Consider the following 72,089-nt stretch of genomic DNA (forward strand, 5'->3'; position numbering starts at 1 on the left):
GAGAAGGCTCCTGCCATTTGAAAAAATATGAAGTTCAGCATAGAGAAAGCAAAGCGGGAAAAGAAAGGACTGAGGCAGGTGCATTCCTGTCATGCTTTTTTTTTGAATTTCAGGGAAGAAAAATGCTCTCTGTTTTGTTCCCCATCCTTTATTTATTGTTGTTGTTGTTGTTAGCAAACTGGAGGCTTTCAGAGGCAGGAAAGATGTTAAAAATCAATCCCATCATTACAGAGATGGGAAACCAAGATCCAGAAAGGCAATGTGACTTTGTCCAGGTCATACAGTAAATCAGTAGAATGGCTAGAACGGAGGTTACCGGCTCCCAGGCTCCCACCTCTCTGTGTGACTTTCCTCAGTGCTTCTTTCTCAGGCAGGCTCCCCAGCAGAGCTTATGAGGGTTCTTGTGCTCATGTGTGTTGCTTGGTCACATAGATCCATATCTTATCCAGAAAATTCTTCAGTCTGGGTTTCTTTACTGGTTCCATGGACACAGGTAAACAATGGAGTGTTTGGCCTAAGAGGGATGTGGGGAGAAGGTGAAAGGAACCAGCCCTTTTCTCTGCCTGGGGTCCCATTCCCTCTCAAGTGACAGGCCCACCAACTGTCCTGGCCACAGAGTCCCGGCTAGGATTGGGGTCCCTGGGACCAGGCTAGAGCTTGCCCAGTGTTGCCCACAGCAGGAGGATTAGATAACGCTAAGGGTCAAAAACAGGCAAGCAGGATTTATGGGACAAATCCGCGGGCTCACTTTCAGCCACAGGGTCAGATCTGTTTAGCCCTGGAGGGCGGTAATGGCAAAGGCCGCAGCGGGGCCGAGGGGCTCCAGAACAACTATTGTCCACAGGACCGGTGGGACTGACAGGGACAAACCTGAAGGGGAAGGAAGAGGAGACTCCAGATCCTGCCTACCGCCCGGATCACAAACTACTCAAAGGCGCACAGGAGAAATGACCTTTAATGTCCGATTTGTTTGCAACCCCGCCCAAGTGCCATCATTCTGTGAAGTACAAGGAGGGGCTTGAGAGGTACGAAGTCACGGAGATAAACGACGCCCCCTCTGCCTCCCGGGCGCACACTCGCTCTGCCCCCGCAGACGGGCGGCCCCACGCACGCACACATGCAGACCACACGGACACCGCACAGACACACGCACGTGTACCCACGATTAAATACATGTACAGAGGGACTCGTTTGGATATATACAGAGAGAGAGAGACGGAAATCCCGGCCGGCGTCGGGTCCCCCAGGCTCTCAGCATGCTCGGCCCAGCTCTCCGCGCTGTACCTGGCACCCATGCCCCTGCCAGAAAAGCAGCTGCCCCTCTCCCCGCCCCCCTCCCCCCGGTTCCCCCGGGGCCCGCGCCTCCGGGCGCCGACGCCCCTCCCCCCTCCGCCCGCCCTCCCCCCACGATGGTTTCCTCCCCACCAACCCCCCCGGGGGCTCTAGAACTGCCCGGGCGCCAGGGGCATGTTGGTTTTGAAGCCTGGCTGCCCGTTAGCCACGTCGGTCGCCGCCTCGCAGCCGCCGTTGCTGGCGCCGCCGTCGGTCCCGGGGCTCTCGGGCTCCGACAGGAGCTTGAAGGTGAAGAGCGGGCCTGAATCGTGGCGGCCGCGGCGGCCTGGGGGCTCGGGCGCCGGCAGGCTCAGGAGCGCGCCGGGCGCCTTCCACTCGGGAAAGGCGCACAGCTCGACGGGCGGTGGCGCGCCGCGGCCCAGGTAGCCGGGGCTCGGCGAGGCCGAGGGCAGGGTCCGCTGGCTGCCGCTCAGGCAGCTGCCGCTGTCGTCCAGCGAGTCCTTGCGCGACTGCGAGCGCTCCAGCGAGCCGCCGCGCGTCCACGGCCGGTAGGTGTAGGCGCAGCCGCCCAGGCGACGGCGGCGGCGGCGGCGGCGGCGGCCGCGGCACTGGCACCCGAGGATGCGCACGAAGGCGCGCTTGAACTCCTTGCTGGAGCACGGGTAGATGATGGGGTTGAGGCAGCTGTTGAAGTAGCCCAGCCAGAACACCACCTTGAACACGGCGTCGGGGGGCTTCAGGGTGGAGAACAGGGAGCCTGCAGGGGAAGGGGTGGGGTGGGCACGGGCAGAAAGACAGACAGCAGTTTGTGAGTAGTCAGGTTCTCTCTGAGGGCTCCGCCTAAACGCGGCGCCCGGGAAGCGTTCCCGCTGCCAGGGCTTTGCCCAGGCCACCTTTCGCTGCCTGGAGCGCTCGCCTCTCCCTTCTCCAAGTGAGCGAATCTCACATTCTTTTTGGGGGGCTGGTTGAGCTAACCAGCACCGAAACTCCCTAAAATCTTTCCTGGTTTAGCTGACCAGCACCCAACCTCCCATTTCTCTAGATATCCCAGGGCAGCGCTTACCACTTTGTATTCCAGTGATAATAATCACCACACGCAACTGCACAGCTCTTGGGGTATTGTGCTCGGCGCTTTAACTATATTGTTTTGCCCTACAAGAGGCATTGAAGCTGACGCCGATTGATTTCCATGGCAAATACGAGAGGTGTTAAAGACCTAAATGTGAAAGGTAAAACTTCAAAAGACAAAGTAAAGGAACGATCTTTTTGATCTAGGGCTGAAAGGAAAATGACTTAACACTTCAGAAAGATGAACTGCAAGGCAAGGGTGGAAGAAGGTATTTATAATGTCTAAGACAGTCAAGCCATCTTGGTATTTAGAATATATAAGGAACTCCTGCAAACCAACAGGAAAAAGAGCATTCCCAGTAGAAATGTGGGCTAAGCAAGTGAACAGGCAATTTACAAAGCGGGGAAACCTGAGGGCTAACTATGCCAGGGTACTCAAAATGTTAGGGAGTAGGATGAATAGTAATGAAAACCACAAAGAGATATAAGGTATCTGTTAGGGTGGCAAAAATCAGGGAACTAGAGAGTGCCAAGTGTGTGCTGGGGTGTGGGGACATGGGGAGCCTTCTGCCTGGCTGGTGGGGAGCACAGGCTGTGAAGCTGTACTGGAGAAGATTCTGGCACCACTTGGTCTCATCAAGTATATACACATACCTCTTAACCTGGCGGTTCTTCTGCAGGGTATAGATCTCAAAGACTTTTCACACAGGTCCATAAGGGGACACCTATAAGAATGCTGAGAGCAGTGTTGCTTATGGTGATAGACAGCTGGAGAGAACATAGGTGTTCCTCACTGAGAATTATGGAAAGGTAGCCTGGGGTAGAAGCCCAGCACAGAGATTATGCAGCAGGTAGATAAGGCCCTAAAAATGGCATGTCCATATAGCAATGTGCAAAGGCTTAAAAAACATCGCTCTTTAGGAACAAAGTAGGAAACAGAATTGAGATTTACAGCATAATACTATTTAAGTAACACACCAAACCACCACACGCATTTTGCAAAAACACTTTCAAAAAATGTCAAACACAAAATGGTTGCCTAAGGGGGTAGGCAGAGGGAAATGGGAATAAAAGGAAATAAATCAACGAAATAAGAGAGAGGTCTTACAATGAGGTGCTATGATGGAGAAACATGATTAACTCATCGCTCGAATTTGAGGTCCAAAAACATTTTATGGCATATTAAGTTAAAAACAATTTCCATTTTAAATGCAAGGCAGCTAAGACTTGGAGAGGGTAAATGACTTGCCCCAGGTTACACAGCATATTTGTAGTATAGTTGGGATTCAAACTAAGTCTGTTTGAGTGCAAAATATGTTTTTTAAAGGTGATTAATAATACCCTTGGTGGAAAAATGAGAAAATACAAAAAGAAAAAAGAAAAAAAGAAAAAATATTTTAAAAGCACACATAACCCTGCAGTGCAGAGAAATTACATTTGGTGTACATACCTTCAGATTTTTTTCTCTGTTGTATATGTATCTTTAAATGTTTTGATATATGCAATTATACTTTACAGGACATTTTGTTATTTCAAACTATGTTCCCTAACCCTGCCACTAAGTTGGTGGTGCAGTGACTTTCATATTCCTGTCCTAGCTCCTCTGTTTAAACTGTGAGCTTCCCAAGGGCCTGGTCTTCTGGATCAACTTTGATTCCATTTGGCGAATGAAGAGCACACACTCCTAGAATATCTGAATGGGGGTGGGGGGTGTCTTAGCAATCACAAATCCAAGCTCCTCTTTTGCAGATGGAAACACGGAGTCCCAGAGAGTGGCCGAAAGTGCCAAGGGGCAGCGGCATAGAAGCCGCAGGATAGAAATCCTTTGATTTTGGGCTACACTTGAGCTTCCCCCTTGTAGAACTTCTCCTTTTTGATTCTTTGAGGTTTGCCTATTGTTATAGGGAGCCTCCTAGTTTTCTGCTTAGCAAGCCAAGGACGGTAGTGGTGGTGGGCAAGGGTGGGGAGATGGCTGGGCTCCTGGTGCAGGGCTAAGCCAGGCAAAGGTTTACATTTAGAAAGAGGGTTATCTGTATCCGGGTGTAAGTGCTCTATTTTTTAAAGTTTATTTGTTTATTTTGAGAGAGACAGAGATAGCACGACAGGCAGAGAGGGAGAGAGAATCCCAAGGAGGCTCCCCACTGTCAGTGCAGAGCCCGATGCAGGGCTTGAACTCCCGAAACCATGAGATTATGACCTGAGCAGAAATCAAGAGTCAGATGCTTAACTGGCTGAGCTACCCAGGTGCCCCTAAAAAGTTTATTTATTTATTTTTAGAGAGAGAGAGAGACAAAGAGAGAGTGGGGGGGGGAGGGAGAGAGAGAGGGAGAGGCAATCCCAGTCTCTGCACTGTCAGCACAGAGGCTGACTTGGCCCTCAATCCATGAGATCGTTATCTGAGCCCCGAAATCAAGAGTCCGGATGCTCAACCAACTAATCTACCCAGCTGTCCTTGATGTAAGTGCTAATTATATGTACAAGGTACACTGATTCTTCTTCTTTTTTTAAAAGTTTATTTATTGATGTAATCTCCATGCCCAACGTGGGCTCAAACTCATGACCCTGAGATCAAGAGCCGTGTGCTCTACTGACTGAGCCAGCCAGGCACCCCACTACACTGATTCTTTTCCCAACTCAGGGGGAAATGTGGGAGTGGGCTACATTCTGCGTTCGCTTCAGATGAGGCAGAAGAGGGCGCCACCTCGTGATCTGATATGTGACAAGGCCAGCACCATTAGATTTACACCCCACCATCCCACATACTCCTTTGGACTAAGACACTGTTTGGAAGACCCCAGCTGAAATCCAAATACATGGCATGTGAACAGCTAGTATCCATCATGGAATGAGTTGTCTCTGTCCCCAGGGAAGGCCTTGTTTCTGTCACTGAGTCTGAAGGGGATAGGCACTGGTCTTGACAACGTGGGAAACTGGAGAATAGATTTTGGAGAGAGGGAAACCTAGAAAAGCTTGGAAGCCTTGCGCGTTACCCTAGAGGATAAATGCTGATGAGCGTGTGTACGTGTAGGCATGTGGTCTTTTTTTTTTTTAATATGAAATTTATTCTCACATTGGTTTCCATACAACACCCAGTGCTCATCCCAACAGGTACCCTCCTCAATACCCATCACCCACCCTCCTGTCCCTCCCACCCCCCATCAACCCTCAGTTTGTTCTCAGTTTTTAAGAGTCTCTTATGTTTTGGCTCCCTCCCTCTCTGACCTTTTTTTTTTTCTTCCCCTCCCTGCCATGGTCTTCTGTTAAGTTTCTCAGGATCCACATAAGAGTGAAAACATATGGTATCCGTTTTTTCCCTGTATGACTTATTTCACTTAGCATCACACTCTCCAATTCCATCCATGTTGCTACAAAAGGCCATATTTCATTCTTTCTCATTGCCACGTAGTACTCCATTGTGTATATAAACCACGATTTCTTTATCTATTCATCAGTTGATGGACATTTAGGCTCTTTCCATAATTTGGCTATTGTTGAAAGTGTTGCTATAAACATTGGGGTACAAGTGCCCCTATGCATCAGCATTCCTGTATCCCTTGGGTAAATTCCTAGCAGTGCTATTGCTGGGTCATAGGGTAGATGTATTTTTAATCTTTTGAGGAACCTCCACACTGTTTTCCAGAGCGGCTGCAGCAGTTTGCATTCCCACCAACAGTGCAAAAGGGTTCCTGTTTCTCCACATCCTCGTCAGCATCTATAATCTCCTGATTTGTTCATTTTAGCCACTCTGACTGGCATGAGGTGATATCTGAGTGTGGTTTTGATTTGTATTTCCCTGATGAGGAGTGATGTTGAGCATCTTTTGATGTAGGCATGCGGTCTTAATGAGGACACTTAGGGCCTGGGATAGAGGCTGCGGAGGCATAGACAGTCGTGGCAAAGGTAAGGAGGATGAAGAGCTGGAGAGAACGCGTGCTGAAAACATACTCATAGCTTTGCTTGCGAGCCCCATTGAAGATGATAGTAAAATAGGCAATAAATGGCTTAATGGGGACACATCCTTAGGGACTGGCTGTTTTAAAGGATACACGGAACAACAGTAAGGCTAATGGCTAATATTCCTCAGACCCACTGTTTGCATTGTGCGTGTGCTCTGTATAGGCCTTGCGCTAAACTCTTTATACCATTAGCCCATTTAATTATCACAATAATCCCTTGATGAAGGTACTATTGTTGGTCCTATTTTATACATCAGGACATCAACATATGATAGTGCCTGCTATTTACATGTGTATACACCTGTTCATTTGTTCATTCACTCATTCCACAAATACTGAGCTCCTGCTGATGTTGGCATGAGGCCAAGGTGAGGGGGATACAGAGATGAATTGGGGTGTGGTCTTTGCCCCATGGCAGCCCACAGGCATGTGGGGAGAGAGATGTGTTAACAGGTCATTGCAACACAACACACATGGCATTATGATAGAGGCATAAATGTCACTCTGTCCCCCTACACCCAAGTGGCATTTCTGTCTGGTGCTTCTTCACGTCCATCGTATTGGAAGCCTTGTATCAAGGACAATGATGGGCTGGATCTCTGCCTTTATTTTCTTACAAAGTACTCTTCAAGGACTATGGCTCTGAGAAGTGTTCAGCCAAAAGTAAGGGGATGCTGCTGACTTTTTTCACTGCATTTATTTACAGCCACATTGTGAGTTTGGACTCCCTGAACCACTTGTTCCTCTGAGAAGATCATTCTTTGCCTTCCATTCTTTGGCTGCCTTTCATCACCCTTCTGCTGATTTAGGCAGTGTGATTCTATGGCTTGAGCACAGGGCTTGGGATCACACAGACCTGGTTTTGAACCCCTTTTTTTGTGTGTACTGGCTGTTTGACATTAGAAAAGTTAATTGGCCCTCTTAGACTCAATATTCTCATCCATAAATTGGGGACAGTATCTGTTCCATATTCTGAATACATGAAAATATCCCTGTAAAATACTAGACATAGGGTCTGGCACCTTGAAAATAATACATAGTGGTCATTTTCCAAAAATACTTTATATTCTGGCACAGGCATGAGCCTCCTCCAAGAACTCTTCCCTGATGAACCTCACCCAACTCAGATTGACTTCTTTATTCTGTACCCCACAGAAGGTATACAATCACATCTTATTCTGTTATGGTTTGCCTGTTAATGTTGTTAAGCCATTCCAGGGCTGACTGAGTCCTCGCCCACACCCAGACTTTAAATTCCTTCTGCCAAGGGGCACCTGAGTTGCTCAATAGGCTAAGCATCTGACTCTTGATTTCAGCTCAGGTCATGATCTCAGGGTTTGTAAGATCGAGCTCTGCACTGGGCTCCAGGCTGATAGCACCAAGCCTGCTTGGATTCTCTCTCTCCTTCTATCTCTGCCCCTCCCTCCCCCGCCCTCTCAAAATAAATAAATAATCTTAAAAAAAAATTCCTTCTGGGCAAGAACCACCTCTTCATTTCTTTTCTTTTCCTCTCCAGATTTGTGTATTTTTATTACAAAGAAAAAAAAAAAGAGGGAGCACAGAGGTTTTTTAAGGCAGTGAAACTATTCTGTATGACATTATGATGGTGGATACATGTCATTATACATTTGTCCAAATCCATAGAATGTATAACACCAAGAGTGAACCCTAATGTAAACTATGGACTTTCGGTGAAAATGTGCCAATGTAAGCTCATCCATTTTAACGCATGTACCCTTCTGGTAGGGGATGTTGATAATTGCAGAGCCTGTGCATGTGGGGGGGCAGGAGGTGTATGGGAAATCTCAATACCTTGTTGTCAATTTGGGTGTGAACCTAAAACTGCTCTAAAAATAGTCTATTAGAAAAACCTCACTTACGTAAAATGAAAAAGTGATCCATGCTGATTTTTTAAAAATTACATTACCAAAAAAAAAAAAAATCTACATATTATAAAGTGAAAATTCTTCTCCATTCAGGTAGAGGGGACCAGAGCTCACAGTTTTATTTTTTATGTTTATCCTTTTCAATTTTTTTTTTTTTTAAATGGGAGTTATACACATATCTTTCCCCCAATTTCTTTCTTCACTTAGAAAATATTTAAGACATTTCCCCATGTCGGGACATTATATCCTACCATCTGGATATATAGTAGCTTAACTTTCTCCAGGCTTAACTCTTTTCTAATGATAGTCAAGTAGTGATTTCCAAGTTTTGTCTGTTACAGACTGTAGTAATGAAAAGCCTCATGCATTTTGCTTTTTCCATGTTTGAGTGTTTCTGTGGGATAAACTCCTACACGAGGAATCACTGACTCAGTGCCACATTTAAGTGCTGAAAGCTAGCCAGATTGCCTTCTGAACTAATTGTACCAATTTACCTTCCTGTTGGCTGTATACGATTGTGATAGTTTCTTTACATCTCTGCAACTCTGGGTTTGGTCAGGTTTTAAATTTTTTTTTTTTCAACGTTTATTTATTTTTGGGACAGAGAGAGACAGAGCATGAACGGGGGAGGGGCAGAGAGAGAGGGAGACACAGAATCGGAAACAAGCTCCAGGCTCTGAGCCATCAGCCCAGAGCCCGACGCGGGGCTCGAACTCCCGGACCGCGAGATCGTGACCTGGCTGAAGTCGGACGCTTAACCGACTGCGCCACCCAGGCGCCCCTGGTCAGGTTTTAATCTTTGTTTGTCTGAAAGCTGAATAATGACTTTGCCCTCTTGTTTCCTTTGCATTCTGTTTTATTTTGGCCCCGTGAAGACCGTAGATCGCATGCCCACCCTGAGCAAACCTTCAGTGGCTTCTGACAGAGTCCCTTTCCTTATTAGAATTGGACTCCTTAGAATAGAATCCAGGCTGTCTCCCCAGCAGCCATGTGACCTTGGGCAAGTTTCACACTGTCCCTAAGCCTCAGTTTTCTCATCAGTAAAATGGGGTTAATAATAGTGCCATGCCTCTGGGTTATTTTGAGAACTAAGAAGATAAAACATGTCAAGTCCTTTTTAGCACTCAGGGTACCAGGAACCTGCCACCCAGTCAACTTTGCATTAATGCTGATTAACCAAATAATTCTTATTCCTGTCAATCACTGATTGGGCTAGAAATCTAATTACAGAAAGTCTATGTGTGGGACCAGTGTTTGGTAACTAGATATTTCATTCTGAGTAGGCTGCTTTCCTTTTCTGAACCTCAGTTTCCCTCCTTTCGGGGAGTGGTTTCATTTGGGTTCTCTCCAGTCTTAAAATTCAGAGTCTTCTTGAAGCTGGGGTTGGAAGCCCTGCTCAGCCTTGCTGGGATGTGCCCTCTTCTCTGGACTTACCACTGAGGGGCAGTGTGGGTCAAAGACTGGACAGCGGTCTCTCGGATTCCAAGCATATTTCTGCTGCTCCCTCCTCCCCTCCCCCCAGCTGCACAGAAGCTACAGGGCTGAGGGGTCTTGTTTGCTACCCAGGCGGACCCTGTTACAGCCAAGAAGTTGTAATAGGGAAGGCGCTGAGCCTCGTTGGCTTAAAAAAGGATCAGGACCGGGATATCCAAACAGACCTTGGGGGCCAAAAAAGCCATGAGGAGAGGGAAAGGGAATATCAACAAGAGATGTGGGTTCCTGGAAGCCTGCTCTTTCTGCTTCAGGTCAGGGTGGTGCCAGTCTCTACGACATGGCCACCAGCTTGTGGGACGTGCCTCCGAGCCTGGCTCCCCTTCTCTTGCTCATGAAATGGTGTGGTGCGCCTTGCCCTGCATCTTACCATCATGATCACGGCCTGACAGGGCCAGGAAACCTTCCTTCTCGGAGGCTCACTCAGCTGGTGACGAGCAGAACGACTGCCAGGACCTGCTCAAGTGTCATTCATTTGATTCAACAAACATTTGTGGAGGCCGTGGAGGTCAGGCGTTAAGGACCGGTGCAGACATAGGTAGATCTGGGTTCAGGTGCTGACTCTGGCTTCCCAGCTGAGCTCCTTGAGCTAGGTGAGGCCCAGTTTCCTGGAAAACGGGGATGGTGATAGTTCTTTTCTGTGCGGAGGAGATGAACTTAGGCTTGGCAAGTGCCTGGCGTGTTGAGAGTACCCAGTAAGTACAGCTGTTCCGACTGCTTCAAACACAACTGCCATTGCCAATGCCGATGCTGTGGTTACTGCCAGTACTAGCATACAAAGATGGGGAGGGTGACGGAGAGGACAGGATCTACCGTGCTGATGTGGGACCGCCCACCCTACTGCTCTTTCCAATGCAGGCCCAAGGGTGGGCACCACGTGGTTCTCGAACATCCGGAAATTGTACACATTGTTCTGGGGGAGGACCCATAGCTGTCATCATGGGCTTGAAGGCGTCAGCAGCCATGAAAAGGTTAAGGCTCACCATCCCAAGTCTAGGGCTCCCAAGCATCAGTTACTCGATTGCATGGACCACCGGCTGCTTAATGCTTTTCTCTAGATCAACTCACTTTTGGTGTCTCAACTTAAACTTTCTTAGGAAGCTTTTTATCATTATTTTCAAATCTGTTACAAAGAAAATGTCATGGTAGGGGAACAGAAGATGAAAAGAAAATGATATTAGTATCTCTGGATCGCTCCAGACAGTGGCGGGCCTGAGGCATGCTCTCTTTTTCAAAAAGGGAGATTGGCGGGGGGTTGTGGGGTATTAACTACTTGCTAAACTGAGAGGAATTCCCCTTTGAGGAATCTAAAGGATTGAAGGAACAACTTTCTCATGGGAGAACCCAGCGCCGGGCACATGGTAGGTGCTAACTAAAATTTGCTCCATGATGGACTGAATGAGTATGTAATTCAGAGTTTCCTGGGCCATCTCTAGCTGTCCTGCCAAGCTGTCTTGCACACCAACTCAAATCCATAGTTAATTTGAGCAGCAGTCTAAGAGCCGCCCTGGGAAACCCTGCGGCTCTACTCTAAAGCCTCTTGGTGGCCTCCCACTGAGGCCTTTTAAGCAGATCCAATGGGACAACACTTCTGAACGCTTCCACCCAGGTGGGGAGGGTAGGAGCTGGAACCCGAGGGGGAGGGGCAGAGCGGCAAGCAGACGGTGCAGTGAGCCCAGCCACGCTACAAGGGCCACGTAGAGGGGTTGTGAAGTGTAAGGATCAAAAGCTAAGGCTGAGCAGGATCAGCTCAGGCAGAAGCATTTCTTGGCTGGATGTGGTCCCAGTGGTCCTTAAAGTGCCATTCAACAAAACTGAACAGTGAACACAAGGTCTCAACCCTCTGGGAACCTCCAGTCTTCAAAACCACGGGGTGCGTTTGTAGAAGAGTTATCTACCGTTTGACAAGCTCTTAACTCTGCGCCAATCACTGGGTAAATGCTTTGACTTTCCCTTGCCTTCAACCGGCTCTGTTCCGAAGGCAGCTCGGCATGACTGTGCCGGGCGCAGCGCTAGGGGGCGCCATTCCACAGGGTAGACTGCAGCACTCCCAGGTGACCGTGGCCAACCTGCATGCGCCCCGCCTGGAGGCCGTGATTACTACGCTCAGGAGAACGGAAGGTAAACTGCTGGATGTCTCAGAGCTAGTGGGTGACAGAATTAGAATTTGAACCCATGCTGCCTCTCACAGAAGCTGTCAGTCACCACCAGTACAGCAAATGGGGAAACAAAAGATGCATGTGGATGTGGATAAAGGACTGAAGGCTATACAGGGAAGGAGACCTCAACAGTGTTTACCCGTTGTTGGTAGACTCACGGGTGAATTTTCCCTCTGTGTGTTTTTTTGGTGTTTTCCAAAAATTTGCTCCATAAACATGAATTACTTTTGTAATTGGGAAAAAGCCAGTGAATATTATTTTAAAAATAAGAAGTAAACCAAAAGACACTGTGTTTATTGGGTCCTTATTACGTGTCAGCCAACTTTGCTTGCTCTATTTCATTTAATTCCTGTAATAGCCTATGAGCAAAGTGGGATTATCCCTACTTTGCAGATGAAGAACTGGAGGTCCAGGTGGAGGAGGCACTTGCCCAAGGCCCCCCCACAGGTAATAGGAAGAAAGAAGTATGAAATGACATCTTTTGTTGTTGAGCCCAGCAGCCTCCTCTGTTAGTTCCTGGTATACCTGTGGATGCCCTGCCCTTATTCCCTTACTGCAGAGCAGAAAAGGGGCCCTTTTAATTTTGTATGTATTCCTACATCCGTAGGCATCATTAAACAGTGGTTGGAGGAATGACCAACCAGCAGCCTCGGAGACTGCCCCAGGGCATGAGGACATAATGTAGCATGTATCGGGTCTACCAGGGGCCAGGTGGCTTGTAACATCCCCCAGGGCACTGACATTCTGAGACTCGAGGATTAGAGGTTTGATTTGACTTATTTCACAGTGAGCATCAGACAAGCAGATGACCTCAGGGGAGCCAGTGGGTGGTAAAACCATTTTGATCAGCTTGTAAATAGAGTGGAACTCCTTTTCAACATGGCTCTTTTTAGGAGCTTTTAGCTACACCTATGGCCAAGCTGCGTCTCCCCAGCTGAAACAGTTTGGCTCAATAAAAACTTGAAACATTTGAAATAGTTGCTAATTCTTTCAGCACCAATTTTATAAAGGAGGTTTCCTTGGATGTGGAAATTCCCTTTGAGGTTTTTCCATTTTCACTGGACACTTAACCCTGGAATGAGTTCGTGAAATTGTCCAACAAATACGATATCATCGGGGCCACTAGACATGTTAAGTTTTAAAGCAAATGATGGGAACAATGATAGTCACCAGAGCCCCCATTTACAGTAACCTAAGAACCAGTTAGTAGGTACTATGTTTACAAACACTTGGTGCAATCCTCCAGCAGCCCTGCTGTTACCGTATCTCATTTATTTTACAGATGAAGCAACTGAGGTTTAAGAGATTAGCAAAATCATGTGTCTGGTAAGGATTAAAATCCAACTTTGAAGTCTGGGTTCTTACTCAAATTGTTTAATAATAATAAAAAAAAGAAGCTTCTATTCAGTTCCTTAAGAACCAGGCAATTTCTCCCTCAACTGGGAACAATCTCTCTCTTTGCCGATTTGTCAAAGCACTTTCTCTGAACCTAAAATATGGCATTTATCACTTCCTACCTTGAATTACTCGTCTCCTCTGATTAGACTGTGAGCTTCTAGAAAAGAGAGTTCATGTCTGATTTTTTCTTTTCCCCCAAGGCCTAGAACTGTGCCTGACACATGACAGGCACTCAGCCAACATGTGTTACAGGAAAACTGAAATGTGTTAGCCCTGGCTACTCAAAATGAGGTTTATGGATAAACAGCATCCATATCACCTGGGTTCATGTTAGAAATGCAGAACCTCGGTGAGCCAGTGAGTCAGAATCCGCTTTTAACAAGATCCCGAGGTGGAAAGCGTGGCCTTAGCTCCTGTTACAATTTTATTTTTAAAATTGTTTTCCTAGGTATCTTGGGATTTATGGATGAGCAGAGGCTGGGCTGAGAGCCACCTCACCATGGGGTTGACAGTCTTGCCCCAAACCTTCCAGCGACTCCTATGGTTTATAGGATAAAGTTCAAACTGCTGAGGCTGGAATTTAAGACCTTCTCAAGTGGGCTGCAATGGACTGAATCTTCACAACATGACTTCACTTTTCTAGCTTCTTTCCCCTTATTCACACTGGCCACTGGTCTGAGATGCCTTTCACTGTCCCCCTCTCCTCTCCATCCTTTCCAAACCTCCCTCAGAATCCTCCGACATACAACCACAGCCTCCCACTCCATGGCTTCCTTAGAAGTGTGAAAGCAAGCGGAGGGAATGAGCAGTCCATGAAGACCTGCTAAGATCCAGGAGACCTGTACACCTTACCTCATTTCACCCTCACAATAGGTGGGAGGGAGAGGTGGGTTCTCTAATTTTCAATTCTCAGTTACAGATGTGGAAATCAAGTCTCTGAGGGTACAGAACACACCCAGTGTCACCACAGCCATTAAATGGTAGAGCTGGGATTCAAACCCAAATCTTCCTGGTCCCAAAGCTGGGCTGTTTCCACAAGACAGTATTGCCTCTGGACTCTTAGAACACTTACACTTCTGGGGTGGGGGAAGTCTAGAATTGTTTACTTGTTATTGTAATGGTGTCTTTATGTATTTAGCCATTAAGACTCCAGGATCTAGAAACCAAGAGTTTTGTGTCACTCTACCCAAGTGGTTTGTCACCTGCCGATGCTGGTTACGCAGGTAACTTAGCACCATATAATTTGAGGGGCTCACAGGCCCACTGAATCCCATCCATGAGTACCCAGGAGGTGCACAATCACTAGATTAAGAGTGTTTGCTTTTCACTCCACAGATTTCTATCATAACAGTTGTTGGACTTAGCTGAGAGTCTGTCTCCCTTATTTACAAGATTCTTGAGGCGAGGGTCAATCCTTCTCATCTTGGTTTCTCTAGCACCTAACGCTGAGCTTGCTTATAGTGAATGTGTAAAGACATTTGTTGGGCACATAATCTCCTCTTCATATGCTTAGGCCAGTTTCAGATTCATAGCAAGTGCTGAGTAAGTGATTATAGGGTGATTCCCTTGCTTATACCTTGCTTCCTTCCTTTTCTTTATTTGAATGGTAACCACATGCCAATACCCAGTTGAGTTCCCATCTCCTTCCTGGAATCTTCCCTGACTGCTCCAGGCCTCCTGTTTACTTCCCATTAGAACAGAGTCTACAACACATAGGTTAGTACAGAATGCCATTCTTAAGGGATGTGCCTCTTGTCTCCTTAGGCAGAGCCAAAGCTCCTTGAAGATGGGGTCTGTGTCCTATACTTCTAGTACAGGGCTTACCCACTGATTAATTGATTGGCACATTACATCTTCCAGAAGGGAAGCTACCTCCTGGTTTAGGCCCGGAGTTGAGCGCAGATGGGATGGTGTGGTTTCCACAGCACTTAAGAAGCCATCTTTGATGCCAGACTGAATGTGATCCATGCTTTGACCTCGCTGGAAAGAGCAATTTCCCTGAAGAGCACTTTTAGAAACTGAGTGTTAGGGGATCTATATGAAGGAAGCCATAAAGCTTTATAAAGGGGCATAAAAAGGAGACATGTATAAATGGGAGACATAGCTTGCTTTAGTACAGGAAATCTCTTTTGATGATAACTTCAGTTCTCCCCAAATTAATCTGTAAATTGAAGACAACTTCATTAAAATGCCGACAGGATGGTTTTTTGTTTGCTTGTTTGTTTTGGGGGGGTATTAAATGATCCAAATATATAGAAGCATATGGAATGTGTAAGAATAACCATGCAAAAATAGCCAGGTCACTTGAAATAAATAAAGAATGATGGTATTGGGATGATGGGTAAACCCACTCCTACAGATATTAAAACCTATCATAAAACCACAGTAATTTAAGAAATCCTAGGGCAGGAAGTGCAAGAAAAGGCAGATAGATCAATGCAATGATATAGTTTGGAAAAGGAGCCAAGTGTCCATGAGAATTTTAAATGCCATTTCAATGTTTATGGGAAAGAAGAGATGCTTATATAGGCAGTATTGGGATACCAGGCTAGCTAGTTAGAGACAAATAAAGCTAGATCCTTACATCAAAATAAACCCAGCTAGATCCAAGATTTTAAGTATAAAAATTATTAAAATATTAGAAGATGCAAGTAAATATTTTTATTATTTTGAAATAAGAAAGAACTTTTTAAGGATGACAGAAATCCAGGGTCTGCAAAGAAAAGCATTGATGAGTCTGCCTAGACATTTCTATAAGGTTGCAAACTTTGAGAACAAAGCTAAGGGAAGAACTGAGAGAAATATTTGTAATTCAAATAGCAGTAAAAGGAATAATATTTCTAACCCTCTCTTTCAAATCAATCATGAAAAAAACAACTCAATAGAAAACAAAGCAAATCGTTACAGATAAGGAAATAACAAGAATAAGTACAGCAGACAGCCAGTGAATTAACGAAAACATAGTAAAACTCCTTCACAAAATAAATAATGTAAATTAAACAGCAGCAAAATATTTCAGGTCTATTAGCTTGGAATAAATTTAAGATATTGCTTATGCTCAATTTGGCAAAGGTGTGGGAAAGCAGACATTTTTGTATATTCTGGGTGAGAGTGTAGACTTGGGGTGGAAAATTGGCATTATCTAATAAAACTAAAATGAGCATAGCTTTTGAACTAAGTACTCCAACGTCCATGAATTTATCCTATAGAAGAACTCTTAAAAGGGAGGAAAAATAAAAGTACAAAGAACTGTGGTAAAGTTCCCCCAGATTGGAAATTATCTAAATTTCTAACGATAGGGGTTGGGGAATGAGCCATGTATCATCACACAATGAAAAATCATACATTGTTAAAATGATAAGCTACGTCTACAAGGAATGATATCCATGACAGAATTAACTAGAAAAAAAAAATCAAATTTTAGGAGACAGTGTACTATGGTCTGATTTTCTAAATAAAATTTAAAAATTATGTTTATTTTTGAGAGAGAAAGAGAGAGACAGCATAAACAAGTGCAAGCCAGGGAAAGGCAGAAAGAGAGGGAGACGCAGAATCTGAAGCAGGCTCCAGGCTCTGAGCTGTCAGCACAGAGCTGGATGCGGGGCTTGAACTCACGAAGTGTGAGATCATAACCTGAGCCCAAGTTGGATGCTAAACCTACCGAGCCACCCAGGCACCCCGGTCTGATTTTTTTTTTAAGTTTACTTTATTTTATTTTGAGAGAGAGCTTGAGTGAGTGGGGGAGGGGCAGAGAGAAAGGGAGAGAGAGAGAATCCCAAGCAGGCTCTGCACTGTCAGCACAGAGTCTGATGTGGGGCTCAAACTCACGAACCATGAGATCATGACCTGAGCCAAAGTCAATTAATTAACAGTTAATTAACTGAGCCAGCCAGGTACCTCTATGATCTGATCCGATTTTTAATAAAAAAACGGGGTGTGTGTGTGTGTGTGTGTGTGTGTTGTGAGAGTGTATTAGCATGCTCACAGAAAAAACAATCTGGGTGAATACATACCAAATTGTTCTTAGTGGTTATATTTCTGAAGGATGGGTTTATGGGAAGACTTTCACTGTGTATTTAAAATTATTTTTGCAATGAACAAACATTGCTTTTGTAATGAAAGAGAGAAAGCAAGAGAAATTGAGAGGGAAAGAGCAGAGAGAGGGAGGGAGAGGGAGAGAGAGAGAGAGAGAGAGAGAGAGAGAGAGGTTTAGCCTATAGGAGAAAAAGAGCCAACAGAGGGCAAGTAGCTGGCAGACCTTTAGGCCAGACCATCACCTTTCTGGGCTCCCATTTCTTTATGAAATGAGGGGGTTGCATTAGCTAACCTCCTCCTTCTCAGATTCTAAGCTTTGTGTTCACTTGGTTTTAGAGGTGGAATGAAAATTGGGGGAGAAGGTACAAATATATACCTGCAGCCAGAGTGTCTTTGAGCCCAGAACAAACAGGCCACGCACACTTGATCCTTCTTTCTGAGGCACATGTGAACCTGCCGCTTGGCGGAGAGGCTTGGTGTGTTGGGATGAAAGGCTCCATGAGAGAGCAGGGACAATTACTGGCCTTGGGGAATCAGATGGGGAAGTGGGCCACTCAGGCCATTAGGCCTTGTGCAATGCCTTTCATCCCTTCCCTCGGCAGCTGTCTGCTGACTTCCCTGCCTTCCTCTCTCTGACTCATCTCTCTGTTCTGTCCTTTGGCTGGTGGTGATCAAAACTTTTCCCTCTTTCCAAACTGGTTTTGCAGGGTCAGGTTGGACTGGGACCCATGGATAGCGCTGTGTCTCCTTTCCACTTGTACGGTCTGGTCTGGGACATTCTCCTCCCTGCAGGGTCCTGCGGCCTTCAGAGCTTCTCAATCACAGAGTGGGTGATGATGCTACTCCACTGTCTGTAGGGCTGTCCTGTCTTCTTGTCAGAACCCTCTCCTGCCGTTGTGTATTGCGGGAGCCAGGCACATCTTTAGTCTCATTAATATAGTATAATAAAATGATTAGTCTTTGCTGCTGAAGGCCTGCCACTCCAGATTTTAGCAAAATGGGACTTTATCTTGCTTCCTGATCTAGGTTCACGGGCACACCACACAATGACTCTGAAATTCCAGCCCTTTCTCAGGGCTCAAAGGCTCCTTACTGCTAGGAAATTTACAGGTAGAAGTACCTGGAGGACAGAGAGCTGGCTGGGTTTACTGAGGCCACATGAGAATGTCTTCTGTGAATTGCTATAAAGACAGGACTGGGTGGGTTTAATATCTACTGCCTGTGCTGTTTATATTTGTGTAGCCCAGATGTCGGCTGGGAGTCTTACTGCCCTTTGAAAGCTAGGGGGGATTATTTTGAGTGTCCCTTTTCCTTAACCTTAGAAAGTCCAAAATCCTCCCCTAAAGTCTCTGGGTTCCTAGAGTGGAACAGGGGACTAACTTCATTCATTCCTCTCCTGCTTCTTGGGCTCCATTTCCTTTGACAGCCCGTTCTGCATATACCACCTTAAGGCAATGATCCCACAAGACGAAAATCACCCATACCAACACACCAAGCATTTGAAGCCCTGCTTAACGCTGGGCTCCCCGCTCCCCTCTTTGGCCCCTCCTGTCTCAGCCCCTCTCCTCCCAGGTTACTCCAAGAGTTCCAAATTCTTTGCTTTTTCTTTTCTTTCTTTCTTGTTTAAGGCGAGCATTGAGCATTTCTCTTCTCTCTTCCGGTTGCTCTGGCCTCAGCGGGGAGGGTTCAGTTGGGGACGGTGACTGGGGAGATGGGTTTCACTTTCCACCTTCGGCTCTAATTAAGACATTTTCCCAAAGACAGTTCCTTTCCTCACAGAAATTCTAGATTTTCAGAAATATGATGTCTTCCATCTCTTCCCATGTAAATAAGTGCTCCGTTGGGTTTGATGTAGGTTTTTAGATTATTGCCCCTGCTTTGCTCCACTTTGTAGCAGGTCTTTACTGAACACTTCCCAAGTGCCTGGAACCAGTTGAGAATTTAATCCAGGAGATTAGCACTGACTGGGGAAGCAAGGCAATTCCAATGATTATTTTATTCAGTCCCCACAAGCCTATGAGGTGAATACTATTACTATGCCCATTTTATGGATAAAAAAACTATGGCTTAGAGTGACTGAGGAAATTGCTCAAGATTACAGAGCGGTGGAGACAGGATTCAGTTCCAGGCCTGACACCAGAGCAACTGATCTCTCTGCTACCTCAGCGCAGATTCCCATAAACTGGAGACTTGTTATTTCCCTGGAACATTCGGTGTGAAGGTGCCTGGAAGAAAACCAGGAGGTGCTGGTTACACGTAGGGACAGAGAGATGTGGGTGGGTGATAGTTTGGGAAGGAGGTGTTATTTGACTTTGCTGCTTTCAGGGAACTTTCCTGCAAAACGATTCCTTCCTCGTGTGTTTTGAGGAGACAGGAGCTGGGAGGACAGGGGGGTATATATATATATACTCTGTGGGAAGGGTGCAGTGAGGTTTTAATGGCAACAGAGCAAGTGTGTTTTAGAGAGCTTGTAACTTAAGGTTATTCAGTCTTTGAGAGGAGGCCTGACTTCCTACACAGCGTCCTGATCACAAGGAAGGTAGAAAATGCATGCTGACTCTCACGATGGTTAGAAACGGACTCAGTCTTTACAATGGTTCCAAAGAAAACACAGAAGGTGGTGGTGATCTGAATTTAACCACAACAATGACAATGGCAGGTGCCATCTACTGAGAGCTTGTAGGTCGCAAGCTCTGTATCTATCCCCTGATGTGCATTATTTCATTCAATACCCAAAATGATTCAGTGTGGGACATACAGTGATTGTCCCCATTTTACAGGTGTTGAAACTGAGGCTTGGAAGAGAAGTAACTTGCTCAGAGTCACAGACCTATTAGAAAGTAGAGTTTTATTACAACCCACGAGTTCTTGCTTTCCCCTCGTCTGCTGTTTGGACTTTGTGAGGCAAGCCACCAAAAATCCAAGGACTGAAAGAAAAAGTGGAGCAGATTCCACAGGGGAGCGGGGGTATGGGTGCGTGTGTGTGTGTGTGGGGCAGAAGACCCATGTTTGGGTGTGAATATACTAGTTTTCAGATGACTCGTCTTCTCTGCCAAATCCGGGAGGAGCTGTGATTATTTAGAATTGAAAAGTCATCCTTCTGTCATTTCCTGGCTTTGTAAAAAGTAAGTCCCAGGGACCTGAGAAGGTGGGGGGAAAAGGGGTGTTTAAACCATAGACTCTTCTATCATCTGCAGAAGGAGCAATGCCAGGGGTGCCTGGGTGGCTCAGTCAGTTGAGCATCTGACGTCGGCTCAGGTCATGATCTCGCGGTCTGTTGAGTTCGAGCCCCACGTCGGGCTCTGTGCTGACAGCTCAGGGCCTGGAGCCTGCTTCAGATTCTGTGTCTCCCTCTCTCTCTGCCCCTCCCCTGCTCATGCTCTGTCTCTCTCTCTGTCGAAAATAAATAAACATTAAAAAAATTTTTTTAAAAAAAGAAGGGTCAACGCTAGGAGCCAAAGGGAGAGAATAGGGCAACATTTTCATAGGAGGAGAAAAATAAATAAATAGAGACCAAAAGATGGAATGAAGCCAAGGCCATAAAGGGCAGAACAGCCCCCTTTTCTGTCACGTATTTCTGACAAAGATGTGGTGGTCTTGTGCAAAATGAGACCCCAAAGCCGGCTGTGGTTGGGTGGCAATCCTGGGGCAGTTCAGGTGTCAGCTCGAGGAGCTGCCTGCATTCTCTGTGGTCTGGCAGTCCCACCTGTCCATCCAGATGGAGCTAAATTTTCCACCGGGTCACCCAAAAGGGCAATTCACTTAAGGGTGCTAATTCCTCTGTCCAGTTCCTTCCCTGCAGGCTGGGACCGGATGTTCCCTTTCCAAGTCTGAATATGTCACTGAACTTCAATGGATCATTGTGAAAAACGGTCCCATTACTTCCAGAAACACGTGCTCAGGCCAAGGAGGGCTCCTAGAAAAATCTGCCTGGCAAAGTGGCATTCACAGCAGATGGACGGGTGAGGCCCGGGCGTTCATGTCCCCTCCCCTCTTGTCCTAATCCACTGCCTGTGACAGGAGCGGGTGGGTAGGGTTGGTGGAGGTTTGACTGATCTGGGATGAAGCTTTCCAAACCACAGAGGGGCAGGATGTGAGGGGAGAGCATGAAAAACACCAGCGTGTGAAGAAGCGCATTTGGCAGGATGATCCCTCCTTTATTGTTTGGAGGCTGCTGAAGTGTGTGGTGAAAGCAGCCCGGTGCTGGCCCGTCCACCTGCTCTGAGGTCTTGCTGCTTTGGCGGAGAACAGCATGACCTCAGGAGAGAGTCTTGACCTCCCTACCTGCCCCCGCCCCGACATGTCAAATGTACCATCGTAGTGCCCGGGGAATTTTATTTCCGCCTCTTCTGATCTGGTTCTGTATTCTGCGGGATTGCTAAAAAGAACAATCTGGCCAAGCCAGCATTTGACTGGGTCTATTCGTGCTGTGGTTAGTTTTAGTTTCAATGCTGCTGATGCATCCAAGCCTCTAGCAAGCAGAGCACTGCTTACCTGTGTCTGCGCATCCCTAGTGGTTATTTGATGAGCACAGGGGCATTTTCTGTGTAGCTGCTTCATAGATTCTGTCAGATACTCAAAGGGTTCCATGTGCCCAAAACAGGGTAAGAACCATTGATTTAAAGAAAATCGATCAGGAATTAGGTGGCATGCATGCTTCGAAGAGGGAAGTCTAGGCTTCATTTCTCTAATGAACAGTAAAGGTTAATGGTGCCCTGCATTGGTGATGATGCAAGTGGATGGGAATTCAGACCCCGATGGTGGGAGTGTTAACTGGGGTATGCTTGCCGGAGGGCAATTGGGTCCTAGGACTCAGAGACCTTGTAATTTTTTGTATTTGGTTACCCTGAAATTACAATTCTAGAAGGTAAGGGGGCTGGCTCTGGGGTCATTATCTATGTCACTGTCGGCAAGTTACTTAACCTCTCTAGGCCTCAGTTTCCTCATCTGTAAAATGGAGGTAATGTTATGTATCCATCTAGATCATAATACACGTAAAACCCTTAGTATGATGCCTGAGACACAATAAATGTCAGTGATTATTATTTGGATGCAGGATTTTATTGTCACATTATTTATCATAACTGAAAATTAGAGACAACCCCAAATATCCAACGTGACTAGTTTCATGACCCATACAACTCGACTATTAAAGATAGTGAATATCATTGTAAAAATGTTCATAATATGTGAAAAGACAAAGGAGGTTACAAAATAGTATGTAATATGCCATCCTGTAGAAAAGTGGCTGAATAAATATGCATTAAATATTTCTTTTTTAATATTAAATATAATTTATTGTCAAATTGGTTTCCATACAACACCCAGTACTCATTGCATTACATATTTCAATGATTATGTTTGAAGGGTGGCTTTTTATTTTTTTTTATTTTTTTAAATTTTTTTTATTAAAAAAAATTTTTTTTTTCAGCGTTTATTTATTTTTGGGACAGAGAGAGACAGAGCATGAACGGGCGAGGGGCAGAGAGAGAGGGAGACACAGAATCGTAAACAGGCTCCAGGCTCTAAGCCATCAGCCCAGAGCCCGACGCGGGGCTCGAACTCACAGACCGCGAGATCGTGACCTGGCTGAAGTCGGACGCTTAACCGACTGCGCCACCCAGGCGCCCCTGAAGGGTGGCTTTTTAAAAAAATGTTTAATGTTTTTATTTATTTTTGAGAGAGAGAGAGGGAGAGGGAGAGAGAGAGAGAGAGAGGGTGGGGGGAGCAGAGAGAGAGAGAGAAGGGGAGAGAGAATCTGAAGCAGGCTCCATGCCACCAGCACCGAGCCTGATGTGGGGCTTGAACCCACGAACCGTGAGATCATGACCTGAGCTGAAATTAAAAGTCAGATGCTTAGCCCACTGAGCCACCCAGGAGCCCCTGAAGGGTGGCTTTTATTGACTTTTTGTTTTTTTATGTTTTCTAACTTTTCTCCAACAAGCAATATAGCTTCTTGTGATAAAGACAAAACTAACCTCAATAAAAGTTACCTTTTAAAAAAAAATTTTTTTTTACATCTATTTATTTATTTTTGAGAGACAGAGAGAGACAGAGCATAAGCGGGGGATGGGCAGAGAGAGAAGGAGACACAGAATCCGAAGCAGGCTCCAGGCTCTGAGCTGTCAGCACAGAGCCTGACACGGGTCTCAAACTCACAGACCATGAGATCATGACCTGAGCTGAAGTCAGACGCTCAACGGACTGAGCCACCCAGGCACCCCCATAAAAGTTACCTTTAAAAAAAGGATGACTAATCTGAGTTGAGGAACTCTGTGACCTTGAGGAACCATATGTGTGAAGGTTCCTTTCTTCCTGTCTGAAATGAAAGTTGTACCTTCTTTCCTTCTTGAGGTAGGGGCAACTCAAACGACAGGGCGGGGGTGAGCATGCTTTGTGAAGGAGGACCCTTGGTGCAAGCAGGAAAGCAGGGGTTCCTAACCCTAGCATCTTTCTCCAAGCAACCTGCCTTGTCGTGCAGCAGCCCATAGGCCCAGCTCTCTGGACTTTGAAAACCTGCCTCTGGCTCTGGGCTCAAGTCCTGTTATGATTAACTCTCGGGAACTTGGTATGGATTGAAGATGAAAGGTACAGTGACTTTCAGCTACGAAAATTAGTCTGCAGTCAGGGTCCCAAGTTTAATCTCTGTGAAACTGATGGGCAAGTGTGGCCATGCTTACTAATTAGGCAGCAGCAATGTAAATTGATCAGATCAATTCCCTTCATGACGCAAAGCCTAAGAACTCAGGGACAGCTTGAGCTTGGGAGAGCTTCCAGAAAGCCAGAGAACATGAATCGCTCTCCCAGAGATGTTAACATGGTTAATCTAGATTGCTTTGTTAATTGTTCGCTCCCTTATTCAATAATGGATGATATGGTGACGCTGTGTGGCTCCCATGTCCTTTGCGTGGGCAGACTCTGGGCTGGGCGATTTACATTATGCTCATTCATTTCTTTCCTAGATTTACAGCAAGCATTAAACTTGATCAGGCTTAAAGAGCCCTTGCTTTCTGGAAAGAAGCAAAGTAATAGCCAGGGTTCCCATTTCATTTACGAATAGCTTCACTGTTAATTTGAAAGTCAATGTATTAAAAAGGAATGGAAAAAGGAAATCATTAGAAGAAATGAGGCTTATTGCAGCAACCGAGTGTTGAGACCAGCATTTTCAATTTATTTCGTACAGATCAAAGGAAGAAAAGCAAGAGAGAAGCTGCCGGGGTTGAGTAAAATGAGTGTGGAATACAGGAACAGAAGGAACTGGTTCCAAGCCCAGCTCTTGTCACTTACAAGCCCTGAGAACTTGGGCCAATTGTTTTACTTTTCTAAGCCTTGATTTTCTTATTCATACAATGGAGACAATGATCCCGTCCTCAAAGGGGTGCGAAAGTTAAATAAGATAACACATTGAAATACCTCGCTCAGTGCCAGAGACAAAATGAGTAAAATCAGTAAATATTAGTTCTCTGTCGGTGTCTCATCCCCTGAACACAGCCCTGAAATCATGTCTTCATTCTATATCCTAGGTCTACTGTCTGTGCTCCTGGATGTCCAGACTGTTCTTTTTGACAAGGCAACTTGCAGTCCTTTAAAAAAATTTTTTTTAATTAATGTTTTTTATTTATTTTTGAGACAGAGAGAGACAGAGTGTGGGGGGGGGGGGGGAGGCCGAGAGAGAGAGAGACACAGAATCTGAAGCAGGCTTCAGGCTCCGAGCTGACAGCACAGAGCTCGATGTGGGGCTCGAACCCGTGAACCATGAGATCATGACCTGAGCCGAAGTCGATGCTTAACCGACTGAGCCACCCAGGCGCCCCAAGGCAACTTGCAGTCTTTCCAGAATTTGAACTATGTGATTCTTAAGAGGGGGATTAACAGAATGTGGGATTGGGAATTTACGTCGAATTCGACAAAAGCATATTCAATATTACACTATAATTTTTTGTGTGTGAAACCCTGTTGTTTTCATAACACACAACACAAAATACAAGGTGCAAATCTTGGCTGATGGTATATGAATTTCCAGCTGTAGAGGGCATGTGACTTTCAGTTTAGAAAAAGGGGTCATTGGTTAAGCAAGGCTGAGAAAATGATGTATAAAATGTCATTCTGGCAAAACACTTGGATTGGCAGCGACTGACTGGAAGGGGGCTTGTGGGGAGCTTCCGGGTGTGAATTACCTTTTCTTTCTTGTCTTGGGTGCTGCTTACAGGCATGCGGTCACTTTGTGAAAGCAGATAGGGTGCTGCCCTTTTGACCGGTCTTTACCGTGTGCACGTCACATCACACTTGGCCACAAAAATTAAAAGAAAAGTAAGTGGCACGCCCTTGGCACACGAGGCCTAAAGATGTCTCAAGTCAATGTATTGCGGACGATGGAGAATTGTCTAGAAATTCTGGATGACACTTGTTTCTAGATAGTCTAGGTTTTTACACATAAGAACAGAGCACAGTCCCAAGCGGCTTTCACCTCTCTCTCCTTGACCGCTGCGACAGCCTCCCCAGTGGGCTCCCCACAGCCATTCTTGAGCCTCTACAATGCATTTTCTGTTTATCCACAGGAATCTTTAAAAAACATAAACCTGATTATATTATTTCCCTTTCCAAAACCCTTCCGTGACTTTCTTTTGCACATAGTGAGAACTCTGAGCTCTTTATCATGACCTACAGGGCCTTGTGAAATGTCCGTGCTATCTTTCTTTCAGGTGTCACCTGTCACCTCTCTCCTCTTCTCTCTCTTCATCCCAGGATTCTGGCTTCCATTGTTTCTGCTCAGCCATGCTAAGCACATTTTTACATCAGGGCCTCTGCATCTCTTGTCCCTTCTGCCTGAAACGCGCCCCCCCCCGCCCCGGGTCCTTGCAGGGCTGGCTCCTTGTCGTCACTCAGCTTTCAATCCACGGCCTTCAGCAGCCCTCCCTCTCAATGTTCTCAGGCTTTCTTGTGATCGTCACTGCCCTGTCCCTCTCTAGCACACCCCCTCATTTTATTCCCTCTGTGGTACTTACAATGACTCGATATCATATGGTTCATTTATATAGGTTCTATTTGCCCACGTACACCCCTGAAGTGTGTATTTTGGAGCTTCATGAAGGTGGGGACCTTCTTGTCTGGTTCACTTTTATAGCTACATTGCTTGACGTCTGACTGGGCTCAGGTCATGATCTCGTGGTTAGTGAGTTTGAGTCCCACATTGGGCTCTGTGCTGAGAGTTTGGAGCCTGGGGCCTGCTTTGGATTCTGTGTCTCCTTCTCTCTGTTGCTCCCCTGCTCATGCTCTGTCTCCCTCTCTCTCAAAAAATAAATAAACATTAAAAAAAATTTATATCTACAATGCTTAAAAGTACCTGACACAGAGTAGGTACTTGATAGAATCTGGCTGTGTGATCTTTATAAGCCTCTCAATCCCTGAACTTCAATCTCCACATCTGTAAAATTAGGTTACTAATAAGCCTCTCCTCCCATTCCTGGGGTTGTTGTAAAGATTATAGGAGACAATGTATGGGAGACATGTAGCACAGTGCTTGGCATGTCGTACAAATGGTGGCTGTGTTCCCTGGGTGCTAATTGCAAAGCTTTGTGAATCTTATACTCACTAGAGGCCCCTGATTTATTTATCATGAGCAAACAATCATCTTTTATTGGGGCACTGGCAAAATTGTAATATGGTATGTTGATAGACCAGCTTTCCCAACATTATTCTGATGTTTCTTTGGCCGTGAGTGATTCTCTGTGTGTTGTACAATTATGGACTGATTAATAGAGCCCTTGTGCTACTTTGATCATCCTTCAAGAGACAGGGCAGATGGAATTTGTGTCTGAAAGAATGAGCAGCCTGCAGGACCCTGCCTATGGCCAGATATGTAAGAAATGAAGACACAGGGGCATGACACTCAGGCCAGGACATGGTGGCTAGAGAGAAAGCAGATTGCCAGTGCCCTCCCCTGGAAAAAATGAGGCATCTCAAGGAAACTGGTGTCTTTAGAAGTGTATTGTCACAACAAACAAACAAATCACCACCACCAAAACCCTGTTCGAAATGTTGAGAGGGAACAGGCCCTGTGTGCTTTAAGAAGTTCACCAAGGTAAATTAAAAGTGGTCTCTAGAAGATGTTGATGTAAATACATGGGCAAATCTTGGGTGAAGAACCTCACTGAATGATAAAAGCTACCAGTGTGCAAGGAAGAGAGAACCCAGAAAAATAAAATTGGGGTGCAAGGGTCAGAGAGAAAGAATGAATGAAAATGAGAGCCAGTTGTGGTAGGAGGTCAGCCACCCAGGTAATAATATACTGATTAGAAGAAAAACCACCACAGAATTTTAGCTGCAAAATGCGAAAGTATTCTATTGGGTTCTTTTTCATTTTGTTTTATTTTTTCTTATGATCTAGGGAAGAAGAGATTGAAAAAAATGGGGAAAATGAAATGAAAAGGAAATTTCTTCTTTTCCCTAACCCCTGGAAAAAAAAAATCCCCCTAAGTAGGTCACATGCGGCATCCTCAGTCATTTCTGCAGAGACCCAGGCTACAGGAAGCATGAAAGGATTTCCAGGCATTACTTAGATAGATGTGGTTAGTGAGAGATGATAACAGGTGACAGAGACGAAGTCATCCAACTAACAACTTTTAATCAGGTTGGAGCTAGGGAGTTAGGGACTTTAGATCTGGAGCTCTTGCAGCAGGGAAACCAGAGGAAATAGCCCCGTGTGAGTTTTTTCAGGGCTGGGCAAAGTTTAAAAGTCGTTTGTTTTCCCCTGGGAGAATATGAAACCTCGATTAACAAAGAGTTTGATTATACTTAAGTAGTTTCTTATTTCTTTGAAACTTGTTCTTTATTATATTTCTCTTTATCCCCCATAGAGATGATCTAATTTATACTTTAGTTTCAATAGAGCTTTAAAATTGTTAGTTACACACATAGTAAATGAATGCTTTTTCTTTGTAAAAATGAAAAACATACCTTTTGACCACCACCCCTAATTCCAAGCTCTTCCCTCGGAGGAAGCTATTGTTCTCTTTTTGGTGCATAACCTTCCAGGTTTTTTGTCTATATATTTTCATACATATACACTCACAGAAAATAGAATACTTGGAATTTTTGTATTTTTTTGTAACATTCCATACTATATGCAACACTCTGAAACTCACTTCCCCTTTTCTGAGCAATTCATTTGGAAGATAGTTCTTAATTAGTATACACATTTAATTCATTCTTTCTAACTGCTGCATCTAAGTCCACTGTACAGATATGTATGGGCTGATTTCCTCACTTGTCTATACATGGACATTTAGGTTGTTTTCCAATTAGTAGAGTATTTTTTTTTATGACATAACATCTGGGATTTTTAAAAAAATCTTTGTTTATTTTTGAGAGAGAGAGAGAGACAGCGCCTGCACAAGTGGGAGAGGGGCAGTGAGAGAGAAGGAGACAGATGATCCAAAGCAGGCTCTGCGCTGATAGCGGAAAGCCTGATGCGGGGCTTGAACTCACGAACCACGAGATCATGACCTGAGCCGAAGTTGGACGCTTAACTGACTGAGCCACAGAGGCGCCCCTAGAGTATTTTTTTTTTAATAACAATTTTATTGAGACATATCACGTACCATAAAATTCACCATTTTAATGTGTACAATTAGTGGTTTTTAGTGTACAACCATCACCACTATCTGATTCCAGAACATTCTAATCACTCTCAAAAGAAACCCAGTACCCACTAGCAATCACTACCATGCCTCCTCTCCTCAGCTTCCAGCAACCACTAATTTACTTTTCTCTCTCTGTGGATTTGTCTGTTCCTGACATTTCATATAATGGAATCATACAATACATGACCTTTTTGTTTGGCTTCTTTCCTTCACATATCCTTTTCAAGGTTCATCCATGTGGTAGCATGAGTCAGTACTTCTTTCCTTTTTTTTTTTGTGATGAATAATATTCCATTGTATGTATGTATGTATGAAATTTGTTTATCCATTTTTCAGTTGACAGACATTCGGTTTCTTTCCACTTTTGGGCTATTACGAACAATGTTTCCGTAAACATTTCTGTACAGATTTCTGGATGAGCATATGTTTTCTTTTTTAGTTTTTTTAATGTTTATTTGTGAGCGATAGTGCGCGGGGGCGCTCACACACAGGTGCACAAGCAGGGGAGGGGCAGAGAGAGAGGGGGACAGAGGATCTTAAGTGGACTTTGTGCTGAGAGCAGAGGCCAATGCAGGGCTCGAACTCACGGACTGTGAGATCATGACCTAAGTCCAAGTTGGATGCTTAATGGACTGAGCCACCCAGGTTCCCTGAGCATATGTTTTCTATTCTCTTTGGTATATATACCAGGAGTGGGATTGCCAGGTCATAAGGCAGCTCTATGCTTCACTTGGTAAGGACCTGCCAAACTGTTTCCCAAAGTTGCTGCATCATTTTACCTTGCCACAGACATATACATTTAAACAGGAAAGAATATGTACATGGGAAAATGGATGTGTTGATTAACTTGAGACTTCATAGGCCATGTGTGCAGCAAGCTGAGAAACATACTAACTCAGTGCTGTCTGGTAGAAGTTTCTGTAGTGATGAAAATGTTCCAAATCTGTGCTGTCCAATGTAGCAGCCAGCAGACACATGTGGCTACGGATGTGCTCAAGGAACCGAATTTGTAGTTTTATTTAATTTTAACAAATTTAAATTTGATTTGCCCCAGGTGGCCAGTGGCTCCTGTGTTGGTCACCAGAGTACTTATCCATTTCTGTCTGGAAAAGCTCATAGTTCCCAAAATAGTTGCGTTAAAGATATGTGGAAAGTGATGTGCCTTTTGGTCAGCAAACTAGTTCCTGTCACAGAATTACGAAGGATAAAATCGGAGACTATGATCCCTTAAATTAGAACCGCACCACATTGAAATTCAGGTAACTCCCAACTTTTTCAGGGACACGTTTGGGAAATTGGCACTTCATGTACCTCCTTTATGCTTTTGGCTCATTCAGTTTAAAGAACTGGCTTTATTGCTTTGTTTCTTACTACAAGAGGAATATATATCACCATAGAGAAGCATGAGAAGAAAATGAAAATGACCACAAGCAACTACCATTACTATGTTGGTGTGTGTGTGTGTGTGTGTGTGTGTGTGTCTATATACAGAGGTTGTTTTTATTTCAACTTTGGGGACAAAAGGAGAAGTGATACTGGAACCAACATTCCTCCTCACAGTTCCTGAGTTCACTTACTGAGTTCTGACTGTGTGCCAGGCACATGCTTGGTGAGTCAAAGTCTCCTGGGACATCAAACACCCATTCCAGCCCAGCTTGACCAGGTTCCGAGGGGGGAAGTTAGGGCAGAGAGAGCCCAGGAAAGGAGTAGCCTCTGCCTGGAAGCAGTGGAAGTCTGCAAAGGGGAAGTGACGTTTGAGCCGGACAGTTGAATTGGAAGAATTTATGACACAGAGAAGAGGGTGAGGGGTGTTGCAGGCCGAGGGAACAGCATGTGCGAAGGTATAAAGTAAGCTAGGCGTGTTCAGGGAAAGGGGACTGCTCCTGTGTGGTTGGAGGGGTAGTAGCATGAGTCACGTGTGGTTTATCTGCTTTAGTGTCATTTAATTCTCCTATTCACCTCACGAGGTAAGTAAAATGGCATTCCCATTTTATAGGCAGAAAGTGGAGAGACCAGGTAATTTGCTAGTGAGGCACAGAGCTGGAATTCTGGTTTGTTGAGCACAAAGCTCAGTCTTGAGAAATGAGGTAGGTTGGAGCCCAATTGTGGACAGATTTTTCTGTCGAAGTTACCTTGCGGGTAGCTCAGCAGCATCCTGGCATGACTGAGTGTGCATTTTAGGGAGAGCATTGGGGCTGCAACGCAAAGACAGTTTGGGAGAGAGCGCCACCCACACTATAAGCATGTCAGCAGTTGACCTGGGATTGAACCCCTCTCAACACACACACACACACACACCCCACTTTAGTGACAGCAGCCTCTGAGAATCCAGCACTTTTGTTTTGAGAGGCCTGAGAAAATTGAAACTTAAAAGCTTAAGTTATGGGAAACTGAAACCTAACCAAGCTTAACCAGCTTGTTCCGCTTCTGTACAATTGCTTGGCATGCCCATGTATTCCTGATCAATCATTATTGCCTGGCACATCCGTATATTCTTGATCAACCATTGTTACTTGGCACATCCGTGTACTCCTGATCAATCATTGTTGCTTGGCACATCCGTGTATTCCTGATCAATCATTGTGATACCCGTACCCCCGGTTGTGGTCTGACCTAAAGGCAGGAACCAATCGAATACTGTTAAGTGTCCAACTTTAAACACCAACCAATCGCAGCTCTGTAACTGTGGAAAATTCCTGATTTCCCCATGACTTGTTTGTACCTGTCTATAAAAGGGGTGTAAAAACCTCTCTCAGGGCCTCTTGGCGTCACCGGCAACGGGGGCGCAGAGGTCCAGGTTCGAACCTGCAATAAATGACCCTTGCTGCTTAGCTTTGACTCTGGACTCTGGTGGTTCGTTTTTGGGGGTCTCTTAGACTCTGGGCGTTTCAGTTTCCCTCTTCTTTCCCCAATGAAAATCTGTACCAGCAGCCCAAGTTCTGTGTCTATTCCAGACCATGGTGGAAGAGGACTGGGGTAGGGGGCACACAGGACATTGTTCCTTGCTGGAGAACCTTGAACAAATCACTTCCCAGTTTCCTCTTCTGTAAAATGAAATTGTCGGAATTTCTGTGTTTAAATGCCCTTTTCATCTTTAAAATTGTCTGGCTCCTAAAAGCAGTGGGACCTATTAAGGGATTTCACTGTGGCCACACACCATGATTTTTGGAGAACTGATAGTCAGAGACTGGCTGTCCCCAGATTTTAGAGCCTCTTACCATTTCCTGAATGAGGCCAGAGATCTGGCTTTCTAGGCATCACTAAAGATATAACAGAATCTTCTTTTGTTTGCAGGCTAGGCCAATGGAAGCAAATAACCTAATTAGGACCTCACAAGCAGCTTGCCCAGTTAAAGCTAATTTAATTAGGGTCTTATTAGTTGTTATAACTACTTTTTAATGAAGCTTTATTACATTCAACTACCCAGATCCCAAGCAATTGTATTAAATGTTGGCAAATGACCCATTAGTCTTTGATTTCATTTCTTTTTTACATGGTTCCCACCTATCCTGATATTCAGATGCCTGTGGTTGATTTTTTTTTTTTTCTTCAAAGCCAGGTGTAAACTCGAAGGCATATTTCCCTTCTGATATCAAATTTCCCATTTCTCTGGGATTTCCTGCTCACTGGAGTTGTATGGGAGTGATATGAAGGATGGGAAAAGGGTCCCCGCTGGGCTTCCATATTCCCTAATATTTCCACCATTAATCACTTCCAAACTGCACAATTTCGAAGACTAAGGGCTCCTGGTTGAGATGCCAATGGTATTGTGGAGACAAACAGAAAACCATTATTATTATGAATTAACATCTTAGTGAAGATCAGCTCATAATATTAGCTAATTGGCCAATAAATGGGACTCAAGAAAATCAATCCTGGGAGTGAGCAGTTTTGATAGTTGTTGGTCCGTAGAGCAGGAGGGGGAGAAAACCAAGAATTAATTAGTTTCTACCATGCACCAAGCACTAGGCTAGATATTTCCACATTTGTTATCCACTTTAATCCTTTTAACAACCTTGATATTAATGCATTATTATCACTGATTTACAGATGAGAAAGGGGAGCACAGAGAGGTTCAGTCAGTGTCAAAGTTACACAGCTAATAAGAGGGAGAGTGGGGATTTGAAGTCTTAGGATGTCAGGCAAAGGCTAGGAGACAGTTGCAGTGTGGGGAGTCTTGGCCACTAGGGCGCAGTATCAGGACACTGGGGATTAAATTAAGTTGGGTAGGGGGAGGGTGGAGAGGGTGGGAAGGTGGTGCACGTATCACCTGTGAGCAGGTAAACCACAGGACAGGTGACTGAGGGGCACTAAAAAAAAACTTGGCAGGGCTCAACGTTTGGCCCTGGTGGGGCTGATGTGTTTGTGTTCTGTCTCTCTTCGACATCAGTGGGCAGTGTGCTGGCATCATTAAGAGCATGGGACTGGCACCGGGCAGACACACAGAGTCCGGTTCCAGCCCTTTTCTGTAGGTATGAACCTGGGCAAGCTGTTTACACTCTCTTGGCCGTGATTTTCTCATCTGGAAAAAGGGATACTGGTATCTTCCTCATATTCTTGTTGTGAAAGTTACAGGCTGTGTGTCAAGCGTTCAGCCCAAGGAAAGTGCCAGTAAGTAGCAGCTCCTCCACTCCTTGAACTGATGAGCTGTGGGAATACAGTGGGAGGGCCGCAGGCAAAAGGAAATGGATCCACAGGGAAGGGGGGCATCCAGTCTTACGAGGTTTGTGGTTCTTAAACCTGAGTATGAACCAGAATCATCCACAGGGCTCGGGAGACCCCCATCTCACCTACCTGGGCTGCAACCCTAGTCTCTGATTTAGTAGGTGTGGGGTGGGGTCCAAGAAATGTCATCTCTAACAAGTTCCTGGACAATGCTGGTGCTGCTGGCTGGGGGCCACATTTGGAAACCCACTGGATAAGGTCACTTATAACTGGTGCTCTCTGACCAACACAGACAGTTGCCTCGATCCCTGGAATGGCTACAGGCATAATACTCTGAGTCCTCCAGAGTCTGCGGTGAAGCAGAGAAGCAGAGCTCTTGCCCATTTTTCACTCTGCTTCTGTGGTTTTTTGAGCCTTTGGGAACCAGTCCTTGTAAATAGGGGCCAAAAATGTTTGCTTAATTATGATGCCTTATTTATTGTTTGCCATGCCAATCTCTGGGCCTGCTTAGGTTGAAAGGATATTTGTGGTTTAAATGAACCAATTTTGTGGCTGAATGTGCTGATACAATTTGTTCTTCACAGAGAGCAAGGAGGGGTTAGGCTCTAAGTAACAACTTCTAATCTATTAGCCTGAAAATTTACATTTTTTAAGGAGCTTATCACTGGCTTAATAGGATAGATGTTCTCAGACATGCAGGAACAATAGTGCTTGTCTTCTATCATTCTTTTCACCAAGAAGGGGCAACCCACTATACCAGTGAGACAAGGTATGTGGAAGTGTCCAGCATAATGTCTTTTTTTTTTTTTCCTGGCCTAATGTCTTATAAATAAAAAATTACGATTTGTTGTGCTTGTTAACAAATGTTTTTTGAGCCCTTATAAAATAGTGACAGCATGCTTTACATTAGGGTTTCTCCACTTTGGCAGTATTGACATCCTGGGCCAGAGAGTTCTCTGTCCTGCTCATTATAGGGTGTTTAGCTGTATCCCTGGCCTCTCCCACTAGATGCCAGTAGCACACTCCAGTTGTGACAGTCAAAAATGTCTTCTGACATTGCCAAATGTCCCATGATGGGGGGGGGGGGGGGGAGGTGGTGGTGAGGGGAATCATCCTTGGTAAAGAACAATTGCTTTAAGTTTTTTTTTTTTTTTAATGTTTATTTTTATTTTGAGACAGAGGGAGACAGAGTGCGAGTGGGGGAGGGGCAGAGAGAGGTAGACACAGAATCCGAAGCAGGCTCTAGGCTCTGAGCTGTCAGCACAGAGCCCGATGCGGGGCTTAAACCCATGAACCGTGAGATCGTGACCTGAACCAAAGTCGGACACTTAACCGACTGAGCCACCCAGGCGCCCCAAGAACAATTGCTTTAAATGAATAATCTTATTTCATCCTCACAAGGACCCAGCAAAGGACCTGTTATTTGTCCCATTTTAGAGTGGAAAGGAGGAGCAGAGAGGTCGAGCAATTTGCCAAAGACCACACAGCTAGTAAAGGAGCAGGAACAGAATTTGAAATCAGGAGTGACATAATCCAGAGCCCCAGTCTGAAAACTTTTCTTGCTTCTGAGAGTATACATTTAAAAAAGTGTAGGGGAGAGAGTCTATTTAATCCTATACATGTATCCTGGAAGATCTCTGAGAAGGAGAGAGGTGAACATGAAGAGGAGTGGGGCTTTTAATTTTTAATGTTTATTTATTTTTGAGAAAGAGAGAGACAGAGAGTAAGCAGGGAGGGGCAGAGAGAGAGGGAAAACACAGAATCTGAAGCAGGTTCCAGGCTCTGAGTTGTCAGCACAGAGCCTGACTCAGGGCTCGAACGCAAGAACCGCGAGATCACGAACTGAACCGAAGTCGGATGCTTAACCAACTGAGCCTCCCAGGCGCCACAAGAAGTGGGGCTTTTAGATGTATTTGCAACATTTTATTTCTTAAAAGAAGAAAAAAAGATATGTAGCAAATTCAGCAACATGTTAACTTTTGTTAAATCTGGGTGGAGGAGTACAAAAGATTATTTTTTGTACTTTTTGGAATGATGGAGATATCTCATAATTAAATATCAAAACAATTTTAAAAACAGTGAAACATGAGTAGAAATGTAAATGTCTTCTAATATTTTCTGACCAAGTGACCATCACACTTGGCACTCTATTTACTTAGTTTTTTACTCCTTTCCTCTTAACAGAGGGATCACCCAACCTTTTAACGTGAAGGAACCGATCCTGTTTTTGTTTTCTCTTAAGGCATACTAGCTCCTTCGTAGAATTAGTCATAATCATGATAAGAACAACAGGAACTTATTAAATATCTCCTCCAAAGTGGAGAGTGTATTAGAGGCTTCACATACATTAGTAGCTGATGTTTATGAAATATTTACCAGTGTTTGGCACTTAGCTGAGTCCTTTCATCCTTTCTTATTTATTCCTCACTTACAATCCTATGAGCAGATGATTTCAGTCACATTTTACAGATGAATTCATTGAGGCTTGGAGAAATGAGCTGTGGAGCCAGGACTCCAGACCTGTATTTGTCTGATTTCAATGTCTCTGTTCTTTCTAGCACTACAAGCTGCCACTCAAACGGAGTCACGAAGGGCTACAAGGCTGTCCCAGAGAAGGGAAGGTGCCAGGACTCTGCACTTTCTGAGAATCACTGGTTGGTCCCAGACACCTGGCTTCACCTTTACTTGATCTCCGGCCCTGTGGCAGTAGGTCAAAGTTCGCCCCATCCCTGCCCTGTCCTAGATGCTGGTTCCAACACCTCTAGATTTAGTACGGTCTGAAAATAACCCTGCCTCTCCTTCCAGATCAGCAGTTCAAGGTCAGCACTAAATTTCACCCCTGGCTGACCAGGGCCCATTGACTGCCTTGCGAAAAGCCTCCCTTCCCGGCAGAATCTGCTCCACAGGCCATCTCCTTACTTCTTGAGCAGCGCTCAATTCAATTTCCAATTTGTGAGGCTGGCATCTTCCAGAGCCAATTTGAATTTTGCAACTAAAATGTGGCGCATTTGCCATACTCTGGTCTAAATGTAGACTGTCTACTGCATTCTCTGGACTTGCACACGCCCCCATGGTGGAGTGGGGCAAGTTTGGGTGCCCAGAGGAATCCTTCCTTATTAACTCATCCTTCAATTACCTCAAACTCTAGTGTTTTCCTGGAGCCAGGTGGGGGGGGGGGGGGCAATGTTTTCTTTTATATTGTTATGGATTTAAATCAGGAGCCCCAGAGCCTCGAACCACTGATGTGGATAGTGGTGGGCCTGGCAGCCTTGTGAAAGATCAAATCCGTTTACACACTGTGGGTGATTGCTTTTTGTTCTCAGATTCTGGGTAAAATACACACATTCCAAGGCCACTGCCTATTCTGGCTCCACTGATGGATGGGGTGTTGCATTCCAAGAGGGCAGCTTGCTAGCCCTGAACTTGGGAAGCTGACACCAAATTCATTGGAAGGATTTGAAGCTTTTAAGCCATTTTATCACCTCTGAGCGGAAGCTGATTTGTCATGCAGATGCCTGAAACTTCTCCACTGGCAATGAGAACTTATCAGTATAAAGAGCAGTTTCTTCAGCTGTGTTGAAACATACTTAGTGGGAGTGCAAATTGCCACACCCTTCCTAGAGGGTAATACATGACTGAGGCCTTTCATCTGAATTTACCTTTTGATCTAGCCATTCAAAGTGGGCTTTATTATAAGGAAATCCTTAAGGCAGGTGCAAAAAGATCTTAAAGGAAAAAATGTGGATAGCATATTTGTTATGGCTGAAAACTCAAAACAAATGTACATCAAGAGAAGATGGGTTATTCTACACACACAAAAAGTTGCTTAGCCTCATTCCCCCAGTGTCCCCTATCCAGGTGGCAAAGATCAGAAAGTTTGATAACACACTATTGGCAAATATGTGGGCACTCTCAAATACCAGTTATGGAAATGCAAATTGGTACAAGCTCTACGGAGGATGGCTCGGCAATATTTATAAAAATTTGAAAATTTACTCCAAATAGTCCACTTCCAGGAGTTTATCTTACAGATGATATAGAAAATGATGAAATGTGTACAAGAATATTTACTATAGCATTGTTTGTGATATCAAAATTTTGAAACAACCTACATGTCCTTCGGTAGAGGACTACTTACTAGAAGAAAAAAAAGTACAATGGAATACTATGCAGTTATTAAAAAGAATGAGGTTATTGTATTTATATTGAAGTGGGAAGATCTCTAAGGTACATTATTTAGTGAAAAAAATCAAAGTGCCAAATAATGTTTTTAGTATGTGATTTCCATTAAAAAGAACTTACAAATATATTTTGCTATGCAGGAAATTGACAATAGCTGCCTCCAGGGATGGGTAGTGGATGGTTGTGGGCCAGAGAGGTGAGAGGGACATACTTTTCACTCCACACCTTCTGAATGTGATACCTTGTGCATGTCTCACCTACTTACATAAATGAGTTGTCATAAGTGGATTGATTAAGTACATGATGGTACCGCCCATTATGAAATGAAATGCAGCTTTAAAAAATGTGACAAATAAATTAAAAAAATGAAAAGATTCAGATTTATTGAAATGGAAAGAAGTCAACACTTGATGCTTAGTGATTAAAATACTAGGTGATCAAATCTGTGTGTACACACACACACACACACACACTCATACGGAAAATTCTGGAAAGTTTTATAGGAAAAATATTAAAACATGATATAGAGAGAAGGATTATGGGCGACTTTTCCTTTCTTTTTTATATCTTGCTGTTGTGTCTAAATTATTTTTTGCTATGAAGAGTGATACATTCTCACTTTGAAAAAAATACAAAACCAAAAATCAACAAGCAACTTGACAACATGTTTTTGAACTGTGGAACTAGTCATGTCTGTATCCAACAGAGAAAGGGGACAAGTAATTTTTAAGTGTTCTAGAGCTGTGATCACATAATAGGATAGATACACACACACACACACACACACACACACATGCATATATGTATATATGTTTATCAAGAAAAAATATAGTAAGTATATGTAAACTAAAATTAGATTAAAAATGACAAAGAACATTTTTTTCCTTTTGGCCATTGATACTTTTTCTCTTAAAATCATAAAAAATTAAATAGCCCCATGGTAACTCTTGAAACTCAATTTCTATTCTATCACACTTTCTTAATCACAAATAGAATATTTCCTCATTGTAACATGTGAAATAATACAGAGGTATATAAAAGAATTAATAATCCACTCTTCCTCCCTTCATTCTACCCCTGGAGGTGACTAGATTAATGGCTTTTAAAAATGGGATTACAAGTTAATTCTATGAGTTAGTTTTTTTAATTTAAATGTCACGAATAACTCTCCTAAATAGTAGATTCGTAGACATAGATCTAACCTATTTGTTTTAATAACACTGTACATTTTATTATATTTAAAATTCCTTATTTGTGTAAAATTGAACATAATCAGGCTAAACCTAAAATACCACACATTCCTTGCCCCAATGATTCCATTTCTATGAATTTATCCCAAATATGTGGGCACAGACATATATGCAAAAATATTCATTGCAACAGTGTTTGTCGTAGTAAAAGGCCAAAAATAACCTAACTGTCAATCACTGGGGGAACTGGTATGTAAAATAGGATGCGCCCTTAAATGGGTTACTATGCAGCCATGAAAGGAAAGCAGTAACTCTAAACACTGACATGCCCAGGACACCCTGTTGAGTACAGATCATAACCTTCCTTATCTGAGAATTTTTACAAAATGATATCATTTGTAAAAGTAAACCGGGTAGAAACACATATCCCACACACACATACACTCAAATTTACGCACACACACACGGACACAAATGTATGCTTATAAATAAATAGAATATTTCTGGAAGCACACACAACCTGGGGTAATAGTGTTTGCTTCTGGGAAAACGACTGAGGGTCCAGGATAAAGTCACACCTGGGTCTGGCGAGGGCAGAAGAGTTTTGTTCATTGCTTTTTTTTTTTTTCTTCTTTCTAATTTAAATGTTTATGTGTTATTTTTTAGTAAAGAAATTAGCTAATAAAAAGTTGCTGCAAGTAGTTATGCAAAATAGTTATAAAGCATGATGGCATAGTCCGTGTGCATTTAAATTGATACAGAAAAATGTCTAGAGAGCCTAACATCCTGAAGTACATCTTTAAAATATTGTGTAGCAGAGTTCTTATTCTGAGGTTAAGGGGGTGTCTGTGAACTTGGATGGGAAGAGTCACTTTTTAAATTTTTTTAAACTAACCTTTGGCTGAAACTTAGCACTTCCTTCAGTAGGAATGTGGGCAGCAAACCATAGGAGAATTAGCAGGATTTGTCACCAATAGAAATCAGATTTGTGATATCATATTACATTTTTTGCAGATACCGTGGACCACTTGTCACTACTTCAGAATTATAGTAGTTATTTATTTGACTTGCTGCTGGAGCTCGTTTATTTAATATGTTAATAAAGAAGAACATTTTTTACTCCATCATAAATTTGTTTGTTTTCAGCACTATAATAACTATTTCAACATAATTGGTTTTCTTTGCATTCCTGTCTCTTATTTATGTGTCTATGGTGAGAAGGGGCTTCGCCAGATTGCCAAAAGGGGCCCAGAGAGCAAGAAAGGCCAAGAACCATTGTGTTAAGGTAACTTCTGAAGGGCTTCGGACAAGGAGTCACAAGTGGAGACTGCAAGGGTGTACTTGGGAGCAGGGAAAGGGGCCCTACCACTTTCTCTTGATGCCAGGGGGCAATTTATGGCCTGAATATATAAATTGGAGATGTAATTTTTTTGTTGTTGTGCTTCCAGTTGGTGGAACTTCCTTCCCCCCACCAGCTGCCTCCCTGGAACTCTGCCCGGCTGTGCTGGTAGTGTGAGCCCTGGGGCCCATGCCTGTGAATGACAGTAAGCCCGGCTTGCCCTTGGTCCCATTTTAACCTCCTTCTGGGGCATAGCCAGGGTGCTGAGCTCAGCCTGTAAGCAATGCATGTCAGCCTGGCAAGAAACTCTATCTTAAAGAAGAATTTCAAAAATCATGTGAAGCCAGCCCCAAATGCATCCCAGCTTCAGGGGAGCAAGGTGCTGTGAACAGATACCCCTGGAAAAAGTTAAATGGGGCTCTGTGAGGAATGGTCCCCTTGGGTGTACTAGAACATTCTGTTTCTGAACATTTTGGCCCGAACTGTTCATTGGTGAAACCTTTATAGCACAATTTGTGTGCTCACACCAGAAGGGCGCTTGAGTGTTCAAGTAGGGCTCAGATGGGCTGTTGGTGGGTGTGGTCAGACGTCCTGCTGACACAGGCCTGCCAGTGAGGACTGTACCTTGGGCTGACCCACGCTCTGTCACACCAGGAGTGGGGGTGATGGATAGAGTGAAGATGCCCCTCCCTCTTAGAAATTCCAGTCTTAGGAGTCCTTCAGACACAGCTCACTTTCCCCCCTGCCCCTCAAATCTTATCATTTCAGCCTACCCCTTCTCTTGTCTCTGCATTCCGGAAATGTGCGCCCTTCAGATCCCATCATTTGTCTTGCGTGAGATGGATCCATTCCTTCATTTGCTAAGTTTTTAGGGTCAGCCAGCCATGGTTCCAGACCCCACCTCCGTCACTAGTGTATGTCAGCCAGATGAAGATTCAAAAATTGCAAATCAACCTTTACAGTAACTCCTGTTTCCCCACAGAAAACACACATGAGAGTTTGCGTCTTTCCTCCTTAAATTGTGGCTCACTGCACTGCCATTATGCATCTTTCTCCAGATGGCTGAGGCTGTGGGTGCCGAGTCTCTCTTGTCCCCACCTCAGGCTCCTCAGTGACCAGGAGGCAAGTGCACTCTTCCTCTGGAACTTCACAGAGGGAAGTACTTTCATCATTCAAATCAAGACACTTTTGAGAATAAGAGGGGGTTATGATAATAATAACAACCATCATCATGGTTTGGTAACAGACATAATGGGGATGGGGACGTCTGGTCGTTCCATTATAGAGCAATGCTGCATTACACGTCAAGCAGACCCAGTGAGTCTATAGAGCATTGGCAGACTTGTGACATCTCCACTTTTTTGGGAAGTAATTTGCTATTCCAGAAATCAAAGTAGTCTTCATGGCGTGCATCAGAATGTCGTGGGCCTCACATTTATTTGTAGGGCCCTGTGTGCGTGTGTGTGTATGTGTGTGTGTACATATGCATGTATGTGTTGTTTTTTTTTTAATGTTTATTTTTTATTTATATTTGAGAGAGACAGAGCACAAGCAGGGGAGGGGCAGAGAGACAGAGACAGAATCCGAAGCAGGTTCCAAGTTCCGAGCTGCGAGCTGTCAGCACAGAGTCCGACACGGGGCTCGAACTCACCAGCAGTGAGATCATGACCTGAGTTGAAGTTGGATGCTTAACTGATGGAACCACCCAGGTGCCCCTGTATGTGTTTTAATTTAGAATTACAGATGGAGGTGAGAGCAGCATTCATTTCACATCACCTCAGGCCTCTCTAAGGTCTTACTCTGGCCCTGCTATAAAGTCACCAGAATCGTCTCCTCCTCCCCTGCTTCTGCGGGGACTGATGCTGACCATATCTCTCCAAGAAGTGAGAGGAACATGACAAGGGCTAGTAAGGTGAGGGGAATTGGGGGCCGATTGGCAATAGACAGGTCTCCCCCTGAGGTGGGTGGAGTAATAACCTTTTAATAAAGGATGAAGATACTGTCCAATTTTCAAGCTCCTGTCTGTGTCCACTCTAGCCTTCACATATCCAATCTTTCCCCATTGACCCCAGCACCAGGCCCATATTGGTATTTTGGTTTTACAAGAGCAGTCACTACAATCTCCTTTCAATGTGCCTGTAATAGTTTCTAGGAATGAGATAAGTCACTTAACCCCTTTAGGCCCATTTCCTTATTTATAAAATGGGCAAAACCCTAATACCTGTCTGACGGGAAAATGGTGGATCAAGTCTAGAAAGCACTGTGTGAATCATGGCTGCAATCGCTATTTTATTTTATTTTATTTTATTTTATTTTATTTTTAAAATTTTAATGTTTATTTTGATTTTTGAGACAGAAAGAGACAGAGCATGAGTAGGGGTAGGGCAGAGAGAGAGAGGGAGACACAGAATCTGAAGCAGGCTCCAGGCTCCAAGCTGTCAGCACAGAGCCCGACGTGGGGCTCGACGTGGGGCTCGAACCCACAGACCATGAGATCATGACCTGAGCCAAAGCCGGACGCCCAACCGACTGAGCCACCCAGGCGCCCCTGCAATTGCTATTTTACAGAGTCTACTAGGTACCTGTCTTTAGGTATGGAGGATGAGATGCGTCAGACCTGGACCCTGTCCTCCAGGGGTTTGTAGCCTGATAGCACTGCCAAAGATGTGCACATCAGTGCTGATCCCCATGGACAGATGTGGCAGGCATCATAAACGAGGGAGGGAGGGAGAGAGGGAGGGAGAGATCACTGCCAGGAAAGGCATGGGGACCAAGAAAGATTCTGTGAGAGGTGTCTACAGAACTAGGGTTTGGGTGGGCAGGATTTGGATATTCAGAGGGTATGGGAAGAGCATTTCTAGTAGAGGGAAACAGTCTGAGCAAATGCACAGGAGGAGGAAGATGCAAGGTGTTTTTGGGAAATGACAACTAATTCTTTTTATAAAAAAATTTTTTTATGTTTTATTTATTTTTGAGAGAGAGAGAGAGAGAGTGAGCAGGGAAGGGCAGAGAGAGGGAGTCATAGCATCCAAAACAGGCTCCAGGCTCTGAGCTGTCAGCACAGAGCCTGATGCGGGGCTTGAACTCACAGACCACGAGATCATGACCTGAGCCGAAGTCGGACGCTTAGCTGACTGAGCCTGGGAAATGACAACTAATTCTATCTGAGTTATAGAACTCTCCTAATTCTCCTGCTAAACTCATAGTGCTGCTATCTACTCATTCACTTAGCTTTGTGAGCACCTGTGTTAGGCGGAAGGAAAGATGTAGTCACTGCTTACTCTTGTGTACAGTTTGTAGAGGAGAGAGAAGTCGATCAGTCACCAGGTTGCTAGGGAGAGCCATGCCTGCGGTGCTTGGGGTAGATGAACAGCACTTGCTTAGCCTCAGGGGTCCTCTCTTTATGGGACTCTTCAAGGCCCTGGGAGACACCCCAGGAATTTTCCTTATATTGTACGATTTTGTAAAGTTTTCAAAAGTAAGATCTATTAACTGCAATTGATTAGGACTGCTGTCTGTTTCCGCTTTCACTTCCCTCTATCATATTTCCCCTTGCACGGGGAGGCCATGGAGTATAGGGGCCATGAGCATTTTGGGGAGCTACTAAGCAACCCATTCATTTGGGTTGAATGTATATAGTGAATAAATATATGTGGCTTGCAGACTTTTTTTTCTGGATAGCTTGGTCATCACTAGCCACTTACTGCAAGGTGGAAAAACAACTCCTAGAAATACTCTCTTGTTCACGATGCTGACTCACGTGGATATGTGACATCAAGAGGTAGGGCCAGAGTCTGAGCCATGATATGAGAAGTCCTACAGTGTGGGACCTCATGTATGTGGGTGGCAGAGGCGAATCACGTTCTGAAATATATCCAAGTCAGAAACTAAACTATGAAAGAAAATCTTCCAAATTTTGTTTTCCCCAATTTGATAAAAATCTTAAAAAAGTATGTGAAATTACTGGGCTGTCTGGTGGCTCAGTCAGTTGAGCATCCGACTCTTGATTTTGGCTCAAGTCATGATCTCAGGGTTGTGGGATTGGGTCCTGTGTCAGGCTCTGCACTGAGTCTGGAGCTTGCTTAAGATTCTTTCTTTCTGGGGCAACTGGGTGGCTTAGTCAGTTAAGCGTCTGACTTTGGCTCAGGTCATGAACTCGCATTTCATGAGTTTGACCCCTGTGTCGGGCTCTGTGCTGACAGATCAGAACCTGGAGCCTGCTTCGGATTCTGTGTCTCCCTCTCTCTCTGCCCCTCCCCTGCTCGTGCTCTGTCTCTCTCTCAAAAATAAATTAAGATTGAAAAAAAAGATTCTTTCTCTGTCCCTCTTCCCAACTCGTGCTCTCTCTCTCTCTCTCTCTCTCTCAAAAAAAAAAAAAAAAAAAAGAAAGAAAAAGTATGTGAAATTACCAGTCATAAGCTGTGAGACTGCACAATGTCTGAAGTACCCATAATAAAAGAGAAATTTTGACATCTTGCTAGGGGAAAGACCCAATTATTTTTAGATTTCTTTACTTTTCTCTCTAGGACACGATGCCTCTCAGTTGCTGAGTGATAGGCAGCTACTTGCTTCCTTTCCTCCTTCTCTGAATAGACTTTGGTTTCCCCAACTCCTTTGTGAGGTTCCATAAATCAAAGCTCAGAGCTCCACACTTAGGGTACCCCCGTGATAACTCCTTAGCATTATCTGTTTGCCTCCTTGTGAATCCAGGTTCCATCCCTCATCAGCTGCGTGGCCTGAGGCAAATCACTCAACTTCTCTGGCCTTCAGTTTCCTTATCTGTAAAATGGGGACAAAGCAGTGCTCACTTTGTAAGCCTTTGGAGAGGTGTCCATTAGAGAACGCACAGAAGTACCCCTAGCCCAGTGTAGCTCAGGGAGTGTGGCACATGGCAAGATCCAATAAATGGGATGTATTAGTAGTAGTATTATCAGACATGGTCTGGAGCACAGTGACTGTGGAAACATCCTGGAGATATCAGAGAAAGCAATTTCCCAGTGGGCCCAGCTGCCATCAGTTATTTTTATGAGCCACACACACACTCAGGTAAAGGCATTTCCTGCATTACAGACCTGAATAGGCCCAGTTGTGATGGCAATGCAGCTACATGTGCACCTGCTGGCATTTCTGTGGCCTGTTTTGCCCCAGCAGGATTCCGTGCCTCCACAAATGGCCCCCCATCCTGTAGTTACCTGATAAGCATGACCCTTCACACATAATTATTCCCCCCTGCCTGCCCTTCTGCCAGTTCTTTGAATGCCACTGCAAAGGTGAGGCTAACTCATTATCTATCCCCTCCTTCCCTTCTGCCCTCCTTCCCTCCTTTACTGCTTGATTTCTCCCACGAATACGTCTTCTGTCTAACCACCGTGGTATCTTCCGTGATTCCAAGACTTTAGGACCCTCACAGTAAAATTTCCAAAAAAATTTTGGTGGGGACGGACGTAGGGCTACCAACTTGTTATTTTGCCAAGTAGGTCATTAAACATACACACACACACACACACATCATCATCATCATCATCACTACTTACTACCATCATTCCATCAAAGAAATGCTATTTCAGTGTCCCAAAATAGAAAGGACATAGTCTTTAGAAAAAAAGGACAGTCATTTATTTTGAATACATTTGGAAAAACACAGAATTTTTCTAATTTTTTTCTCATCTTGTCATGAGCCAGTAAAAATTTTATACCCTTCGGCACCAGACCCCAGACAAATGTTCAGGAAGCACTGTAGTAACAACAGGGATAATATAATAAATGCTTATTGAGTGCCAAATTGGAGTCCGATAGACTCTACCATTTACTAGCTGTGTGACCTTGGGCAAATTACCAAACCCCTCTGAACTCTTGTTCCCTAACCTATAAACACAGGGATGATGATGCTTGCTCTGCAGAGGGGTTTGTGAGAATTATGAACAACACAGAGCATTCAGTGTTGGGCAGTGTACTCAATACGTTGAAGAGCTGCTTCTACAGTGCTCATTCTCTTCCTCTTTTCCAGGGAGGCTCTAGTTTAAAGAATTCACTTTCCTTCTCATCAGCCTTCTGCCTTTCTCCATGTGGACTAGCCCAAGGGACTGGGCAGGATTGGAGATGCTTCTGACTGCACTGGGGGAAGCATAACCAAATTTTCCTGGCTCTTCACAGGGTGTTCATTCCAGGGGTTCCCAGGCATGGGTTGGGGGGAACTGATGCTATGTTGGCTGCATAGAAATCACCTGGGAACTTGTTAAAAATTGAAATTCTCTGCCCCATCATGAGAAATTCTGATACAATAGATGTGTGGTGGAGCTCAAGAATCTAGGCTTTCGGAAAGAGCCCCCATCAGATGTTTCTGATGAATAGTTGGTTAGCTGTTGGTCACAGCTCCCTGCTTTTGGGTTGGGACATTTTCTCTACTCAATACATAAGAGTGTCTGGCAGATCACACCCAGCATGCTGTCCTATGAACCTTGGTGAATGGCGTCTGAGGAAGATCCTAGGAGGAATCCCCTTGACGGTGTTTTGCTGGCATCTCAACAAATGATAACCTCCATCACCCAGAAACATCAGAGTTATTCTAGACATACTTCTTGTTCTCACTAACCTCCTAAATCATATAACAACCCATCCCCAAGTCCTTGAATCTGTCCATTTCTCTCCACCTTCACTGCCCCCAGCCTGGTCTAAATTACCATCAGCTCTCACTGGGATTGTGGCCTCCTACCTGCTCCACCTCTCATTTGTGCTCCATACGGAGGCCTGAGTCATCTTTTCAAGACATAACTCAGATGGTATCTCTTGTCTGCTTCAAACCCTTCAGTAGTGGCCTTAAGATAAAATCTAAAGTCCTTTATGTGGCCTGAAATCCCTGCGTGGCCTGCCCTCTGCCCACACCTCCAGCCCTGACTTGTACCTGGTCCCCCTACTCTCTAAGCTTGCTACTTCCCCACCACTTCCTGCCTTAGGACTCTTGGACATGCTCTTCCTTCTGCCCGGACCCTCTTCTTCTATCTGCTGCCTGTACTGAGTTAGCTCCTCCACACTTTTCAGGTTCTGCCTAAATGTCACTCAGGGACCCTTGTGATATGCTGACTCCTATTATTTACTTCTAATAGCATCTCATCCCTTTACTTTAAGTCACTTGTTGCAATTTGTGTCGTGTTATTTGTGTGCATGTGTTTTTCAAATGGTCTGCGTTCCCCTGTAGAACTAAATTCTATGAGAACATGGAACATAGCTGTTTTGCTCACCACTGTACCTCCAGCACAATATACAGTAGACATCCAATAAATATATACTTATTCAGCAAACGAATGAATGACTAAAGACATAGAGCTAGATTCTCAGATAAAGGGCAAGGTCCCACATTTTCCTCTGGCTGGAGCGATGGACGGTCCAGTGTTGGGAGACCAATATCCTACACGGTGCGGTAGGTACGGAGCAAATCTAGCCCTGAGCTAGGGTGTGGATGCCCTTCCCTAACATTTTCTGGGTGTCTTTTTTGCAGAGGCGAGTGGGGAGTGGAAGAAAGGCAGGGTTTTGTAACAGAAGTATAATACCCAGCTTTTGACATGGCAGCTCTGGAGTTTTAGAGCACATTTGCCATGAGAGCAGATTTGGACTGGGAAGCAAGAAGGCCAGATATCTCCTAGGTGCAGTGGAACAGGTATGTGCCTGTCCTGACAGACCGGGATTCACCCCTTGGCTCTATTGTTTACTTGCTATATGACCTGGGGCAAGAAGGCTAACCTCTCTGAGCTCAGCTCCAGCTCTGAGCTCCTCCCGCCTATTCATCTGTAGAGAGGGAGCAATTACTCTCCCCTGTCAGGGTAGCTGCGCGGATTAATGAGATAATGTCTGTAGAGGGCCTAGCAGAATGTCTGGCATATAGTACATGCTTCATAAAAATAAGATCTCACAAGGTGGTAAACATCCTGCAGGCAGGGGCCATGTAGCACAGAGTAGATGCATTAGGAAGTCTTTATTGATGATTTCATAAATGGTTGAATGTATTTTCCTTTTCCAGAAAGGATTCCCTGCGTGTAAAAATTTCTCCCTCACTTAAACCAATTGCTTTCTTTGTGAGCAACTCAAATCCCTGTGTTTTGAAACCTCAGAGCTGGAGGGTTAGTGTGTATATTTGTGGCGGTGGCCCCGTCCTGAGTCATCTCTGAGACCCTCACCCTCCCCAGTGTTCTTGTGGGAGGCAGGAATTCATCAGCCCCAATTTGAATGAGAGGAGTACAGAAACAAATCAGTGCAGAGAGATTCCTATTTGGTCCCAGTACTATGAGAACACAACTGTTTCTTTGAAATTGACCTTCATTTATTTGGAGGGGAAAGCAGTTAGTTCAATAATGGCTTCCTGGTGCCTTTCAGCATTTTAAAAGACGGAAGAAAGATTTGGAGCGAGGCAAGGTTCCAGTGTTTTCTAAACAACGCACTAAGCCCAGCTACCAGTTGGCTGCCCAGTACTTCCTGCTCGCCTCCCCCCCGCCCCCCAATGTATCCCCACAAGGCAATGCACATCCCTCAGTAGCCCAGCCACTTCTCAAGACCCTGGCCAGGTCTTCCCTAGGTAGGTGGGAGCTAGCCTTCATTATAATGCCTGGGAGCCGAAGATTCCTTGGACATCTTGCACATGGCCTACTGCGTAGAAATGCTACTATATTATATTCCAATTATTTCCTGTCCCTCCAAGGCCCGATTCCAGGGCCTGAATAAAGAGGTCCTTGTCTGGTGGCGTCCATCTCTGCTCCCTAGTAAGGAAAAGCTGGTCCCTGGCCCAAGTTGGCCTGAGGCCACAGGGGAAGGGTGGGGAAGAGGTAGGGAGGGTGTTACAGGTGGGGAGAACTCCACAGGAGACCAGAGACCCAGCCCTGCGGGCAGCCCAGTCCTGCTCCCAAAAATAAAAATAAGTGAGGAAGGAAAACAAATGGGGCCCCTGACCAGGACCCTGCAGAGGGCATGACTATTTTCCCTCCTTCCCAGGAGGGATCCCAACCCTTCTCTCCCACAGAGAAGACAAACACAGCTATGGAAATCTCATGCCATCCAGGCACCTGGAAGTCTGTTGCTAATTGCAAGTTACTCCTACCTGCACTTCTCTGTTTGCCAATGATTGTCTTCCCCTAGATCTGCTTTCTTTCCTTGTGAGTGAAAAGCATTTCATGGAAAATTTCGAATTTGGAACCTTCTTCAGATTCCAAAAGAGTTATTGTTCTACATCATGCTTATTTTGTTTGGGTGTTATTTGAACTCAGGGGAAGTAGAAACCCACATCTTCATGTTGCTGGGATGCTCTTCTTAAATTATTAAAAACATGCTGATAAAGCACCTTTTCTGTTTGAAGCTCTTGAGTACTTTTCAGAGTCCATCCCAACCAAGGCCTGGAGTCCATATTTCTTACCTGCCAAGGGTTGGGCAGCCAGGGGAGAGGAGGTGGGTGAAGTAGCTTAGGGACCGCACACCAGGAGATCTCCGGGAGATAGTGGCAGGGATGTGCAGAAAGGTTTCATGGCAAGGAGAGGAGAAACAAGCTCTGAGGGCAAGCCATGGAATCCAGGGTTAAGGCCTCAGAAGGTCATAAACAGAAAGGGAGGACAGGTGGGGATAGTGTGAATGACATGAAACCGAGGATGAGTTTGAAGAGCAGGACCCACAGAGAAGTCACATCATCCTGCACCACCACGTGTCTGGGGAAGGGCTAAGCTTTGTCGCGTTTAAACCTTGGTGTCTAGGATGCTGGAGCCTGAAGGGAACTGATTGATCCCCTGGCCAGCGATTCTCAAAGCCTGGTCTGTGGACCGCCTCTTCAGAATCACCTGGTGGGCTGGTTAAACATGAGGATTCCCGAGACCTATCTGATGTACTGAATCAAATTCTCTGTGGGTTATATTTAAGAAGCTGAATGCTTATCAAGTTCCACAGATGATTGTGATCTTTATTAAAGTTTGAGAGCCCTTGATTTAGTCCAACCCTCTTGTTCCCTGAAAGTGAGATCTGAAGCCCAGAGATGTAAAACAAGCCTAGGATAACAGAGCTGATTGATGGCAAAGCTCACATTAGAAATCTATTGCTCTTGAACCCCAGCGCAGTGCTCTTTCCATTTCAGCATGTGGGCAGCCTCTTCACCTATTTGGACCTGTTTCTCTTGCCCCCTAAAGTGAAAGCTTGCACCTTTGATCCATTCCCTGCATCCCTTCTCCTTCCTGAGGATGCTCTGGTCCTAGTCTCTATAGTTTGGGGGGCAGAGGCAGAAAGAAGAAAGAAGGACTCAGTTCTCTTCTGAGCCTTTAGTCACAGGTGTGGGATGGTCAAATGAGTAGAGAAAGAGAAAACACAGCTGTAGCTGAGGGACAACCGGGATCTGTTTGTAGTACTAAGCTGACTTTCACTGAGATTTTGCTGTGCACCAGACACCGTGTTAAGTCCTTTCCATGCATTAGTGCAAACCCCATGGAGCAAATAGTAATTAGCCCTATTTTGCAGATGGAGAAACTGAGGCTTACAGGTGAGTGTTCATTTGCCCAAGGTCACATAGCTAATACATGACCAAATCACTTCCGTGTACAACCATGATCCAAAGCAGTGTGAACTATTACTCACTTTAACCCAACAAGCCTGCAAAAGGACCCCAAGACCTTGGGGGAAAAAAAAAAAGCTTCTCTGCAGTGAGATGTGACCACTCCTGGGAGGGGGGTGGGGTGGAGTACAGCTTCAAACGCTTTCCATGTAATGCACTAAAATTATTTCTGAAAGGCATTAACTTGCAAGCCTGCCTTGGAAATGACAACATGGAGAGTAGGTTAAACAGGTTTTTTTCTTCATCTTTGAAAAATGGAAACTCCTAATCTCAATTTGCTTTCTTTCCATTTGCCCCTTTCTCTTAAAAGCAGTGTGCCTTCAGAATTTTAGTTGTTTGAGGGATTATGTTCAGTTCTAATTGAGCCCTGGGTGTGATTGCAGGCGTATATATGGTTGTGGCACTTAGCAGCCGTTACCTCTTCTGATATCATGGCACATGACTTTGCAATGATCACCTCCCTCCATTCATTTTCCGGAGTGTCTCCCAGGGACAGGAGAGGAACCCAAAGCAGGTCAGTGCCTTAGAGAAGGGACAAGTGTTTCCCAAACCATGTGGACAGCATGTCACAGTACCTTCCTGTAGATTTACCTCCTAACCAGACCTTGTCTTCTTGGGAAAAAATCAGGAAGCTTTTTGAACAACTTAGACCATTAAACAAAAGAAGATGGACATATTTTTATAGGAGAGGAAGAACTCAGTTTCATCCTAGCAGGATTTGGTGTCTGGTAGCTGAAGGTGAGGGACCACTGTAATTTAAATCTGGGTATTCCATGAATCACCAGAGTTAGAACATTTCTGGGTAAAAACTGAAAACATGTGACCCTCTGGGTGTCTTCCTTCTCTTTCAAATCTCAATCTTTAGTAACTCAAAGGCTGGATGGGGCCGTGCAGCTGTTAAAAGGCCCTTATTAACTCGTAATGAAGGGAGTGCATTGAGGTGATAGCAAGCGGTAAAGGGAGGAGGGGAGAACGCAACCTCTGCAAAGCTCATGGGGAGCGTGGGTCTCTGCAAGAGCCCTGGAAATGCTGAATGAAAACTGCCTTTCTGCGTACGAGCCGCCTGCCTGCTTCCCAAATGCCGCGTCTGCGGTAACTACAAACTATTTTGTATGCTGCATTAGTGACGCTGCCTTAGCCCGCACATCATTACTACTGAGATAACGCTGGTGTGATGTTCAAGTCCAGTGTCCTTTTTAATTATTAAACCGATGCTGTTGAATGAGTCATTCCACATACCAGATTTTCCTCCTGTGGTTCTATTTCAAGAGACTAGCGCCTTGCTTAGTGTGTTCCACTAACACCTGAGTTGGTTCTTAGCCAGCTACCCAATCTGCAAAGCCTTTGCAGAACAAACAGTATTCCCCAGGCTCCAAACACACAGGCTGCATAAAAAACAAACCCCACGAAAAACTTTACAGTAAGCTCGTCAGTAAACCCCAGATCTGAAAATGCCCTGTTCCCCGTCCGCGAGTCCCCAACTTACCAAGCGGCAGAGCGATGAAGAAGGGTAGCCAGCACAAGATGAACATACCGACCACAATGCCCAAGGTCTTGGCTGCTTTCTTTTCCCTGGAGAACTTAAAAAGTTTGACAGCTATGGAACTCCTGGGGTTGTGGCCCTTGGCCTTGGTACTGCTGAGGGCGTCCTCATGAAAGTTCTTGGAGTGGATCCTCAGGGTCAGCTCCTTGGAGTTGGACATCTCCTTCATGACTCCGGCCTCCAGGTTCTTGGTGGTCCTCTTGGCAACGATGTACACGCGACAGTACATGACCAGAATGACCGCCAGAGGGATGTAGAAGGAGCCCAGGGAGGAGAAGAGGGCGTAGAAAGGTTCTTCAGTGACCCCACATTCCTTGTCATCATTGGGCGCGGGCTCCTTCCACCCAAGGAGAGGCCCGATGGAGATGACTGTGGACAAGACCCAGACGCTGAGGAGCGCCAAGATGGCCTTCCTCCGGGTGACCAGCGTGGGGTACTGCAGAGAGTAGCGCACCCCAATGTAGCGATCGATAGAGATGGCGCACAGGCTCAGAATGGAGGCCGTGCAGCACAGGACGTCCACGGCGGCCCAGATGTCACAGAAGACCCGTCCCAGCACCCAGTAGCCGAGCACTTCCAGGGCGGCCGAGAAGGGCAGCACGGTGAAACTCAGCAGCAGGTCGGCAATGGCCAGGTTGACGATGAAGTAGTTGGTGGGCGTCCGCAGGTGACGGTTGCAGGCCACCGACAGGATGACCACGATGTTGCCCACGATGGCAAAGAGGATGAAGGCGCCCAGCACCAGGCCCACGGAGATGGCCCTGGTGATGTCCAGCTGGGGCAGTGTGGAGTTGCTAGAGGTCTGGTTGGGGCCAGTGAAGTTGGCATTTTTCAACTCTCCCCAGTGGGCAGGTGCTGATGTGTTGTGGCCGGTGTCCAGATCGGGATTCATTTTAGAGTCGGCCCTCCATAGCCTGGGGTGAGCGGGGCTGGAAGGGCTGCGGCCGAGCTCCTCAGCTGCCCTGCAACTTTGCTTCGCCCGCGGTCTTCTTCCCAGAGGCGCCCTCCCGGCGAGGACTCATCTCCCCCCCGGGCAGCCCAGCCCCGGCGGCGCGTCTCCTGCCTGCACCGAGCCGCCCGCTCGCCTGGCTGTCAGAGGGAGGCGGAGGAGAGAGGGGCCGAGGCGGCAGCTCCAAGTTTAATGGTCCACGTCAGGCGCGCCGGGCCGGCCAGGCGGGGAGCGGCGCGGGAGGGGCGGCGGGCAGGGGGGCGCCCGGCTCGGCTCGGCCCGGCCGGCGGCGGGTGTGCGGGCAGCGGCGCCCAGCGCAGCCAGCGCCGAGGAGGGTCTGCTCGCAACCAGCCGCCTCTGGGCTGACTGCACGGCGGTGACATCAGGCGGGGGAGCCCGGCGCCCTGACTCCGCGCGGCACTAGGGGGCAATGCGGGTCCGGCGAAGGCGCCCGCAGCCCCGACGCCGCCACCCTGGGCAGCCCTGGGCCGGCCGCGCTCCCCGCCACCCTCCCCCACCGACCTACGCGAGCCAAGGGATGGGAGGGGGAGGAAGGGTGACCTGAGCTTGGGGAGCCCCGTCCCCCACCCTGAGGTGGCCCGCTGGGATTCTTGCCCCTCCTGTTCACCCTTGGGTCTCAAAAGTGGCGTGGGGTGCTTACCGCTCCTGGGGGAGGGGGCGTCTGGAATCAGCACCCAGATTTAGGGGGATAGGCAACTTGTGTGGAGCCTGAAAGAAGAATTGCCAGGTTAGGCAGCAGGTGAGAGGGTCTTGAGTGGGATCTGAGACCAACCCCCAGCCTTTACCTCCCTGGTAAGCCCAGAGGCTTCTCTTCGTTCATTCGTTTGTTCACTCACTCACTCACTCACTTGTTCATTCAACAAATTGTTAACCGGGTACCCACTGCCTGCGCTGGGGACATAGCAATTGAAGCAAGTGGACAAAGACCCCTGCCCTCCAGGAGCTTCATTCTACTGGGAGGAGACAGACAATAAACAAATAAGCAAATTGCGAGGTGTGTCTTATGTTGACAAGTGTAACAGAAGATAAAGCAAGGAGGGGAAATGGAATGGTGTGTGTGTGTGTGTGTGTGTGTTGTGGGGGCGGGTATTTGAAATTATAAATGGGTTCCCTGGATGTCACTGAAGTGATGTTGGAGTCAAGACCTGAAAGAAATGAGGAACAAGCCAATGGGCTATTTGGGGGTGAGGGTGAGGGTGATGGTGGTGGTGGCAGCATTAAGAGACCTCCAGACATCTGAGGAAGGGACTTGGGAAATCCAGATTATTTATTGATTTTTTTCCTTTTCTGTCTGATATCCATGTTGGACAGTTATAGGGATACACTTCCAAAGGTGGGCATATGGTGCTTAGGAGAGAAGAAATGTGCTGAGGGAGAGCCTTACGTTGGTTAACATTTTTTCGACACTTGTTATGTCCCAGACAGTATGCTAAGTACATTTTGCATTTTCTGATAATCATAAGAAAGAAGGGCTGTTCTCATCATCATTTCCATTTTGTGGAAGGGACAAGGTACAGTGAAGTTCAGCTCTGCCCAAGTCCACATAGCCATCATGGAGAGGAGCTAGGAATTGAACTCAACTCTACAGGTCTGTTGCGAGTTGAGCGCTTAGCAGCTGTGTCACCCTTTTCCCCTGAAAGCACTGTAGGGGGTGGATTTATTTCCCTAGATTTATTGAGAAATAATTGACATAGCATTGTGTGAGTTTAAGGTATCCAATGTGTTGAATTGATGTACTTAGATATTGCAAAATGATTATCATCATAGTATTAGCAAAGATCTTCATCATGTCCCATAAATACCATTTCTTTCTTGCAATGAGGACATTTAAGATCTACTTTCATAGCAACTTTCAAATATATAATATAGCATTATTAACTATAATTACCATGGTGTACCTTAGATCCCCAGAACTTACTCATTTTATAACTGGAAGTTCATACCCTTTGATCAACATCTTCCCATTCTGCTATCCCCAGCCCCTGACAATCACCACTCAACTCTGTTTCTATCAGTCTGGCTTTTAGATTCCACATATAAGTGATATCATAGTATTTGTCTCTCTCTGTCTATCTTACTTCACTTAGCATAATGCCTCAAGTTTCATCCATGTTGTAGCAATGGCAGGATTTCCTTCTTTCTCTTGACTGAATAATATTCCATTGTGCATGTGTACTCTGTATTTTGTATTCATCCATCAGTTGATGGACACTTAGATGGTTTCCATCCTTGGCTAATGTGAATAATGCTGCATGAACATGGAGGTGCAGGTAGCTCTTTGAGGTCCTATTTTCCTCCTCCTCCTCCTCTTCTCCTTCTCCTTCTCCTTCTTCTCCTTCTCCTTCTCCTTCTCCTTCTCCTTCTTCTTCTTCTTCTTCCTCTTTCTCTTCTTCTTCCATGTTTATTTATTTTTGAGTGAAAGAGAGAGTGTGAGCTGAGGAGGGGCAGAGAGAGAGGGAGACAGAGGATCTGAAGCAGGCTCTGGGCTGTTGGCACAGACACCAAGGTGGGGCTCAAACTCACAAACTATGAGGTCATGACCTGAAGTCGGATGCTTAACTGCCTGAACCACCCAGGTGCCCCAAGATCCTATTTTCATTTGCTGTGGATATATATCCAGGAGTGAAATTGCTGGATCATGTGGTAGTTCTATTTTTAATTTGGGGGGGAACCTCCATATTGTTTTTCAAAGTGACTCTACCAATTTACATTTGAGGAAGGGAGTGGATTGATTGTTGTAGAGAGAGCTATTTCCCAAGTAGAAAATTTTGAGATCTGAGTGACTAGTACTATAAGGGAACTCACATTTATTGAGCTCCTACTGAGAGCCAAGCATTTACTTGTTTTTGTTTATTCTTCACAACAATCCTTTGAGACTGGTGTAACCATTGTCCATTGAGAGATAAGAAAACCGTGGTTCCAAGAGATTTGGTGCATTCCTGAGGTCATGTGGCTAGTAGACATGTGGCAGAGCAAAGTAGTGATAGCTATAGATTGAAAAGTAAAGTTTGATGCCATCGTTTACTCTCGTCCAGAAGCTTGAACCTAGGGCTTCCCACTGTCTACCTTTGATAATCATTAAAACCTGATATTCAGGGGTGGGGAGCCAGAAGAATGCTCAGGGTGATTTACATTTAAGTCCTCAACCTAAAGGTAGCATCTTAACCTCTTTTTTTAATTTTATAAACATGTAATAAAAATATATAAATACATATATGTATGTATTTGGGGAGCAGGGGGTTAACGCACACCTATCCAAGGTTTTAATCTAAGGCTTTAATCGTCTCCTCCCACCAAAATGCAGAGATTCTCACATGCACAAAATACACGGTTTCAAGAGGTTCCCTGAAATTAAGAAATGTGTGGTAGGGGCAACCCTGAAAACAGATTTTTTCCCCCCTATTTCAATTAAATTTGCTGAAGTGGGTATCTGAAGATTCTAAAAATCTGAGAAACACAGGTTTAAGGTGATTTAGCTCTTCAAGAGCTATCAGAACTTGCCCTTGCCCATCTTCCCATTGTGGTGGTCTAGGAGGCAGAGGGAATTGGTAAACTCCCGTAGATAGTCATGTGCCGAGCTGGTTATCAAACTCCAGTTCCCCAGCCCACAGAACAGTGTTCCTTCCTCTGCCCCAAAGGGAAGCCACACATGATATCCACTCATGACTTGGTTCAGGTATCAGAATGTGGAAGAGATTATTGAGCCAGATCAAAAGGTTCAAAATCTGTGCATATTTCAGACATGATGTCATATACCGGTGTCTTTCACGAAGTCAAAACAAACATCCCACCCAAAGGCAAACAGGTAGGTAGGTATTAGTCTTAAAAGCAGCCATGTACCAGGACCCCACTAAGTAACCTTTGCTAATGGTCCTTTCCTTGCTGCTCCTCCCCTCCCTTCACAGGAGATACCTCTTAACCCCTCTGGCTGATATCTGACCCACGGAATTGACCATTTGTTTAGGTGTCATGAGGATACAGGCTATATTTCATTTTCTCGGTACTCTCTGGGGCAAAGCCAAGCATAGAGCTCTGACTCACTCGAGGCTTGGGGAAGAAGAACCTTTTCATTATCCATCTGATTACATTACAAACCTCTGATGTCGCAAGCTCCCATTTTTCTGAGCCCTCTAGGAGAAGCTGCCATTGAGTTTGACCTGTGGGGAGACCAAGGCTATACAAGGTTCTGAGATCAGCTTAGAGACTCTATGGGAGGAGACCTCTCACCTGTGACCAGGCAGTTTTACATGGTACTCCCTCTCTAATTCTCTACAGTTTTCTTTTCTTTTCTTCTTTTTTTTTTAAATTTAAATGTTTGTTTATTTTTTGAGAGAGAGACAAAGTGCAAGCAGGGGAGGAGCACAGAGAGAGGGAGACAGAATCTGAAGCAAGCTTCAGGCTCCGAGCTGTCAGCACAGAGCCAGATGTGGGGCTCGAACCCATGAGATGTGAGATCATGTCCTGAGCCAAAGTCGAATGCTTAACCAACTGAGCCACCCAGGCACCCCTCTCTCTGTAGTTTTCAACTCAACCATCCACGTATGGGAACATCTGCTCTGTGTAGGGCACCATGCTAGGTGCTGTGTGCAAATCAAAGATGAATTAAATCAAGCAAGCGATAACCTAGCACTGAGCTAGGTGCTGTGAGAGAGGATGATTTGGTAAAGCACCCCTCAGAGAGTACCTGCTGTGTGCCAGGCACTGTGCAAGGCACTCCACGTGCATTTACTCAAATCTTCACAACAATGCAAGGCAAGAATTGTCCCCATTTTTCAAGCCAGGAAACTGAAGTTCAGAGAGGTTCATTCACTGAGTAAGCAGCATTGGTATTCGAAGCATTGTTGTCTGGCTCCAAAGCTTGCATCCTTCTCTCTGCACCAGACTGATTAAAAAAAAAAAAAGAAAAGAAAAAGAAAAAGTGGCAGAAGGCTCAGTGTTAGCCCTGAAGGACATTACAACAGAAAACAGAATGTGATCAGGGTCCTGAGCAAAGCAGAGGTCAGGGAAGGGATGGCAAGGCAGAGCTCTCCAGGGCAGAGGGCTCTGCGGAGGAACTCCTTAGTTCAGGCTTCCTGGTCTCCAAGGCCAGCACTTGGTCTGCTGAGGATTTGAGAGCCGACTTGGATTCTAACCCTGCTTCCCTCATATAACAGCTATTAATATGACCTTGGGCAAGATAATAAAGTGAACTCTAGCATCAGATAGACCCGGGGTATGTCCCAGTTCCCATAATTTATTAGCTGTGTGTCCTCGGGCAAGTCACTTAATCACTCTGAGCCCTAGTTTCCTCATCTGTGAAATGAAGGTCATGATAGTCCCTAATTCAGACAGGGCTGAGGTGAGGATTAAATGTGATAATGGGTGTAAAGTGCCTAGCACCTAGTAAGAGTAATATCAGCCAAGATTATTAAGGGCTTTCTAGGTTCTAGCCTGGTGCCCCAAATGCCTTCTATACATCATCTGATTTAATCCTGATAATGATATTATGAGGTGGACGCTATTACTATTGACATTAATTAGACGAGGAAATTGAGTCTCAGAATAGCCGCCCCAGGCCGCAGGGCTAGCAGGTTAATACAACGCACCCGTTTTTAGCACTGGCTAAAAATGAAAAAGAATTGGAGGAGTGAGGTAGACTTGGGTCTCCAGGACTTGGAGGAGAAGTTTTGCCCCTGCTGTGGCCCAGATGGGAGAAATGAGAAGCACCATTTGTTCTGGGCAGGGGACACTGGCTGTAGCAGAAGCACTTCCTCTGCCTCCAAAGGCAACGGGTCAGAGGCTCCCAGGAGGGAGAGATTTCAGCTCCTGCCCTGGCCCTCCCGGGCACATCTGTCCTCTCTGGTAATTACAGTTTGTCAGTCTTTGGTGTGGGTTCCCCTAGCCCAGAAATTCTCGTGGCACAGCATTTCCTGGGAAGGTAGAGAGAGCTCAGTAGCAGCCCTTTGCAGCAGGCTGGTGAAGGTTAGTTGCCAAGTCATATCCAGGGGCTGTATTCACATCACGTGCTCCAGGAGAGCCCAGGAACCCTGAGTTGGGGGCTGGGGCGTGAGGGCACAGGGGGTGCCAGAAGGTGAAATGTGACCACCTGCTGACTCTGGAACCAGGGAACCCTTCTTTCTTATGCCCCAGCAACTCCTCTGGTGGGACAGGTAAACAGGTGCTGCAGACTTGAAGGTGAGGGAGCATGTGTGCTGTTTTCTCAAACGACTCTGCCTGTCCCTTCATGGCTTTGGGCTTTGCCCATCCTTTTGCCCAGGAATCTGTGGTGGTCCCAGAATTTCTCCAGAAAGAGGCTTAAGGTTGCAATCTGATTTGAAGGTGGGTGGCGGCTGTGTTTGTGCTGTGCTGTCCACAAGACTGATGCCATTGTCCACAACAAAGACTGAGGGCAGGGAGTTGATGGAGGTTTTACTGGCGCTAACGCTCTCCCAAGCTGCCTCTGTATTGCCACTGCCAGGATTTACTTTCTAACCACATTTGTTAAAACCATCAAAGGTTAACGCAAAATATCACAAAACAAAATTTATGGCAATAGGCTCCTTACTGCTGACTTTTCAAGTCACTGGCCCCTCTGGGCTCTTCTACAACAGAAGTTAGGATCACCAACTTCTGAAATGTCAGATTCAAAAGGACCCTAAAGATCATCTAGTTCGGGGGTCAGAAAACTACAGCCGGTGGAACAAATCCAGCCTGCCTGTTTTTGTAAATAAAGTTTTATTGGAACACAGCCACATTCATTCCCTTATGTTTTGTCTGTGGGTACTTTCATGTTACATTGACAGAATTGAGTAGCTGCAACAGGTAAAATATTTGCTCTCTGACCCTTTATAGAAAATGTTTGCTGACCCTTGATCTACTTCAACACTGTTATTTTACATGTGGGAGCATGAAGTCCCAGAAAGAGGAAGGGATTTACTAAGACAGAGCCAGGTTTAGTAGCCCAGAGATTTTTTTTTTTTTTTTTTTTTTTGCGACTGTTTCTGCAGCCTGACACAGGCTCTGAGCTTGAATCTCGGCTTTAGCTGAAAAGAGTGTGATCTTGGGCAAGCATGTAACCTCTTGCAGCCTCCATTTTTTTCATCTGAGACCTGGGGATATTGCTTCCTATTTCTTGAGATAATGCACATATTAGATGGTTTGAGACTTAAAGGAACTATGGTCTGTAAAGTTTAAGATGGGACCTGCTCATAAAAAACACAACCAAAAACATCTGCTATTATTTTTTTTTTTTATAAATTTTTTTTTCAACGTTTATTTTTATTTTTGGGACAGAGAGAGACAGAGCATGAACGGGCGAGGGGCAGAGAGAGAGGGAGACACAGAATCGGAAACAGGCTCCAGGCTCCGAGCCATCAGCCCAGAACCTGACGCGGGGCTCGAACTCCCGGCGCGAGATCGTGACCTGGCTAAAGTCGGACGCTTAACCAACTGCGCCACCCAGGCGCCCCATAAACATCTGCTATTATTATTGATGTCCTCTGTGATTTTATATGTATTAATCTTATCCCCGTCACCTCCCCTGCCAAATTTCATAAAGAAAAGGGCTACCCCTTACCACTGGTTCTTTAACGTCTTGGGCCCTAGACCTTGTTGAGGATCTCCTGAGAGCTGTGGACATGTTGCTTTACTCCACACTTTTCCTGAATCCCTTATAGGAGCGTTCTCAGCGCCGAGTTCCTGACAGGGCCCTTTTCCAACTGATCTCCACACTGTTACTTCTTACTTTTGTTTGCTGAGCCTCTCTCCCACTCAATCTCACTGTGACTTCTTTCACTCTTGGGCAACAGAACTAACCCAGGGTTTTACTTTTCATCAAGGAGCAAAACTTGAACTGAGTAAAATGAGTAGACGCTGACCTTATCCTGTCTTCCCAGAGCTCATGGTCTAAGATGAATAATGGGAATGTGTATCTAACGACGCACAGAGAATTGTGTTTGACATTGAACATGAATGTGAGTTAAATAAGGAAACAAATAAATACATGACATAGGTCTCCATTCTTCTCCTCTTTTGTGCTGTTTGAACCAAAGCATCCAACCTTTTTTGGGGGATTTTCACTTGCGGTGACCACCAAGTTCAGAAAGGTCTAAAGGAAGTGGTGAGAACATTTTTCCTTGGGGGCATCTAAAAATTGTATCTTGTATTAGAGCTCAGCTTTAGAAAGGACAGACCCGGCCCCTGGGGAGCAAGGCAAGAATGTGATGTCAGAGGGCGATTTCTGCCTTCCACTTCCATTTTCTGACAGAGGTGGCAGTGTGGGGCCCAGGGGTGAGGTGGGCATATTTAGGTTAGAGGTGTGGCATCACTATGGGTTCCATGGGCATGGCAAAGGAGAGATGAGTGTAAGAAAGAGACAGTTTTCTTTGCCTATCTCTGCCATGTACTGAAGAATGCCGGGACAGGAAATGCCCAGCGTTTCTTAGCTATTTACTGGACGCCTAAGTGACAAATTTGGAAGGTTGCCTCAGGAGTCCTGAAAAGATGAAGGGAGAAAGAGGAAGGACCTTCTTTTTGTTTTTGTTTTTTCCTTTTGTGGGACTGCTCTAGTAAGTGCTTGTGAGTAGGGTATGGGGAAGATTTTGTAGAAACTTCTAGATGGGAACCACATGGTATGGATTGCAAGTTTCTGGAGGGGCTTCCAAATATCTTCCAGCCCTTTGGAGTGCTATCCATTTTAAGGTAAACATTGCCTTCTTCCTATGGCCCTATTTTAATTAACCATGAATACAGTTCTGTACCAAGCATGTGCCAAGCTAATTCACAAGCATCATCTCATTTAATTCTCCAAACAACACTTTTGGGGAAGACATTGTTGGCTCCAATTTACAGATGAGAAAACTGAGGATAAGAGACACAATAAACTTGCTTCAGATTGCTCAGAGATGGGATTAGATCAGAGGCAGTTTGACTCAGAGTTGGTATTTTTCACCTCCCAGATAACCCAAATTTAGCTGCAGGCTGACCTCACTGCTAAGCAAAACTACAGGAGTTTCTGGGCAAACCTCCATGGGCCAGGGACATAGATCTAGAGAGGCAGAAGACTTCTGGGCCATGTGTTACCACACAATACAAGCACGGGCCCTCTTCTGGGGTTGGATTTAAGGACTACATCTCTCCTAACTCCTTGGGAATCTCAAGTGAGCTCGAGCTTGAGTCTTAATTCTTCCAAGTGAAAGGGCGGGAAACCTGATTTAATCATTGTCTTTAAGGACTGAGAAAGTTATGTTATTGATCCCATGATGGCAACCAACTGTTGGTGAGAGAGAGAGAGAGAGAGAGAGAGAGAGAGAATATATAGATGTTAAAGAGCATGATAGATGCCAGTTAAACCTCAGGAAGTAGCTTATTTTATTTTATATTTTTTATAATAATTGGTTTTTTGTGGGGGCGCCTGAGTGGCTCAGTGACATCTGACTTTGGTTCAGGTCATGATCTTGTGGTTTGTGAGTTAAAGCCCTGCGTCAGGCTCTGTGCTGACAGCTCAGAGCCTGGAGCCTGCTTCAGATTCTGTGTCTCCCTCTCTCTCTGCCCCTCCCCTGCTTGTGCTCTGTCTCTGTCTCAAAAATAAACAAACATTAAAATTTTTTTAAAAATAATTTTTTTTTTTTTAATTTGAGAGAGAGAGAGTAGGAGAGAGGGGCAGGGTGGGGGGGCAGTGAGAGAGAGAATCTTAAGCATGCTCCATGGAGCTCAGTACAGAGCCCGATGTGGGACTTGATCCTACGATCCTGGGAACAAGACATGAGCCAAAATCAAGAGTCAGACACTCGACCAACTGAGCCACCCAGATGCCCCTCAAGGAGTAGCTTATTAAACATCAGATCAAATTCTAGTTTTTGCCACTTCTTAGCTTTGTGACCTTGGGCAAAGTTACTCCATTTATTTAAGCTTCCATCTGTTTATCTGTAAAATGGGGGTTTTAATAGTCTTTACCCTATCAAGTTATTATAAGGATTAAATGAGACTTTGGCATCTAGAAAACTCCCAATCAATATTAGTTATTGTTGATATTTTGTGTCATCTTAAAAAAAAAACAACCCACCAGATCTCTCAGTACCCGAAGTATTTAGGTACAGATTTTCCTAGCTGATCTCTCAGTGATACTTTCAAACCATCATTTGCCAATTGCTGTAACTGATTCCTTTTTGTTTCTTTTCTGATACACATCGCATTGAACAAACAGTGGCTGGAAAAGTCACAATAATGTAAATAACAGTAGCTATCACTTGTTGAGAAATTACTGTATGGTAGGCTTGTGTTACGGGCTTTACATGCCCCATCTCACCTTAGCACAAGAAGCCTATCAGGTGGGTGGAAATATTGTATCTGGCCTTTGAGGTGCAGCTTCTGGAAGTAACTGTACCACACCCAGAACAGGGCTTGCTGGAAATATTTCTTCATGCAGAGAACTCCTGGAGATGTTGGAGACTAAGCCAGAGAGGGTACTGGTGGGCTCGGGGAGTGGGGAGTGGCAGGCCATTGGCCCCATGAGCTTGCTGTGAAGAAGGAAAGGGAATCAGCTTGCCAGCAGGCAGGACAGCAGGCTCTTGGCCTATAATTCTTGGCCACTGATACAATTAGTGTCAACAGGAATTTTCCTTGTGTATCAGACCGAAGAGGTTCATAGGCTATAAACCAACGCATCAGAGGCTGACCATTTGTGCCCTAGAAAGGCAGGGAAGGAAGGGGGACCCATATGAACCTCCACCTGCCCTCGATACTGCAGAAAGGACCAGATCCATGAGAAAGGGAAGAAGAGAATGTGGGAAGAGGGCCGGAAACAAACTCCAGTGAATACATATTTTCAATTAAATCTCGGCGTTTGAGTGGAGCAGTGGAAAGGAGAAAAAAAAAAAAAAGTTATCGTTCTAGAGCTGTTTTCTCTCAAATGAAGCTGGAGAACTTGTCCTTAAAACAGCTGGACCAGCTCCAGGTATAAAATTTCATACTTTTATTGACAATTGAAAACTTTAGAAATGTTCTTTTGCTTAGTCTGGGGACTGCCCAATTTACCCCTTCCTGCTGCTGCTCTGTTGGAAGTCTAGAAATTTCGAAAGGAAGAAATATGGAGCCACAGAGCAGGCAAAGGTTTGCCTAGACAGCCAGTGATGCTCAAGCTTTACTGGGCTTGAGTCATCTAGAGTGAGCCTTCAAATGCAGATTCCTGGGTCCCAGCCCCAGATATTTTGATCCAGTAGGTGTGAAGTGAGGTCCTGGATGAATAAAGAACATTCCTTACCCTTAAGGGTCTTTATGGGGAGTGGGTCTCAAACTAGCATTTAATGACAGTGTGGTAATTAACACTTCAGTACCTAGTTGCTTGCTGCCCAAATGTTGTAACCACGAGTGCTAGGAGTTTAAATTAGACTGTGTAATGCACTTTGTATTGGGTCTGATGTATAGTAAGACCACTCAGTAATGTTAGTTCTTCCTTCTAAGAGAGGAAGAGATTTTCCGTGGCTCAGTAGGCTAGGTGGTCTCCACTGAGTACGGGTACCCTCTTTTGGGCTCTAGGGAGCAGATTGAACTTGTGAAGAAAGTTTTTCTTAAAAAAAAATTTTTTTAATGTTTATTTTTGAGAGAGAGAGAGAGAGAGAGAGAGAGAGAACATGTGTGGGGGAGGGGCAAAGAGAAAGGTAGTGGACACAGAATCTGAAGCAGGATCCAGGCTCTGAGCTATCAGCACAGAGCCGGACACAGGACTCAAATCCACGGACTGTGAGATCATGACCTCAGCTGAAGTCGGACGCTTAACTGACTGAGCCACCTAGGTGCCCCTGAAGAAAATTTTCTCAACCCCATAAGCATACCCATTTGCATTCAGAATGGACATCTATTTAGAAACAATTATCCTCTTTGTATTCAAGCTGATCCCAGCTAGAACACAGCTGATCTGCCTGCTGGATGCACACAGAAGAAGGGAGACATTCAGAAACAGAGCTGGAAGGGCCTGGAAAGGTTGTATGGCACTGCCCTCATTTCACAGATGAGGAAACCAAGGCCAGACAAATGATGTGACTGTGGTCGCTCAGAGCTAGAACCAGGACTGAGTCCTCTAATGTCTAGCCCAATACTCTTTAAAAATAAATCTACTTAATATAACTATATATTATTTGTATTATTTAATCACTAAACAGAAGGAAATAGTTTTTAAAAAAATTATCGGAGTGAATTGTTCTTATGGTAAAACTATGGGAAGGTACAGAAGACCAAAGGGAAATCACCCTTTATTCCACTGTCCAGAGAGAACCTCACTGCAGGTGTACTGCAAATGTTTTCTAGACTTCACACTCACACACACACATGCATGTGCCGGTGTGCACACACATGCCCCCCGCCCCACACATCCATGCATGCATGCACAACTGAGTGCATCTTTTTTTTAAAAAAAATTTTTTTTTTTCAACGTTTATTTATTTTTGGGACAGAGAGAGACAGAGCATGAACGGGGGAGGGGCAGAGAGAGAGGGAGACACAGAATCGGAAAGAGGCTCCAGGCTCTGAGCCATCAGCCCAGAGCCCAACGCGGGGCTCGAACTCCCGGACCGCGAGATCGTGACCTGGCTGAAGTCGGACGCTTAACCGACTGCGCCACCCAGGCGCCCCAACAACTGAGTGCATGTTGTGTGGGCCCCTAGCCTCTGTTCAACTTCTGCCCTGTACCCAGAGCTGTCCTGAGCTCCCCACCTCCCAGACCCAGACTTACACTCCCCTACGGCTCTAGAGGTGGAGACCCTGACCCTGTCAGAGCGAATGAGAGCTCGAGGACCCTCTTGGCACAGGATTTGAAGATGAGAGGATTGAGGTTTGGTGCAGGGTGTGGAGGTGGTCCAGACTTCCTGTGACCACAGGGAGGGCACCTGTCTGGGTGTGGAGAGGAATGGGACTGAGTGATGTCATCTGTCTTCATACATTCCCACAGGAGTCACCAGAATAATTCCCGTACATTAGAGTAGCTAGCTGTCTGTCACCGGTGGATCCAATTCTTACTGGGACTTTTGAACAAGTCGCTTGATCTCTCTGAACCCAGGTTCCACATCTGTAAAATGGGATAATACTTGGGAGACCACAGTGAGGATAATATACCACCACTAGTACAACTGATACCAATAATAATGATTAAACTTAGAGCTGCCTCTATTAACTGTTTGCTGTGGTCGGGACTTATGCCAAACAGTTTAATATATTGTTTCATTTAATCTTCACACACACAGGGAGAGGAAGAGGGATGTGCCATGATTGTGTAATGGTGAAGGACTGAGATGCGAGACCAGATTCCAGCTGTCCTAACTGCTGTCACAGTCATTTTGCTAACTGATCTCTTCTGCTTCTTCAAATATTTGGTAGGGGGATCTTGGTGCTTTTCCGGGCCTCTTGGCTGGGGGCCACCTCTGCCCTCTGCAGGGGACAGGACACTGATTCCAGACTGGAGACCGAGAAGTGGCCGCTGGGCTGTCGCCGAGAGGGCTGGGACACTGGCCAGAGCCCTCTCTGTCTGTAGCATCCCCCTTCCTGGCTGTGCCCCAGTGTTCCCTAGGTAACCACAGGGGACGCAGCACAGATTTATGGCCTGCCGTTCCTAAGCAAGTACCTGACATGTTCTGTCCGAAAGCGATGGTGTCTGGCTCCTCGATGAGTCATCGGGAGGGGAACAGACACATGTGGGTGGCACGGAAGGAGGGAAAACCCCCACTGCTCACCTCCCACAGCCAGAGAGACTGAGAGGAATTGCTCCATCATGCAGACTGTTGAGAAGGCAGATGTTCAAGGCTCCCATTTTATAGATGGGGACACCGAGGCCCTATTCTACCTGCTCTTTATTTATTTCATGAATGTTGGTTGAGCTTGGTGCCAGGCTATGTTAGATCGTGTGGAGGATGCAAACATGGAGAAAGCACAGACTCTGCCATCAACGATGCTATTGGCCAAGCAAGGAGAATAAACTCTGGACCAGGGAGCTGTCACCAGGATAGGATGTTAAAGTGTGTGTGTGGGGGAGGGGTCTCAAGAGTTAGCATGCCAACCATTTGTATTTAAGTAGGTTCAACTTCACTTCAATCTTTTAGCATCTACTAGGTGCTAAGGAAAGCTGAGAAAAACATGAAATCCCTCAAGAAGCTTCTAGAAAGGTTTTGGAATTTTTTTTTTCAAGGTAACATCTGGATGATTTTAAGACAGTTGAATGTTACAGAGCTGAAATGACATTTTACAGCAGGCTCATTAGTTCATGCTGGTATTTAGCAAGCCTTTATTTATTTTTAAAGTATTGTTCCTATTGGGACTCTATTTGGCCTACTTGGCTGGTGCTGGAGGAAGGGGGGATGCTGAGACATCTCACTTTTCCCTCTGACAAAGGTGAGCACGCAGCTCTAAGGCACAAGGGAGAAGAATAAGATTTCACTGGGTTATTGTAGAGTGAACCATCTTTGATCTCCACTCCTTGGGAGCCTGTTGGAATAACACATGTATTTTACATAGTAAATATTCCTACATTCATGTACCTAGTTAAAAATCATGCCAGTACGTCCAAATGTAGGTTTTGTACTTCAGAGTGGTAACCTTGGCAGGCGATAAACTTGTTTCAATAATTCAATTAAAACTATCTTTTCCTCCTCTTTCAATATCGTTCTCCAACCAATGCACATTCTTGCTTCCATCACGGTGGAGTGAAACAATCATTATCTGAGAGCAGATGTGATTTTTAGATTCAGTAGTCCTAAGAAGGTACCTAGCTCTGGTCTGTCCCAGATGCTTCCATGACTTCCCCTGTGCTGTTTCATATGGCAGGGGGCTGACATCCCATCTTCCAGGCTGCAGTTCCCAGGCTCCCTTGTCATCTGGCTTCCAGCTGGGTTTGGTCAGTGGGGGGCATGGCTTCAGGGAGAGAGACAGAAGTTAGGGCATCTTTCCCTCCGTCTTTCTTGGGGGCTATTAATGGTAAAGTTCATCACTTCTTTGGCTCCTGCTTCACCAGACAGATCCAATAGCATAAATACATAAATATATAAATACACATGTATATATATTATACATACATATCAATGACTTGCTCTCTGCCAGCATGAACATGCTATAAAATATAATAGAAAAGAGATTTCACTCACAATAGCAACTGAATATGTAATACCCAGGAATAACTTTAACAAGAAATGTATAGGACCTCTATGGAGAAAATGGCAAAAATTCCGTGAGCAGCGTGGAAGGAGACTTGAATAAATGGAAAGCTGTATTATGCTTCTGGAAGTATTGTAATGATGTCAATGTCCCACGGTTAAATCTATTAATTTAAGGCAATTACATAAAAAAGATATCAATGAGATTTGGAGGGAATTTAACAAATTATTCCAAAGTGCTTTTGGAAGAGTAAATGCTTAAGAATAGCCAAGAAAATTGGGAAAAAGAGGTTATGTGGAGGGAATTTCCCTACCAGATTAAAGTGCTTGACAATGTGACTGGCAGAGGGTTAGACTGGCAGATCATCGGACTAAAACGGATCATCTAAAACCAAATCCAACTCTGCATAAGAATGAATATGTAGTAAAAGTGACATTTCCATTTTTCACAAGTGTCGATTTTGGATATTTGGAAAAAAATAAAGTTGGAACCTTACTTCTATCTCCCATAAAATATACACTCCAGATAATTAGAGATTTAAGTGTAAATATCTAAATCATAAAAATATTAGAAGAGGGGCGCCTGGGTGGCTCAGTCGGTTGGGTGTCCCACTTCTGCTCAGGTCATGATCTTGCGGTTTGTGAGTTCAAGCCCCGCATCGGGCTCTGTGCTGACAGCTCAGAACCTGGAGCCTGCTTTGGATTCTGTGTCTCCCTCTCTCTCTGCTCCTCTCCCACTCGTGTTCTGTCTCTCTCTCTCAAAAATAAATAAACATTAAAAAAATCAAAAAAATATTAGAAGAAAGTATAGGTGCATATTTTTAGCTCTTTAGGGTTAGGGAAATTATTTTTAACAATCAACATCAAAAATCATAAAAGAAATGAGTACAAATAGAAATAAAGATGTGGAACTTACAACAAATCTTCCTACATTATCAAGTTAAAACACAAAGGATATATTAAAAACATTTTCAACTTATATGAATAATAGATAATGAATATTCTAGATATTCAAAAAATCTTTATAGATCAATCAAGAAAAGATGAATAACATCCAAATAAAAATGTGAAAGGAACATGAATGGATAAATCTTAAGTAAAATATAGGGATAATCAATGATCATATACAAATCAAAATCTGTGTAGTAGTAAGTATAAATTACATAACAACAATATCTAGTTTTTACCTATTGGGCAGCTAGGAATAAAGCTAAGTATGAAAATTCTGAAAAGGGGGAGGGAAAATCGATCATCTCATACAGTGTTGGTAGGCATGTAAATTGGCACATTTCTAAAGGGTGTTTGACAATAGATGTCAAAACACTTGAAAATGTGTATTCTTTAACATAGCAATTTCACTTCTTGGAATCTACCTTAAGAAAATAACAAACAAGGGGCACGTGGGCGGCTCAGTTGATTAAGCATCCAACTTTGGCTCAGGTCATGACCTTGAAATTTGTGAGTTCGAGCCCCGAGTCGTGCTGACAGCTCAGAGCCTGGAGCCTGCTTCTAATTCTGTGTGTGTGTCTCTCTCTGCTCCTCCCCAGCTCTTGCTCTCTCTCTCTCTCTCTCAAAAATAAACATTAAAAAAAATTAAAAAAAGGAAAATACGCAAATTCACAAAGATCTGTCGATCACAGTTTTGATATAAACACAAATTCACATATATACACATGCTCATACCTACTTAGAAGCATTCTAAATGCCTGCTAACTGAGAATTGAATAAAGCATTAGAGTACATCTACACGGGGACAGCCATGCAACCACTGAAAGGACAATGATGTAAAATCATGATATAGTATATATTTAATGGTAGACTTTCCAGGGGTACCACCTGGGTGGCTCTGGCAGTTAAGCAACAGATTCTTTTTTTTAAAGTTTATTATTATTATTATTTTTAATGTTTATTTATTTTTGAGAGAGAGAGAGAAAGAGAGAGCGAGCTAGCGAGGGAAGGGCAGAGAGAGAGGGAGATACAGAATCCGAAGTGGGCTCCAGGATCCGAGTTGTCAGCACAGAGTCCAACTTGGGGCTCAAACCCATGGACTGCAAAATCACGACCTGAGCCAAAGTCAGACGCTTAAACCACTGAGCCACCCAGGTGCCCCTAAAATTTATTTACTTGTTTTAAGAGAGAGTGAGCAGGGGGATAGAGAGGAGAGAGAAAATCCCAAGCGGACTCCACACTGCCAGCATGGGGCCAGGTACAGGGTTTGAACTCACAAACCAGGAGGTCATGACCTGAGCCGTAATCTAGAGTCTGACAGTTAACTGACAGACACCCAGGCGCCCTGCAACTGACCCTTGATCTTGGCTCAGGTCATGACCTCTTGGTTAATTTGTGAGATTGAGTTCTGTGTTTCTCTTTCCTTCTCTTTGCTCATCCCTGACCTGTGTTGTGCTCTCTCTCTCTCTCTGAAATAAAACAAATAAGCATTAAAAAATTATAATCTTTCCAGAAACATTGAAAATGAAAAAAAACAAGATGCCAAGCTATACGAATAGTTAAAGTCTGCTTTTATAATATACAAATGTTTAGATGATTTCAAAAGAGATAACAAATATACATACAAATATATTAGTTGGGATTATATCAAGCAAGTGGAGAAATTATAGGTGATTGAATAATTTTCCATAGTTTTTGAAGGTTTTTTTTTCCTTTTTAAAGTAGACAAATAATCAGCTGTCCTCCTCTCCTAAAAAATAAATAATTTTGAAAAGGGAAAGTCAATTGGATCCAAATCTGGAATCAAGATGGGAGGCTTTTTTATTTAGAGCTCCGCTAAAGTTGTATTTATCCATTTTTCCACAAAATTTTGGCCCATTTTGTTTCTTTGGTTTCTTTTGTTTCTTTCTAAACTGCTTTCACAATAATAATCCCAATCTTTTCCACCTATTAAAATCCCACCCAGCCTTTGAGGGTTTGCTAAGTCCCTGTAGATCCTCCCCCACCCCTCCCCCCATCCCAGTCCTTGTAGCCAGATTTGCTTGTTCTTTCCTCCTCTGTGCTCCTACCACGCCTTGGATACAACTCTAGCACAGTCCATACGCCTAGCTGGGTGTGGTAGTTTCTTGGGAATTTCTTGTCTTATTCCCCTCCCTTTGCAGGGGACTCAGAGTGGAGTTTTATGGGCTGGGATGATGGTGGGGAAGCCCTACCTGAGAGCCTGGAAGGCATCAAGTTGGAGGGCGAATGGAATGCTTACAAGCGCGAAAGTCCAAATGCAGGAATTAGGGAGGGGACCAAATCTGGCTGGCTGGCTGGACTTAAACTGGAACCAGACACCAGACCTATCAGGCCCACATGTTTGTAGGGACCCTTTGTTCTAGCTGATAGAAAACCAGCTGCAACTAGCTTACGCAAAAACAGAAATTTATTATAAGTTAATTGAGTATAATAAGCAATTCAAAACCTGGCAGGTACCTGGGCTTCAGTAGCAAATGGAACCAGGGGTTTAAGATCCTTTGGATAAATTCTCATATACCATATCTCATCTTTGTTTCTTTTTACAGTATGAAACCTCTTTTCACATCACATCATGAGAAACACAACCACACAAAAAATCCTAATTTTTACATCTTAG

The 72,089-nt window shown here is 44.9% G+C and overlaps 1 protein-coding gene across 1 annotated transcript; it reads right to left on the minus strand.

The window, feature by feature from the left end:
• Window positions 1-937: 937 nt before the first annotated feature.
• On the minus strand, window positions 938-53,786 carry ADRA1B (adrenoceptor alpha 1B). Its single transcript, XM_043596976.1, has 2 exons — window positions 52,364-53,786; window positions 938-2,050 (listed from the first exon to the last, which is right to left on the minus strand). Exons 1-2 carry the CDS (start codon window positions 53,310-53,312, stop codon window positions 1,443-1,445), a joined length of 1,557 nt encoding a protein of 518 aa, XP_043452911.1. The 5' UTR covers window positions 53,313-53,786; the 3' UTR covers window positions 938-1,442.
• Between the last annotated feature and the right edge of the window lie 18,303 nt (window positions 53,787-72,089).

This window comes from Prionailurus bengalensis, chromosome A1, assembly GCF_016509475.1.
Source record: "Prionailurus bengalensis isolate Pbe53 chromosome A1, Fcat_Pben_1.1_paternal_pri, whole genome shotgun sequence".
Taxonomy (NCBI): domain Eukaryota; kingdom Metazoa; phylum Chordata; class Mammalia; order Carnivora; family Felidae; genus Prionailurus; species Prionailurus bengalensis.

Coding starts and splice junctions, on each gene's coding strand:
- ADRA1B (XM_043596976.1), bottom strand. CDS start 53,312: ATGAATCCCGATCTGGACACCGGCCACAACACATCAGCACCTGCCCAC. Junction 2,051..52,363: donor CTTCATCGCTCTGCCGCTTG/GTAAGTTGGGGA, acceptor CTTCCCCTGCAG/GCTCCCTGTTCTCCACCCTG.